The sequence below is a fragment of the Lepidochelys olivacea genome (assembly GCF_965140295.1).
Source record: "Lepidochelys olivacea isolate rLepOli2 genome assembly, chromosome: 9".
Lineage (NCBI taxonomy): Eukaryota > Metazoa > Chordata > Testudines > Cheloniidae > Lepidochelys > Lepidochelys olivacea.
Window position 1 is genome coordinate 61293604 of NC_140419.1, and position 67249 is coordinate 61360852.

At 51.2% G+C, this 67249-nt stretch overlaps 1 protein-coding gene across 1 annotated transcript; it reads left to right on the top strand.

Moving 5' to 3' along the window:
• The first annotated feature begins 22000 nt into the window (after positions 1-22000).
• XPNPEP2 (X-prolyl aminopeptidase 2) lies at positions 22001-59916 on the top strand. The gene is made up of 21 exons (XM_084639644.1): positions 22001-22252; positions 32260-32333; positions 32872-32982; positions 38810-38873; positions 40049-40153; positions 40603-40689; positions 40931-41077; positions 41532-41633; positions 42363-42444; positions 43049-43244; positions 44136-44225; positions 44356-44465; positions 45290-45367; positions 45872-45943; positions 46218-46278; positions 46809-46878; positions 50320-50424; positions 51011-51070; positions 51441-51517; positions 59354-59452; positions 59530-59916. Exons 1-21 carry the CDS (start codon positions 22204-22206, stop codon positions 59728-59730), a joined length of 2040 nt encoding a protein of 679 aa, XP_084495770.1. The 5' UTR covers positions 22001-22203; the 3' UTR covers positions 59731-59916.
• The last annotated feature ends 7333 nt before the right edge of the window (positions 59917-67249 follow it).

A 67249-nucleotide genomic window follows, 5' to 3' on the forward strand; every position in this document is an offset into this window, starting at 1 on the left:
ATGGGCGCTGCACGTGGCACTGCACAGAGCCAGCCCAGTGTGCGTAGAGCCTGCATTGCAGACGTTTGCTCTGGGCTAAGCCTGACCTGGCTCCAAGCGCACCCAACCTGAGAGGGTCGAGTCGCTTTCCAAACCGTCCAGCCCCTTTCCCTGACTTGAGTCAGCCCAGCTGCCACCTCTTGCTCAGGGGGTCAGTGTGGCGCTGGCTAAGTGCCCCACCCTCCCAGACGCTGCCCCTGCCGCTCTGTGGGGGGAGAGGCGCTGCCAAGCCTCGTCACCCCCGCTCTGCAGCGCACGGTGCAGCGGCCGGCAGAGTGGGGGGTGCAGCCGCCAGCGTGTCCCCCCTCCCCCCCGGGGCAGGAGGAGGAGAGCCGGCCTGGCCCTGAGAGGGCCTGCACCTGACCCAGACCCTGAGGGCACCGTGCTACTCCACCTGTGAGGGTGGTGCCCCTGGAGCACCACCTAGTGGTATGAAGGAGGTAACACAGGAGGAGGTTAACTGAAGCAGAATGATACGTGAGGCCCCGTGCCGCCGGGGGAAGGCTGAACTTCAGGCCTCAGAGGGTGAAGGACTTGCCCCAGCCCAGGGGAAAGGGCTCAGAGGGACTAGCGCCTGCAGGCTGCTAACCATGCCTGCTCCGTGCCTATGGGCACAGCCACATTTGAGCTGGGAGGTGTGATTCCCAGCTCACGCAGACATACCTGTGCTAGCCAGGAGAACACGGGTCGTGGCTCGGGTTAGCCACCCAAGTATGTATCCAGAGGGGCCAGGCAGGTCTGTATGGCTAGTCCGAGCCGCCGCCCGGCTACCCTCTTATTTTTAGCACACAAGCCCAAATGTTCCAGTGGAGAATAGTCCCAGTTCTCCTGACTTCCAGTCAGGGACTCTCCCAGTCATTGTGCTGCCTCTCCAGCCTCGTCTGCATGCAAACTCCTCACCGGCCTGACTTGCTGCTACTGCGCAGGCTCCGCACACTGGCTCCCTGCAGAACTCACTTGGGTCTCTGGCTGCTCTGCAGATCAGGCCACATGATCACAAGGATCCCTTGTGGCCTGGACCTCTCTGAATCTGCAGATCAGTTTGAAGCTTCATTGATACCCTAGTTTTGGAGGGTTCTTGCAACCCGCCCCGCCTCTGTGCAGAAGACTTCCTGGTGCACCAGCCAGACACCAGAGCTTGGCCTGGTCAGTGCCAGCATCTTTGTGTTGCCTTCTTCAACGCTGCTCCTTTCAGCTGGCCCCATGTCACCTTGTGAGCCCCGCTGCCCATCCGCCATTGCCCCTTGGTCCAGCTGTCCCTTCTGCCCTCATCACCCCTCAACCTGGCTGCCCTCCCATTCCTCCTTCAGCCCGGATGCCTCTTCTCCCCCCTTCACCCCTCAGCCGAGCTGCCCCTTCTCCCCAAATTCACCCCTCAGTCCAGCTGCCCCTCCCCTATCACCCCCCTGACTGGCTGCACCTTCTCCCCTCATCATCCTTGAGCCTGGCTGCCCTGTTAGCAGCACTGCATGGTTCAGCAGCCACGCTGCACACCCATTCTGCACTGACCCCACCCTGCATTAGTGCTCTCTGCACGTTGGTGTACACAAGAGGAAGTGGGCACAAGCGGCTGGCAGGTCCCATGAGGCGGGTGCCAGGGCAGTGTGCACTCTGCAGGGGATGCAGTGTAAAGTGCCATGTTTTTTTCTCTAGCCCCCCCCCCCCCCCCGGGTTTGGGACGGGACTTGCATGCTTTTCAGCCAGGCTGCAGCTATACTGAGCTTTTCCTGAATATCTGCGTCACTAGACCCTGGTACCCTGAGGTTGGCTAGCATGAACATCACGTGGTGCTACATGGAAGGGGTAGGCTGTTTGTTCTGGCCAACAATTATTCCCCAGGACACCGTAGGTGCTGGGTTTGCTTCACAGGTGAAATGACAGCAGAGCTGAGAGAGAGGCTAACATGGGAACTGCGCTGCACTGGCTCAGACGAACACGCCTGGCCTCAGGAACTGCGTTTTTATCCTCCCCTACATTGGCTCTTTAATCTGAGCTGTGCAGGCTGCAGGCACCTGTGTTTACAGGGAATGATTTGCTGCCAAGCCAGACCTTTCTAATCTGAATACCGAGTGCCAACCGGGGCAGCTCCGTGCCGGAACTGAGATGAGCCAACAGCACCGCCCCCCCACCAACCCCCCAGAGTGCCTTTTGAGCTCCTGCCCATGGACTGGTGAACTGCATGTGCTGGAAAGTGCCTAGGCAGCTCTCTCTCCTGCTGCCTATGGGGGCTGTCTACGGCTTACGGCGGGCACAGAGAGCCTGTCTTGGCGATTCCCCAACACGTGCTCATCAACTCACACTCCAGGAGCAGCCCAGCACTCTGCGCACCCCTCACCCTCGGGCTCTGCACTGACTCCCCATGGAGAACAGCATTCTGGTCAGGGGTGGCCTTACACGTTAATCCCCTTCAGGAGACTGCCCCTGCACTGCATGCTGGTACCTGGGATTCCAGCTCTCCCCCACTGCCCTACACCATCCATCCTTTGGCTCTCAGCATGACCTCCTCTAACAGCCATGCTTCTACGGGACCATCAAATTGTGCAGTTGACAGAACTTCCCCACGCCTGGGCCTGTGCTCTGGGACTCACCCCCACAGGAGAGAAGAGACCACAGGCCTCACAGTGCTCCACCGCACTCTGCTCTCCCACACGGGCCTGCCCTAGGTTAGAAAAGTGGCACCCGTATAACTAAACTAAATTTAAACCAATCCAGTTTAAACTGGTGCAAGCCTGTCATGTAGAAGCACTTACACTTGTCTCACCCTCATTTCAACTGGTTTAGCTAGTTCAATGATTTGTCAACAGCTAAATCAATTTAACTGCAGCTTAAACCAGTTTAAGGGCGTCTCCACTAAGGATTTGCACTGGTTTAAACTAGATTGATTTTAAATTTACACCATGCCTCTACAATAGGGGTTTGTACTGGTGCAGCTACATCCATACAAAAATCCCTGCAGCAGACAAGACCTGAGAGCAGAATGTAGTCCGTCCGTCTTCCTGCTGAAGGCAATTCTGAGATACACATAGCACCTAGGGAAGGAGTGGGGTGGGACAGGGCGTAGGAGTCTAAATGCAAAAGGTTTTATGTGACTAGAGAAGATTGTGGATGCTGTTTTTCAGAGGCAGCTGTAGTCCCAGGGACACATGAGTGCTCTACCGGAGTCTGCAATGTGTCATGACACAAGTGTGTTAGAGACAATCTGCACTTGGTTTTTTTGCCTTTTAGAGCATGTCTACACTGGAGCTGCAGGTGTAATTTCCAGCTGTTGGTTCAGCATCACATCTAAAATGGCTGTCCCCCTGCTTACCTCCTCCACTCTCTGAAACACAAAGTTGTGCCCAGTACATTCCAAGAATTTACTGGAAATTTTGTGTGTTGCCGTATTACTTTTCCCATAGACATCTGAGTAGTGAAAGCCCCCCATTACAACCAGGTCTTGTGGTTTGGATATTTCTGTGATTTGTGCTTGTAATGCCTCATCCCTCTCACCTTCCTGATTTGGTCTATAGCAGACCCCTACCATGACGGCATCCCTATTTTCCGCCCTTTTATCTTTACCCAAAGGCTTTCAATTCATAGGTGCCAACTCCATGGGTGCCCTGCCGACCGGCTATTTGGCAGCAGGCGGGAGGCACTTGGGGGAGGAGGTGGAGCAGGGGTGGGAAGAGGCGGAATGAGGGTGGAGCCTTTGGGGGTGGGGCAGAGTGGGGGCAAGGCCTCAGGGCGGAGCAGGCGTGGAGAAGAAAGTCAGCGCCTGTGTTTCAACTCGTCTGCCTCGTAACTCCGTCTCGACCTGAGAACAGTTATATATTCCTGACGTATAATGTAACACTGCCTATCTTTTTTCCCTGCCTGTCCTTCCTGAACATGCTATACCCTTCGTCCACAACATTCCAGTCACGAGACATCCCACCAAGCCTCTATGGCACAAACTGTTTGTCATAATTTATGCTTATGTTCTTGCATTTATGTACAATCATCTAAGACGTTGAACAGATTCCCCACCGATTTCCTTCTTGTTGCTCTATGACCCTATTGTAATTTTCCCTGTCCCCCGTAACATCTATCCCTCTGGTAAGGTTGCCTTTTTTTATGCTTACCTATGGGCTTTTGTCACATGTGAACCTAGGTTGGCCGGTCAGTGCACGGAGATGCTCTTCCCTATCTCGTCCCACCAGACCTTCCTGGAACAGCATCCCCTGAGTGAGGAAGCTGAAGCCCTTCCATCTAAATCATCTGTGCAGCCATGCATGCACCTCCTGGATGTGCGTGTCCCTGCCTAGGCCCTTACCTCAACTGGGAGGATGGATAAAAACACAAATTGTGCCCCTGGGTCCTTCACCCTTGTTCCCAGAGCCCTGGGCAGTATCATTAGTGCTCAGATGGGTGAGCAGCATGGGGTAGTGATCAGAGGGACAGATGAGCCTCAGCAACCTTTCCATAATGTCTCAGCCGTGGGCTCCAGGCAGGCAGTACGCCTCCCAGGGCATCAGGTCAAGCTGGCAGATGGATGCCTCCATCTCCCTCAGAAGGTAGTTCCTGACACCCTTATACCTCCTCCTCTTGGGTGCTGTGGCCATGAGCCTCTCAGCCTTGGGACAGGTGGCGTCTCCTCCTCAGTCACGGGAGTCTGCTCCTCACCTCCTGTTGCAAGTCCAGCATAGCAATTCTTCAGCTCGATGGACAGAGGACCAGGACCTGGGTGGTGGGGGATGGAGCCCTGTCTACTGTTCAAGGTACCCAGCAACCAGTCTCCTCCCCACAGAGCAACCAGTGGTGCCACTGTAGTCATCTAGTATCCTCCATCCCAGATGTTTCCACATGCATAATATCGATGAAGTCCTAGTGCTCCCAGATGCTTCACAGATGAGCCACCTCCTCCTGCAGCTCTCTTACTGGCTACCTTGGTCTTGTGCTATTTTACATTTTTATCAATGACCTGGAAAAAAGCATAAAATCATCACGGATAAAATTTGAAGATGGCACAAAAATTGGGGGAGTGGTAAATAATGAAAAGAAAAAGTTCATTGATTCAGAGCGATCTGGATCACTTGGTAACCAGGGAACAGTGTTTTAATACAGCTAAATGTAAATGCATACATCTAGGAACAAGGAATGTCGGCCATACTTACAGGATGAGGGACTCTGTCCTGGAAGCAGCGACTCTGAAAAAGATTTGGGGGTCATGGTGCATAATCACCAGAACATGAGCTCCCAGTGCAATGCTGTGGCCAAAAGGGTTAATGCGATCCTGAGATGCATAAACAGAGGACTCTCAAGTAGGCGCAGAGAAGTTATTTTATCTGTGTATTTGACACTGGTGCAACTGCTGCTGAAATACTGTGACCAGTTCTGGTGCCCACAATTCAAGAAGGACGTTGATAAATTGGAGAGGGGTCAGAGAAAAGTCATAAGAATGAATAAAGGATTTGAAAACCTGCCTTATAGTGATAGACACAAGGAGCCCAATCTATTTAGCTTAACAAAAAGAAGGTTAAGGGGTTATGTGATCACAGTCTATAAGTATCTACAGGGGGAACACGTATTTAATAATTGGCTCTTCAGTTAGCAGATCTAACATGATCCAATGGCTGGAAACTGAAACTGGACAAATTCAGGCTGGAAATAAAATGTAAAGTTTTAACATTAGAGTAATTAACCATTGGAACAATTTATCAAGCGTTGTGGTGAATTTCCATCAATGACCTCTGCTCTAGGGATTATTTTGGGGCAGTTCTCTGACCTGTGCTGGACAAGGAGGTCAAAGTAGATTATCACAATGGTCCCTGCTGGCTTTATAATCTACTGATCCATTTCCAGGTCTAACATCCCTGGAAGACATCCCAGTCTTTCAGAAACATCTTGGTAATCGTTTAGCAGCTTTGCTTTGCTGCATGGATGCCACCTCACATTGTCTGCTCTGGGTGTGGTTTTTGTTTTGCCTGTGTGTCTGTTGTATGAATTGTTTGTCCCAAGTCTAATGTTCCTAGGTTCATGAATTGACTTATTTTAACTGAAAGCAGTGCCGTCTGTGCTGTCTGTATTACTTGAGATTTCAGCCTCTGTACTTTTCCTTGGTATTCCGCTTGTAATTTACATTGTCCTAGTGGTTATTATGCTCATGCCATTACATAATTTTAATTACCTTTGCTTGGCTGCAATTTTGCTTTCTTCTCTTGCATATTGCTAAGAAAGCCTTTGAGCACAGCACATTCACTGATGCCTCTCTGTCTTTCATTTGTGTGCTGCTCCCTTGTGTTTGCAACTGCTGCCAGTCTGAGCTTTACAAACCATTTATATTGCTGTTTTACATTGCACTAATATCAGATACATGCAAAATCTCATGCTCTGAGTCACTGCTTGCTTCCTTGATATGGTGTATATTTTTCTTTGCTTTTCTTGTTTGCAAACTTTGAGATAATGATTTTTTTGGCCACAATTTTTGCATATAACCTCACAGGGGCGTGCGCAAGGGGGGTGGGGCAAGCAGAAACACAGGGCCTCCCAAGCATTGGAGACACAGAACTCCTCCAGGGTGGGGAGAGCCAGCTCCTCCAGCCATGGGGGGCACAGAGAGTGCTCCTGCAAAAGCAGGAACATTTTTAATCCTGTGCACGCCCCTGTGACCTCACATGTAGAGCATTTTGCATTATCATGTTTTTCTCCATCGTAACCACAGGTTTTCTGTTGCAATTCACTTCTCTTCTCTGCTTTGTAGTTGTGCATTTACTTTTGCACAATTTTGGATGTATTTTTCTATGAATTTTCATATTTCCCTTATGCTATTGGTGAATTATCTCAGTGTTAGTGCCACACGTGAGCTTGTTCACCAGCTTTGTTTGTGTCTGTAGCTGTTGGTAGAGCGGTGGGGGCTCTCTGAACATTCTTATTTGAGCTCCTGTGTCTTTTGTCCCTATTACTAATCTGTCATGAATTAATTCAGCTCTTAAATTTTGACAATTGCATGAGTTTGCCCTTTTGCGCAGTTTGGCAATAGGCTGACCTATTGTCTCCCCAGGTTCTGGATTACACTGGTTGAAAAGATCCCTTTCATATCGGATACATTTTGTAGGTTAAAATGCTTTTGAAGCACTTATAGGATTTTACATGGGTCCCCCCAGTGTGCTACTGGTGTACCCAGATGCTGCAGCAGCAGCTGGCAGGCTTCACCCATTACAACTAGTAGGTGGCGGCTCTTATTTTGTTTTCCTTTCTATCCAGCCCTGTTTCAATGTTATAGTTTTCCCATTGCTAAACACATCCCCTTTCCTGTCCATCTGTTCAGGGACAGGAACCTGGTATGTATGATTAGTAGTTGCTCTTTGTTTTTGTTTGGTTTTTCTCTTTTCCCCCTCAGTATTTCCAACATGAAGTTTCTGGTTTTATGTAACTTCTAACACCACATTCTGTGAGAGAGCATAAAAAGAGAGCACCCGCACAGTGCAACCTTCAGTCTCTGTCTTCCTCCACATGTACTGTCTTCTCTCAAGCCCTTCCCCGAAAGCAGGGTTCTCTAAGGAGTTGTCCACACAGCAGCAGCAGGTAGGGTACATGTAATGAAAAGCAGGTGGCATCCACCCTGTAGAGTGTAGCTACACACGGTAGTGAAAGGCTCTATCAGGGGGAGGCAGTGGGGAAAGACTCTGACAGCAAGGAGCTGCCAGAGCCTTTCCCAGCTGCTCCCGCCCAGTCAAACCCTTTAGCTACTGCCTGACCCTTTCGCTGCTGCTCCTCTATAAAAATAGCAGTGTAGATGGAGGAGGCACTGCTTGGGTGTGTAGAGAGCCATGTAGGGTACATCCCCCCCAGATTCTGGTGTGTCTTTATCATAGGCGTAGTTTGACTTCTATATTTGGGCAGAGGGCAGCTCCAGTCAGGCCAATGGGGCCACATGTTTGGGGGGAAAATTCTGTGCCTGCCCAAGGCTTGCAGTTTGGCGGGGCAATGCCCCTCATGCTCCTCCTCCTACCCCGAACTTTGCCCATGGTCTTTACTCGTCTAAGCTGTGCCTCACTGTCTACACTGGTATTCATACCACGCTGGGGGCAGGGAGGGTGCAGTTTGTGTACCCCACATGCCACCAAAAGTGCAAACACAGCCTAAGCGCCTAGACCTAATCATACTACAGCACATCCTATGGGGAAGCTATTTATTGTAACACCGTGAAGTTGTGGGGCAGGCTCTGCCCTGCAGATAGTTCTTTAATGCTTGGAGAACATTTAGGAAGGAAAGCAAGGCGAGTATTAAAGAACTTGCAGAGTTGCTGAGAATTGTGAGCTTGTACTTTTGGCCACTGTTTCCCCTCCTGTCACTGATCTGAACATCAAACTACCAGCAAAAGGCCAATTTCTGCTGCTCATTTCTGATGTGATGAAAAATATTTGAAGGCAAACTCTGGTACAACAGCACTTAATGGCGATGGCCATTGCTCTGAGAGGATGTCATGCTGTGCTGGCTGCAGCTGGAATCAGCTATCAGCAGCAGCCAAGCACAGCGTTGGAAGGCTTGATTTCAGAGCACAGACAGCAGGAGGAATGGTGTTTTATCCAGACTCTTCGGAGCTGCTTTTCCTACCTAGCAGCACATTCAATAGTGTTCTTCACTGGGACTGTTTGCCCTTTTAGCAGCCTGCCTGACAGTAATTTTCCACTCCTGAGGTAGCCGGGTGTCCACAGAACATTGCTTCCTTTGGCAGCGCCTACCTCTGGGAGCAGACGTCCCCCGATCTATGGCAAGGAAGCACTTGGTTCCCAAAGCACATTTCAGCATCAGCGGTAGGTGCTAAACCGGGCATTGCAACTGGACAAATGGACCTCACTGAACAGGCAAAGGAATCAGAAGTTTATACTAGAAGATGTGATTCTGGAAAGAGGATGAACATATCCTGACTACCCCATCCACCAATGAACATAGAGTGGCTCCCTAGGCAACATCGAGCCATAGGGGATGTCTACACTGCAATTAAACACCCATGCTGGCCTGTGACAGCTGACTCATGCTTGTGGGGCTCAGGCTACAGGGGCTGTAAAATTGCTGTGTTAGACGTTGCGACTTGGCCTGGAGCCCAGGCTGTGGGACCCAGTGCAGAGGTGTGATGGGGGTCTGGGCAGGACATGAGGCAGCATGACATGAAGTCTCTGCCCTCTGGTTACTCTGGTCCAGCAGAGCAGCCCATGGGTGCCGTTCAAAGTTGTTATAACTTAGAGCAGCCCTTGGAACTGTTCTAGCTTACACACAAGGTGCAAAGCTGACTTAAAGACATTCCGTCCTCACCCTGTTGCCACCACCACCACAGAAGCACAACTCAGAATCAGGGCCTCTGTAACACAAGCCCATGCTCAGACTAGCCCTGAGCAGGATCCCTCTGCTCCAGTATCCTCTCTCCAGCAGCAACCAATAGTTGATGCTGCAGAAGAAGTCAACCCATAACTGAATAACCAACCCATAGCTTCCCCCACCCGCTGGTCTCAGGCAGAGGCTGGGAGGCGCACTGGGGCAGGAGCATTTCTAGTACCTGCACATTTTTCTCCCCACAATGTGGCTGTGGACGTGGACGTGGCTGGAGCTGCGTTTGCATTCTCCGTGGACAGCTCCACCCTTTCCCTGGCTCTTGTGTAAGCCGCTGGTTTACAGTGTTGTGGTAATGTTTACCTGCTGGGTCTCTGCTCTCGTGGTTTGGCCAGGTTGGACATACACATGGGGAGAGCGAGTCCTGCAAATAAATGAGTGCTGTGTTTGGAGACTCAGGAGCCCTGACATGCAGTGCCAGCAGCATCACCGTGTAGCAGGCTTCTCACATAACAGAGGATGGCAGAATCTCATAGAAAGGACCAGTGCTGCAGTATAGCCCTACACTATACAGGTCACATCCCAGCAGGGACATGCAGTGTTTGTTAGTACCATGACATGGGTGGTCATGCCTAGTGGTTAGAGCAGGAGTCAGAAGTCACAATTGGAGCTGAGGTGAGGACGGGGTTACCTGGTATGAGGCAAGACAGGGGTAAGGCTGAGGCAGGAGCAGGGCTGGAACAAGGCAGGAGTAAGGCCTATCAAAGCCATGGGCAAATGCTTTGAGCAGCTGCTGAACTGCTGCTGCTACTGGGCTGAAGAGCCGGTCTGCCGACTCCTCCAGCAATCAGGCAGCCTACTACAGGCTGGCTGCGTTCGTTAGCTTGCCTAGTGACTAGCTCTGCTACAGACCTGATTCCCGAGGGCACTCCCCCCAGGGGCACCTCAGGGCCTGATTTCTCAAGGCACTTCAAATGGAAATCTCACAGTACGCCTGGGGCATGGATGTTCTCTACCGGTTCCTAAGATTGCTCATCCGGATTGTTGTCTTCCAAGTCCACCAGGTACTGGAGCCTGCCCTGACTCGCTGAGAGGCAAGGATTTGGTGGGCAAAGTGCTCCTCCTGTCTGCGGACTATTATGGGTGTCAGTGGTAGGTTGGAGCGGTTTGGGAACAGGGTCTCAATGTAGGGCTTTAAGAATGTGATGTGAAATGAGATGTGAAATTTGGGGTTGATCTTCAAGGATTCAGGCAGCAGTAAACACGGGGTTTACCCGTTCTGTAATCCACGTATTGGTCATCTAGTTTAGTGGATGAGCCGCTCAATTTAAGGCTCTGGGCAGAGAGCTGCACCTTGTCCCTATGGCCAGACTGGGAGCAGCCTGATGGTCTTGGTCTGCATGGTGTTTATAGGCATCTTTTGCAGACTGCAGGTGTTTCTTGAGCTCTTAGTGCACCCAAAGCAGGTGGGAGACTAAATCTGCAGTGGCTGGTACTGGGGATCCTACAGGCAAGTCTGGGAGGAAGTGGCTGTGAAAGCCATAATTTGTAAAGAACGGGCTGTGCGGGATCGAGGCATGGATTTCATTGTTACATGCAAACTCATGAGAACATAAGAATTGATAAACGGCCATGCTGGGTCAGACCAATGGTCCATCTAGCCCAGTGTCCTGTCTTCCAACTGTGGCTGGTGCCAGGTGCTTCAGAGGGAATGGACAGAACAGGCATCGTTTAGTGATCCATCCCTTGCTGTCTAGTCCCAGCTTCTAGCAGTCAGAGATTTATGGGCACCCAGATCACAGGGATGCGTCCCAGGCAATAGCTATTGATGGACTTATCCTCCAGGAACTTATCTAATTCTCTTTTGAACACAGTTATACTTTTGGCCTTCACAATATCCCCTGGCAATGAGTTCCGCAGGGTGACTGTACATTGTGTGAAGGAATACTTCCTTTTGTTTGTTTTAAACCTCTGCCTGTTAATCTCACTGGATGATCCCTGGGTTCTTGTGTTATGGGAAGGGGTAAATAACACTTCCTTATTCATTTTCTCCACTCCGGTCATGATTTTATAGACCTCGGTCATATTTCCCCCTTACTCATCTCTTTTCTTAGATGAAGAGTCCCAGTCTTTTTAATTGCTTCTCCTCTGACAGTCGTTCCAGACCCCTCATCATTTTTGTTGCTCTTCTCTGTACTTTTTCCAATTCTAACATATCTTTTCAGAGATTGGGCAACCAGAACTGCATGCCGTATTCAAGGTGTGGCTGTAACATGGATTTATACAATGGCATTGATATTTTCTGTCTTATAATCTATCCCTTTCCTCATGGTTCCTAGCATTCTATTAGCTTTTTTGACTGCTGCTGCACATTGAGCGGATATTTTCAGAGAACGACCCACAATGACTCCGAGATCTCTTTCCTGAGTGGTAACAGCTAACTTAGACCCCAACATTTTATATGTATACTCGGGATTATGTTTTCCAATGTGCATTACTTTTCATTTATCAACATTGAATTTCATCTATCATTTTGTTGCCTTGTCACCCAGTTTTGTGAGATCCCTTTGTAACTCTTCACAGTCTGCTTTGGACTTAACTATCTTGAGTAATTTTTAGGGCTGTTGATAAATCGCAGTTAACTCATGTGATTAACTCGGAAAAATTAATCACGATTAATTGCACTGTTAAACAATAGAATACCATTGTATTTATTAAATATTTTGGATGTTTTTCTACATTTTCAGATATATCTATTTCAATTACAACACAGAATACAAAGTGTACAGTGCTTACTTTATATTATTTTTCATTACAAATATTTGCACTGTAAAAATGATAAAAGAAATAGTATTTTTCAGTTCACCTCATACAAGTAATGTAGTGCAATCTCTTTATCATGAAAGTACAACTTACAAATGTAGGGTTTTTTGTTATATAACTGCACTCAAAAACAAAACAATGTAAAACTTCAGAGCCTACAAGTCCACTCAGTCCTACTTCTTGTTCAGCCAATCACTAAAAGAAATAAGTTTGTTTACATTTACGGGAGATAATGTTGCCAACTTCTTATTTACAGCATCACCTGAAAGTGAGAACAGGCATTCACCTGGCACTGTTGTAGCTGGCGTCGCAAGATATTTATGTGCCAGATGTGCTAAAGATTCATATGCCTGTAACCCTTCTCCATCAGAGTTGGCAACAACAAGGGCCGGGTTCAGTATCTAGGGGTTCAATTCCAATAACACAATGCAAAACCGGCTCGAGCCCCCACCCAGTGACCTGGGACAAATATATACCACTCCCGCTGGGCACCTCCAAGAGACAACACTTCCCCTCTCGCAAGCACAGAGTCTGAGTGTAGCAAAAGCCTTTTAATAACAGAGAGAAACAAGGTGGCATTATGTTGGGGAAACACCACCAACAGGATTCATAACACAACCCATGAGCAAAAACCCACCCCAAGCAAATTGGGGGGTGTCCTTTCCCTTTGGTTTTTGAGTCCAGCAACCCAAAGTCATCCAAAGTCCCAAAAGTCCAACAACCCAAAAGTCTCTGTCCCTGGTCAATGCAGCACCAGAGTTGGAAAGTTTATCTGCAGCATTTTACCTCCCAACCTGGGTGGAGATGGGGGGGGGGGGGTTTAAGGGGCAACTTACATGGTCCAAAGCCGAGTAGCCCATCTCTCCATGGGGCTCTGCTCCACTCCACCAGTTGTCCTACAATCGCTCCACTCTGCCAGCTGCCCCCATGAGCTGCTCCAGCTGTCCCACAAACTGCTCCACAATATATCTTCAGGCTCCCCCACTACATAACACAACACTCAGTGATTTCAGCTCTAAGTAAGTTTAGCTCTTTTATGATTTCAGCTTCTAGTAGTGGAGCCTCAGTGCTGGTGCACCATTAGCCCAAAGTGAATTCAGCTCAGCAGTCTGTAACTAGATTCCTAAAGGAATCAAAACTAGCTCTGATACTCCACACAGGGGAGAGAAGGAAGTACAATTAACATGTAATGCCCTCACCAGGTAGCCCCTACCACCAGGTATTAATACCTATTTCCCACCTCTCTCAATTCAGTGAGTTTTGGAACCCATGTCCCTTGCCTAGCAAGTGCTCCTTAGTTGATGGCGAGTCCCTCCATCGTAACAAAAGGCCAAGTACAGTTCCACTGTCCTTGATTCACATAATCAGGATAATAACAATTTATTCTTCCTGCCCCAATAACAGAGAAACTGGGGATCCCACAGCAGCCAAAGTGACCATTCGGGCAGCTATTGGCTCATGCTAGGCAGGGTGGGTGTGCCTATGCAAATGAGATCAGCCCCTGAAGTTCTTTTCCACAACTTGCCACAACTCACCACCAGATGTCAGGGTGGAGCTCATCCTGACTCTGCTTACATGCCTCTCTTCATGCTTCGGCCATCTTTCCAGAGGACATGCATCCATGTTGATGATGCTTGTTCAAAAAATAATACATTAATTAAATTTGTGACTGAACTCCTTGTGGGAGAATTGTATGTCTCCTGCTCTGTTTCACCTGCATTCTGCCATATATTTCATGTTATAGCAGTCTCAAATGATCACCCAGCACTTGTTGTTTGTTTTAAGAAAACTTTCACTGCAAATTTGACGAAATGCAAAGAAGACACCAATGTAAAATTTCTAAAGATAGTTCCAGTACTCAGCCCAAGATTTAAGAATCTGAAGTGCCGTCCAAAATCTGAGAGGGATAAGGTGTGGAGCATGCTTTCAGAAGTCTTAAAAGAGCAACACTCTATTGTGGAAACTACCAAAAAAGAAAATAAACCACCAAAAAGGAAAATCAACCTTCTGCTAGTGGCATCTGACTCATGATGATGAAAATGAACATGCAACGGTCTACACTGATTTGGATGGTTATCAAGCAGAACCCATCATCAGCATGGACGCATGTTCCCTGGAATGGTGGCTGAAGCATGAAGGGACATATGAATCTTTAGTGCATCTGGCATGTAAATATCTTGTGACACTAGCTACAATGGTGCCATGCAAACACCTGTTCTCACTTTCAGGTGACATTGTAAACAAGAAGCAGGCAGCAAATGTAAACAAACTTGTTTGTCTGAGCGATTGGCTGAACAAGTAGGACTGATTGGACTTGTAGCTCTAAAGTTTTACATTGTTTTATTTTTGAATGTTGTGGTTTTTTGTACATAATTCTACATTTGTAAGTTAAACTTTCATGACAAAGAGATTGCATTACAGCACTTGTATTAGATTAATTGAAAAATACTATTTATTTTGTTTTTTACAGTGCAAATATTTGTAATCAAAAATAAAGTGAGCACTGTACACTTTGTATTCTGTGTTGTAATTGAAATCAATATATTTGAAAATGTAGAAAACGTCCAAAAATATTTAAATAAATGGTATTCTATTACTGTTTAACAGCGCAATTAATCGTGATTAATTTTTTTAATCGCTTGACAGCCCTAGTAATTTTGTATCACATGCAAACTTTGCCATTTTATTGTTTACCCCTTTTTCCAGATTGTTTATGAATGAATATGTTGAACAGCCCAGGTCCCAGTACAGATCCTTGGGGAACATCACTATTTACCTCTCTCTATTCTGAAAACTGACCATTTATTCCTACCTTTTGTTTCTTACCTTTTAGCCAGTTACTGATCCATGAGAGGACCTTCCCTCTTGTCTCATGACAGCTTACTTTGCTTTTAAACCTTTGGTGAGGGTCTTTGTCAAAGGCTTTCTAAAAGTCCAAGTACACTATAGCCACTGGATCCCCCTTGTCCACATATTTATTGACACCCTCAAAGAATTTGAATAGATTGCTGAGGCATGATTTCCCTTTACAAAAGTCATGTAGACTCTTCCCCAACATATGTTAAAATGTGTGTCTGATAATTCTGTTCTTTATTACAGTTACAACCAATTTGCCTGGTACTGAAGTTAGGCTTACTGGCCTGTAAAATTGCCAGGATATCTCTGGAGTCTTTTTTTAAAAATTTGGCAGTACTTTAGCTATCTTCCAGTCGTCTGGTACAGAGGCTGAGCAAGTGATAGGTTACATGCCACAGTTACTAGTTCTGCAGTTCATATTTGAGTTCCTTCAACTCTTGGGTGAGTATTGGTCCAGGTGACATATTACTGCTTAACTTATCAATTTGTTCCCAAATCTCCTCTATTGAAAGCTGTCAGTGGCCAGGAAGTGGGTGGTCGTGCTTCGTGGCTCGAGCAGAAGATGGGCCCAGCAGTTAGAGCAGAAGTTTGTAGCCAGGAGTCAGAGCTGAGAGTCAGCGCCAGAGGAGTCAGAGCTGAGGGTCAAGACTGGGTTACCTGGAGTGAGCTCAGGCGGGGTCAAGGCAGGAGCAGAGTGGGAACATGGAACAGGAGCTATGGCAGCCGTGGGTGAATGCTTTGAGCGGCCACTGAACTGCTACTGTTGCTGGGCTTAAGAGCTGGTCTGCTGACTGCTCCAGCCAGGCTGGCGACGTAGCCAATCAGGCAGCCTGCTGCTCGGGTTGCAAACTTTCTACTTGCACAAAACCAAACACCTTTGCCCCACCCCTTCTCCGAGACCCCACCCCCTGCTCACTCCATCCCCCCTCCCTCTGTTGCTTGCTCTCCCCACCCTCACTCATTCACTCATTTTCACCAGGCTGGCTCAGGGGGTTTGGGTGTGGGAGGGGGTGAGGGCTCTGGGGTGGGTCCAGAAATGAGGAGTTCAGGGTGCAGGAGGGGCTCTGGGCTGGGGCAGGGCGTTGGGGTGTGGGAGGAGGTCCGGGCTTTGGGCTGGGAGTGCGGGTTCCAGGGTGGGGCCAGAAATGAGGAGTTCTGGGTGTGGGAGGGGACTCCGGGTATGGTTGTGGGGTGTGAGGGTTCCGACTCAGGGTGCAGGCTCTGGGGTGGGGTTGGGGATGAAGCGTTTGGGGTGCAGGAGGATGCTCCTGGCTGGAACGGAGGGGTTAGGAAGGCAGGAGGGTGATTAGGGCTGGGGCAGGGTGCAGGGGCATGGGGGGGATGAGGGTTCTGGCTGGGGGTGCAGGCTCTGGGGTGGGGCTGGGGATTAGCGGTTTGGGGTACAGGAGGGTGCTCCAGGCTTGGGACTGAGGGGTTTGGAGGGCGGGAGTGGGATCAGGGCTGGGCAGGGTGTTGGGGTGCAGGGGTAGGGTGAAGGCTCTTGCTGGGAGTGTGAGCTCTGGGGTGGGGCTGGGGATGAGGGGTTTGGTGTGCAGGAGGGTGCCCCAGGCTGGGATTGAGGAGTTCAGAGGGTGGGAGGGGGATCAGGGCTGGGGCAGGGGGTTGGAGCGCGGGAGGGGGTTCAGGCTACAGGTGGCTATCCCCTCCGGCTCCTACGCGGTGGCGCAGCCCTGCACATCTCCCATTGGCTGTGGTTCCTGGCCAATGGGAGCTGCACAGCGGTGTTTGGGACAGGGGCAGCGTGCGGAGCCCCCTGGCTTCCCCTAGGCATAGGAGCCGGAGGGGGGACATGCTGCTGCTTCCGGAGCCATGCAGAGCCACGGCAGGCAGGGAGACTGCCTTAGCCCTGCTGCGCCGCCTACCGGACTTTTAATGGCCCGGTCAGCACTGCCACCAGGGTCCTTTTCAACTGGGTGTTCTGGTTGAAAACCGGACATCTGGCCACCCTGCCTACTGCATGCCAGCTGCGTTCGTTAGGTGGCCTGGAGACTGGCTCTGCTGAAGGCCCTGCTTCCTGACAATAACTGAGCTTTCACAGCAGGAATTATTTATAAGGGGAGAGGGTCTGTATCCTTGCATGTATCTGTGTGTGTGTGTAGCTCTGTCTATGTGAATGTACACGCAGGTGTGTGTGCATGCTGTGTGTGTGCAGTTTTGGGGGGCGGTACACCAGTTTGTGTGTGTGTGTGTGTGCGTGTGCATAAGCACTTGGGTGTGAGTGTTCAAGTTTGTGTGTATGCTGAGTGTGTTTCTATGTGCACAGCTGTATGTGTCTCCTGGTAACAAAATCTGAGCCAGAGGGTGCTAACTGCCATTGAGCATGGATTTCCCATGGGGAAGGGCCAAAACGGCGTACGGCTTGCATGTATTCAGTGAGGTGTGGAGGCTCTCATTGCTGTGGGGGGAAGTGGGTTCGACTGACCAAGCTGTGACCCTGTTAGCGGTGCGCTCTGGGCATGTGCCGTTGATCTCTCACCAAGCTTCTCAAGTGTGCATCCCAGACAAGGTAGGCCCGGTGCAGCTGCGTAGCGAGGGCAGTAAGCACCGGGCTTCTGCAGAATTGGTGAGGTGCCCGGGGTGAGGGCAGGCTGCTGGCCACTGCCAGGGCTCTGGTCAGTCACCCATGGCCCGGGAATGGAAGGGAGACAAGAGGATGGGGTCAGCCAGTGTGCTCAGGGCTTCAGCACACACAAGGATGTACCCATGCACTGAGCTGCATAAGGAGAGACTGATTTCAGTGGACGCGGGTACACCACTGTCATGCCCTAGAGGCTCTTCAGTGGTTCAGTGGACCCCTCCCGGCTGGGCTCAGGGTCACTCGGTGACTGGTTCTAGAGCTTGTTCCAGGCTAACTGGCCAGCACACATGTGGCTTCCCGAAGTGGGGCTGGAGCATGACAGGAGCATCCCTGGCTGTGCTGGCAGCTCATTTGCTGGCTTGCTGGTTGCCACAGGAGGCAGGGCTGTGCCAGCAGGACCGGCTCCAGCACGAAGGCACTGTGGTCACCTCCTGGATACTGAGGTTGGCAACATGCAGGGTTTCCAGGAGGTGAAGAGGTGAGGGGGGCACAGCGTACTCCAGGGCACCCGCAGTGCCTCGCCGTGGCTCCCTGGGCTAACAAGAGCATAGACCCCAGCTGGCAGAGATGGGTGCCATGCCAACAACCCCTCAGCAGCGGCAGGATGGGCTGAGACGCCCGCTGGAGCTCAGTGGAAAGATGGCTGTGTGCGTATGTGACACCCACCCTCCTGGCCTTACACCAGCGACTGAACCGCAAACCTTTGGAGCTCACAGCATGAGTCTCACAGCTTTGAGCTGCAGAGCCAGGTTGGGAAGCAGGGGCTGGAACAGACACAGGAACAGAGGGGCCCGGTAACGCCCCCTGACCAGCAGGCTAGCCTCCCGCAACTCCCCAGAATTCCTGTGTGCTGGCTTTGCAGGACCTTTCTGCTGCACCCCGGCCTGTCCCCAGGCATGATCCCCTCAGGGCACGACTGCGGCTGGGAGAAGGGAGCTGATACGGTTCGCAGTGCCCCTGCTCTACAAGGGGAGAGTGGGAGCAGCTGACTCTTCCCTCTGTCCTGGAGCTGGCTCGCTACACAAACTGCTCCAATGCCATTTTATGAGCCACTATTACGTTTCCGTAACTGCCGGGGGCCCTCGGCGCGCTCTGGGGTGGGGCTGCACGGCTCTGTGTGCCACGTGCCCCAGTGTTGCTCTTCACAGGCAGCTGGCTGGTGGCTGGCTAGGGGAGGAAACTGGGCATGTTTCCCGGGAACTTTGGTTCTGTGCTGGGCTCATGCGATGAGACTCAGGCTCTGGGGCCTGCCATAGACCAGGGCCGGGAGAGGGGAACATGCTGGGTGAGGACTAGGAGGGCAGTGCTCTGGCAGCAGGGGGAAGGGCGGGGAGGACTGTCAGGAGGCGTGTGAGATGTTCCAGCTGCTGGAAGCTGATGGCCTGTGGCTATGTTGTACTTAAAGTACTGCACAGGATCTGTTCAGGGGGAATAAGGCAAAACGCCACATTTATTGGTAATACATATATCAGTCAACACTGTATCATTTGCATATGATATATATTACACCCATGCACTCTCTCTCTCACACACACAAGCGCACTCCATCTTGTTGTTGTTGCCAACTAGTTGTTCCCCTTAACTTCACTGGCCAGGTGAGTTAGATCGGGGACGGGTGGAGCCGGGCTTCCGCCAATCCGGATTGATGCTCTGATGTTAACAAGACGAGACCCGGGGTCCTCTGCAAGCCACCTCACTTTTATAGCAGCTTCCCTCTCATGCAAATCTATACCAGATTCAAAATCTGTGTCTGTGTCGGTTGGTCTGTATCCCGTGGTCCTTTGTGCTGCTTCCCTCTGGGTGGTGTCCAAATGCTGCAAAGAGGGTGTTCCCAAAAGAAGGTGTTTGCTTCTAATCCCCAAGGCCGTCAATATGTCTGCTGTTCTGTAGTGAGTCCATTTGACAAGTTTTATTGTTCTTGGGTCTGGCTTCCATCCCCTCTCCAACTGTCGCAGCTGTCTGGAGGTGCTTGCCTTCCACACCTTACTCATTCACACCTCATTCATTCAACAGGGCAATTGATTACAAAGTGTGTGTGTGGGGGAGGGGGGCGGGGGGAAGATCTAATTCTATTCCTAGAAAAAAGACATTTTTCTTCTACCTTAATTATACTATTTTAGGGGCTATAACATTATATCAAGGTTCAATACAAAGTTTCTATATAAGGATCTGATACAAAGTGTATGAAAATAGATGTTATATGTGGATAGGCTTAATACAAGGTTATATGAAGAGACATAATACATAGCCATATTAAAGTTATGTGAAGATGCTTAATGCAGAGATTTATCTACAGCTGTGCCCAGCTGTGTCTTTGCCGGGCCCTCCACCATCGACTTGCTGAGCATGGCTGGCTGTCCCTGCCCACTGAGTGCTCTCTTTGCTCCATGCATTCTCTGTGCCTCCCCTGCCACTCTCCTGCTGCAATGTCTCCTCTTCCAGCTGCCCCGCTGCCTCTCCCTCCCCTTCCCTCCCCTGCCCCAGGGGAGCTGGAGCTCTGCCTCTCTCCTTCCCAGTGCAGCTGGAGGAAGGCCTGAGCTTGGCGGTTGCTTTTCTTCCTCCTGGGCAGTGCAGGAGGGGAGCCCAGAGGAGTGAATGACGGGGCGTGGCTTACAGTTCATGTCTGTCCTCAGCGGTTCTGACAGCTGTGTTAATGCCAGCCACCGTAAGCCCTGACTAATGGGCTGGCAGGAAGGTGGCAAAGAGCTTGATAAGAAACTAGATTCAGCAGATCCATGCTTGTCCGTGTTAGGCTGTTGCATCACACCCTGATTCTTTATCAGGCTCATGGTCAGACGGATTAAAAACCCCAGCGCCAACATCTAACGTGCTCCTCGAGTCAGGCACCGCAGGTGGCGTTGTGCTCCAGGAAGTTGTGCCAGAAGAGAGACAGCGACAGGACTGGCAATCAGTCTCACCCATGCAGGTCAGGCAGAAGGATAAATTCCACTCAGCAAGTGGCTGATAACCTGCCCCGGTCACAGCTACACCCTCTGCACCAAGGTCATCACCAGCCCTGAGAGTCGACCCTATGGGTGGCCCTCACACGATATCTGAGTAAAGCCAGCGAGGACTCTGGCGTGCTGGGGTGTTATAGGTGGGGGGTGGGGGGGAGGGGTAGCTCAGTGGTTTGAGCATTGGCTTGCTAAACCCAGGGTTGTGAGTTCAATCCTTGAGGGGGCCATTTAGGGATCTGGGGAAAAAATTGGGGATTAGTCCTGCTTTGAGCAGGGGGTTGGACTAGATGACCTCCTGAGGACCCTTCCAACCCTGATATTCTATGAGTCTATGACTGTGCTCCTGCACCAGGAGCAGCAAACGCAGGTGCTCGGAGACAGCTCCACTCCTGCAGCCCACCCAGCTCCTGCAGCAGGAACTGTTCGGAGAACAAGAAGTGGCCATGTAATCCGGGAGCCAGGGGGGCTTGGATCTGGTCACTCCTCCCTCTGAGGATGTCCCCCAGCCCTAGCTGTGCATGTTAATGACTGGCTACAATACTGAGTGTGGGTCAGGCTCATAGTGTGTTTAACTTGCAGTTGTCAAAAAGTACCAAAATCGGAGGGAAAATGTAAGAGCAGGCACTGGGGTGAGTGGGGCCCAAGCCCTGCCCTCCTCTGCCCCAACCAGGCCAGGAGACTGGGGAAAGGAAAGGAAAGTCCATCTGTCTCCTGCACTTCTGTTCTGGCAGGCCCCCACCTGAGCCCCACAGCCTCCCTCTGGCCTGGACTAAAGTCAGCCGCAAAGGAAAAGAATTGGCTCTGTGCCCTTGTGTGTGGCTTTATGATGCAGAAAGAGGGCCTGCGAAGGGGTTTGTTTGTCTGCTGCTTGTTCTTTAAGGTATACATTTGGGTCTTATCTCCCTTGTTTCTTTCTTCTAAAAGGCTCTGTGGCCAGCTGGGGAACTTGCAGGATGATGATCTCCCAAGGAGCTGCAAGCTGAGCACTTGAGAGGGGAGGGGATTTCACTCAGGTTGTTTAAAGCCCTTAAATTTTGCCTGGCTTCGTAAACCTGGTGACCTTAAACATCTGAATGTGAACGATTGTGCCCCACTCCTGCCAGCTGAGAGCAGAGGATGCCCCTATGCCAGATCTTTGGGTCTGTGAGACTTCCAGGGAGACCCTGTATCCCTGACCTTTCTAGCATAAACACCCGGCTAGACAAATCTCCTTTCAGGCCCTCAGAAGAGCCGGCAGGAGCAAAGCAAGGCACATGCCCCTATGCTGCTTCTTTTCCAGTCCTTTTCAAGCCCCACCCTTACCCAGAAGTGTGCCAGGGGAGCAGGCCTAGGCTGGATTCTCTGATATTGTCTGTCACTGCTGCTGACTTTGGGTGGATCTTTGGACTTTGGGACCCTGTCCCTTGCTGTATTATCTGTTTGCTTTTATCTGGTTGAAAGAATCTGAACTGGAGGACAGAGGAAGTGAAAGGAATCTGAAAGCTAGCTCTCTGCCTGTTGCTGACTAAGGACCTGCTGTCTCGTGGGCACAGCTGTAACACTTCCAGGACAGGAGGACTGGGACTGGGAGTCAGACAAAGACTCAGACCTCAGCTCTTTGATCCCACCTGGAAGAAGAAGGCTCCGGACTGCCAAGGAAACATGCCCTCTTCTCACTGGACCACATGGGCCTGGATACTTCTCCTTCCTGGTATGTTGGTGAGAGTCTTCATTCAGATGGCACCAGCATGGAGAGCTAGGCTGAGCCTGGGACAAACCGTTGTTCTCACTGAGCCTGCCTATCTATCTAATCTATCTATCTATCTATCTAATCTCCCCTCACCCCCTCGAATGTCTAGCCCATGCCTTTCCTTTCGCTGCCATGGGCCGGGACCCATGTGCCTGACTTGGTATTGAGATCTGAGTTGGAAGTTTAGGGTTAAATAAAGACAAGTCTCTTTGCTCGGCATCCCAGAGAAAACAAGTGAGGTTTTCTTCTTAGAAAGGACAATAGTACTGCTGCTCCTTGCCCCTGTCCCCCAGACCTGAAGCAGAGTTCTCCAGCTCCTTCTGGCCCTGGGGGCTTGTCCCTCCTGTGGGCACTGATCTGTGGCCCCTGCATGACAGACTGACTAAAGGACAAACTGTGGGAATATGCAATGGACTTTCCAACCCCAAAGTATTGGTCAGTGCAGCCTGGACTCATGCAGGGAAGATCAGTGGCCCAGCTGGGCACCTCCACAAGCAGATGGCAAGTGATCTGGGATGTGCTCCGGTGGCCTGCTGTGACTGACATTATGAGAGCAAGAAAGATTAAAATCCCAGCAAACTAAGATCAGAGTGATTCGAGTTCTGTAAGCAGAGACTCAGTCGATAACTCAGCCAAGAGAGCATCTTGGCATGTGGAATTGGCAGGGTCCGATCCTGTGCTGGGCTGAGTGGCCTCTGTCAGGACCAGCCCCTGAGTAAGCAGCAGAGTGTAGGGAACGGCAGCCCCAGGAGTCATCCATGTATCTGAGCACGAATCTGCAGAATACAGCTGTTGGTCATGTGCATGGGGCATTCTAGCTTTGTGTGAAGATCTTGGCGAATGGCTAAGCCTGACTCCATTTCAGATCACCTTGGAGTATCACTACAAGGTGGTTTGCCCTCTTTTTCTGTGGATTTGCATGCTTTGATATGTTTGCCTCGCTGTAAAGTTACCTTGGCTCTGAATAGCCTGGCTGCTTACCGGTTGGTTTTTGATAACCACCCCATTCTTGTGAGGATTTGTACCCTAATTTGACCAATCTGTGGGCACGCTCTGAACCTTAACCTCATACTAATAATGTTTTTGTCCAGTAATTTCCTTTGTTTTTTAATGGCTCAAGCATCCACCAGAAGGGAGCCCTGTTCCAGCAGTCTCTAGGGGGACCATGGTACAGGGGGTGCAACGCTCCAGGCAGGGCATGCTGGTCAGCAAGTCCCCACTAATCGCAGTCCCTGCCCATCCTCTCATGATGCTGCAGATCTACCTAGCTCATAGGCTCATTGATTCCAAAGCCAGAAGGGTCCATTGTGATCATCTAGTCCAGGGTGGGCAAACTTTTTGCCCCGAGGGCCACATCTTGGTATGGAACTTGTATGGCAGGCCATGAATGCTCACAAAATTGGGGGTTGGGTGTGGGAGGGGTTGAGGGCTCTGGATGGGGGTGCTGGCCAATGGGAGCTGCAGGGGTGGCGTGGGGAGCCCTCTGGCTGCCCCTCCGCGTAGGAGCTGGAGAGGGGACATGCTGCTGCTTCCGGGAGCTGCATGGAGCCACAGCACACATGGAGAGGGGCAAGCCCCCGACCCCGCTCCTCATCTGAAGTGCCAGAGCAGGGCAAGCCCCGGACCACCCTCCCCGGCAGGAGCTCAAGGGCCAGATTAAAATGTCTGAAGAGCCAGATGCGGCCCCTGGGCTGTACTTTGCCCACCTCTGATCTAGCCTGCCCCCGCCCCCTGCCCCTGTATAACAGAGGCCAGAGAACTGCCCCCAAATAATTCTCAGAGTGGATCTTTTAGAAACATATCCAATCTTGATTTAAAAATTGTCAGTGATGGAGAATCCACTACAACCCTTGGTAAATTGTTCCAGTGGTTAATTACTCTCACAGATAAAAATGTATGCCTTATTTCCCATCTGAATTTGTGTAGTTTCAACTTCCAGCCACTGGATCGTGGTATAACTTTCTCCGCTAGATTGATTTCTTCCCCATGGAGGTACTTATATACTGGGATCAAGTTACCTCTTAACCTTCGCTTTGTTAAGCTAAATAGATTAAGCCCCTTCACTGTAAGGCAGGTTTTCTAATCCTTTAATTGTTCTTGTGGCTCTTGGCTGACCCCTCTCCAGTTTATCAACATCATTCTTGAGTTGTGGACACCAGAATTGGACATAGGATTCCAGCAGTAGTCGCACCAGTGCCCAGCACAGAGGTAAAATAACTTCTCTGCTCCGACTCGAGATTCCCTGTTGTCACGGAGTCCCCCGCCGATGCTCTGGAACTGCTCCCTATGAAGCCAGTCAGGACTCTGGGGAAGTCTCCTTTCTGTGAGCAGACTGTCTGCAGGACCCACAGCTCACACAGCTTCCACCTTCCTGGGTCTGACCTCGGAGCATTCAGCATCCTCTCTGCCACTCCATGTGCTTCCACAGCGAGTCCGCCCAGGTGGGGTCCTGGGGAAGCCAGAGGGCCCTGCACCCCAACTCCGCAGTCAGACGTGACTTTCAGCCAGCCAGTAAAACAGAGGTTTATTAGATGACAGGAACATGGTCTAATACAGAGCTTGTAGGTGCAGAGAACAGGACCCCTCAGCTGAGTCCATTTTGGGGGGCAGTGAGCCAGACAACCATGTCTGCACTTCACTCCTAGTCCCCAGCCAGCCCCAAACTGCCTCCCCCTGCAGCCCCTCCTCCTCTGGGCTTTGTCCCTTTCCAGGCCAGAATGTCACCTGATTCCTTTATTCTCCAACCCTTTAGCTCTCACCTTGCAGCGGGGAAGGGCCCAGGCCATCAGTTGCCAGGAAACAGGGTGTTGGCCATTCTCTGTGTCCAGACCCCTGCACATACCTGCCCTCTAGGGCTCTGCAACGATCATACACCCTTATCCCACCCCCTAGATACTTAAGAACTGCATAGGGGAAACTGAGGCACCCCCACACTATTCAGAGGAAACATTAAGAACAGTCCCACTTCGTCACACCTGTTTATGCATTTCAAGAATGCATTCGCTTTTTTGGTCACTGTGTAGCACTGGGAGCTCATGTTCAACTGATTATCCACCCCCTGAAATCTTTTTCACGGTCACTGCTTCCCAGGATAGAGTCCCCCATCCTGTACATGTGGTCTGCATTCTTTGGACACATTTATGTTTAGCCATAGTAAATAGTACACAGCAACTGCCTGGCCTCCTCTCTATCCCCCACCCTCCAGATAGACAGCGGGTGCCCGGCCTCCTCTCTGTTCCCCACCTCCCCGAGACACAGCGAGTGCCCAGCATCCTCTCTGCTCCCCCTCCCCGAAACACAGCAAATGCTGGGCTCCTCTCTGCTCCCCCCTTCCCCAATACACACCGAGTGCCCAGCCTCCTCTCTGACCTCCTCTCTGCTCCCGCCCCCAAATACACAGCGAGTGCCCGGCTTCCTCTCTGCTTCCTCCTCCCCTGATACAAGGGGAGAGCCTGTCTTTTCCGGGAAAAGAGATGAAGTTGGCTGAGGTGGGCATGAGCTGCTGTAAAAGGTGATTTTAGACAGAAAAGCCCTTGTTTGACAGTGTCACGGTAGTAAAACTGTCATGCCAGGTGCTGGGAATTCAGCTGGAGCTGAGAGAGGTGGTGATGTCAGCTAGGTTCCTCCCTCTGGCTCGATCTGGTCAGGACATCTCTCAGGAGCAGGATGACGAAAGCCCAGGGTCCCAGGAAATGGGGGCGGGGGTGGTACCTATGATGGTGAAGCTTACTTCAGTAGCCTCCATCTTTTCTTCCTCTTCTGTCTGTTCGTTCTGTCTTTCCCCCCAAAACGCTCTTTCTTTAAGGATCCACACAGGGAAGGGTGGGTGGAATGGTTCAGCCCCTCCCAATTAGGCCTAATATCCAACATCCCAATTTTGGCTCCACATCATCATCTGTTTTTACTTAGCATCATTTCAGCAGTCCTTGGATGACATCAATGTGGCCTGTTTGGTTCCGACTAGCCCAGTGTCTCTGCGGTTCTCTTGCACCTGTTCATAACATTCTTCGTTGAAACTAATTTGACCTAGTTTCCATGATAAATTCCTAAGCAGGGAAAAGTTACAGCCCAAGTGTCACAACCATCCACTCTGCTCCCCCAGTACATGGAGCATGACCTGACTCCACTCTGTTCCCCTTCCCATCTACACCACCCACAAGCTCTCCAGATTTCTGCACCTTGCTCTGACTCCTCCGGTTCTGGTCTCCCGTGCAGGCACCTCTCTTGGGGCTGAAGTGCTTGTGGTTCCTTTGGATTCAGGAAAATGTATTTATTGGAAACCTCGAATGTGTCCAGAATCCCTGTTTGCAATCAATCTCCTTCTCATGGCTGCAAACACCTTCATGCTCTCTGGCTGATTCCAGGAACTCTCTCTCGCAATCCTGGCACTCTCCTGCTCGTGTTTAGAGGGTGAGACACTGCACGGTTTCTATTTGATGTGCAGTTTTGTGTTGTTGAAGCCGAGTCTTGCTCTCTAGGGATCAAATCTATGTGTTCCAGAAATGCTGGGAAATCCATACAGCTCACAGAGCTCACGCCTCATAATTGCCAGCTGGACAATGACATGGAAACACAACACAGCTGGGGAGAAGTGCTCCTTGGAAGAGCATCTTCAAGCTATTCCTTGAGATCCCCAGCAGGGGGAGTGGAAGGATCCCCCGTGTGGGGGACATCTCCAATCCCCCAGCCCCCAAAACCAGTATCATTACCTAAACCTTGGCCCTTCTGTATCCCATGAGATACACTTCTCTCTGCCCCATCTTCCTGCCTGTGGACAGGTGCTGTCCCAGGGCGCTCCTCAGCCCCTGCAGGCTCCCTGTCTTACTTTACATCTCAGTTCCAAGACTAATCCCTTAAACCCAGAATCTGTAAGAACACTATTCCCCTTTCTTAGGGTGTGTCTACACTATCCACATTGCAGCGTGGCCACAGCACGGCCGCGCGGTGACGTGGGCAGTGTAGACACGCTTTACCGGTGGGGGAGAGGGATTAAAAAAGCCACCCCGAACGAGTGGTGGTAGCTTTATTGGTGGGAACATGGCCATAAAGCACTGCCTGTACTGGCACTTTTCGTTTGTCGCTCAGGGGGTTGTTTTTTCACACCCCTGAACAACAGAAATTTTAGTTCTGAAAGTGGCAGCGTAGACACAGCCTTAGACTCGTAGGTTCCAAGGCCAGAAGGGACCAGTGTGACCTAGTCTGATCTCCTGAATCGTATAGGCCAGAGACCTGGCCCACAATAATCCCTAGGGCAGAGCTTTTAGAAACACAGGTTGCAGAGCAGCAGCCGTGTTAGTCTGTATCCGCAAAAAGAACAGGAGGACTTGTGGCACCTTAGAGACTGTCATAACTATAAAGGGAAGGGTAACCACCTTTCTGTATACAGTGCTATAAAATCCCTCCTAGCCAGAGGCAACTTCCTGTTACCTGTAAAGGGTTAAGACGCTCAGCTAACCTGGCTGGCACCTGACCCAAAGGATCAATAAGGGAACAAGATACTTTCAAATCTGGGGGGGGAGGCTTTTGTTTGTGGTCTTTGTTTACATGTTTGTTCTCTCTTGGGGCTGAGAGGGGCCAGACAGAAATCCATCTTCTCCAACCCATACTAATCCAAGTCTCCAATATTGCAACCAGTATAGGTAAGCCAGGCAAGGCAGATAAGTTTATCTTTCATTTTATGTGAATTTTCCCTGTGTTAAGAGGGAGGTTTATTCCTGTTTTCTGTAACTTTAAGGTTTTGCCCAGAGGGGGATCCTCTGCATTTTGAATCTGAATACCCTGTAAAGTATTTTCCCTCCTGATTTTACAGAGGTGATTCTTTTACCTTTTTTTCCATTAAAATTCTTCTTTTAAGAACCTGATTGATTTTTCATTGTTCTTAAGATCCAAGGGTTTGGATCTGTGTTCACCTGTACAAATTGGTGAGGATTCTTATCAAGCCTTCCCCAGGAAAGGGGGTGTAGGGTTTGGGGGGATATTTTGCGGGAAGACGCCTCCAAGTGGGCTCTTTCCCTGTTCTTTGTTTAAAACGCTTGGTGGCGGCAGCATACGGTTCAAGGACAAGGCAAAGTTTGTACCTTGAGGAAGTTTTTAACCTAAGCTGGTAAAAATAAGCTTAGGGGGTCCTTCATGCACGTCCCCACATCTGTACCCTAGAGTTCAGAGTGGGGAAGGATTTTCTTTTTTGGTGGTTCGGGTTATTGATGACATCTTCATCATCTGGACCCATGGAAAAGAAGCCCTTGAGGAATTCCACCATGATTTCAACAATTTCCATCCTACCATCAACCTCAGCCTGGTCCAGTCCACACAAGAGATCCACTTCCTGGACACTACAGTGCTAATAAACGATGGTCTCATAAACACCACCCTATACCGGAAACCTACAGACCGCTATTCCTACCTACATGCCTCCAGCTTTCACCCAGACCACACCACATGATCCATTGTCTACAGCCAAGCTCTACGATATAACCGCATTTGCTCCAACCCCTCAGACAGAGGCAAACACCTACAAGATCTCTATCAAGCATTCTTACAACTACAATACCCACCTGCGGAAGTGAAGAAACACATTGATAGAGCCAGAAGAGTTCCCAGAAGTCACCTACTACAGGACAGGCCTAACAAAGAAAATAACAGAACGCCACTAGCCGTCACCTTCAGCCCCCAACTAAAACCCCTCCAACACATTAGTAAGGATCTACAACCTATCCTGAAGGATGACCCAACACTCTCACAAATCTTGGGAGACAGGCCAGTCCTTGCCTACAGACAGCCCCCCAACCTGAAGCAAATACTCACCAGCAACCACATACCACACAACAGAACCACTAACCCAGGAACCTATCCTTGCAACAAAGCCCGTTCCCAACTGTGCCCACATATCTATTCAGGGGACACCATCACAGGGCCTAATAACATCAGCCACACTATCAGAGGCTCGTTCACCTGCACATCTACCAATGTGATATATGCCATCATGTGCCAGCAATGCCCCTCTGCCATGTACATTGGTTAAACTGGACAGTCTCTATGTAAAAGAATAAATGGACACAAATCAGATGTCAAGAATTATAACATTCATAAACCAGTCGGAGAACATTTCAATCTCTCTGGTCACGCAATTACGGACATGAAAGTTGCGATATTACAACAAAAAAGCTTCAAATCCACACTCCAGCGAGAGACTGTTGAATTGGAATTCATTTGCAAATTGGATACAATTAACTTAGGCTTGAATAGAGACTGGGAGTGGCTAAGTCATTATGCAAGGTAACCTATTACCCCTTGTTTTTTCCTACTCCCCCCCCTCCTCAGACGTTCTTGTTAAACCCTGGATTTGTGCTGGAAATGGCCCAACTTGATTATCATACACATTGTAAGGAGAGTGATCACTTTAGATAAGCTATTACCAGCAGGAGAGTGAGGTGGGGGGAGGTATTTTTTCATGCTTTGTGTGTATAAAAAGATCTTCTACACTTTCCACAGTATGCATCGGATGAAGTGAGCTGTAGCTCACGAAAGCTTATGCTCAAATAAATTGGTTAGTCTCTAAGGTGCCACAAGTACTCCTTTTCTTTTTTCGGGTTCTGTAGTTTCTGCATCAGAGTGTTGCTCTTTTAAGACTTCTGAAACCATGTTACACACCCTGTCCTGATCAGATTTTGGAAGGCACTTCAGATTCTTAAATCTTGGGTCGGGTGCTATAGCTATCTTTAGAAATCTCACATTGGTACCTTCTTTGCATTTTGTGAAATCTGCAGTGAAAGTGTTCTTAAAACAAACAGCATGTGCTGGGCCATCATCAGTGTTCCCTCTAATTTTTCACTGCAGATTTCACAAAATGCAAAGAAGGTACCAATGTGAGATTTCTAAAGATAGCTATAGCACCCGACTCAAGATTTAAGAATCTGCATTGCCTTCCAAAATCTGATCAGGACAGGGTGTGTAACATGCTTTCAGAAGTCTTAAAAGAGCAACACTCTGATGCAGAAACTACAGAACCCGAACCACCAAAAAAGAAAATCAACCTTCTGACTCAGATAATGAAACATGCATCAATCTGCATTGCTTTGGATCATTATCAAGCAGAACCCGTCATCAGCATGGACGTATGTCCCTGGGAATGGTGGTTGAAGCGTGAAGGGACATATGAATCTTTAGCGCAACTGGCACATAAATACCTTGCGATGCCGGCTGCAACAGTGTCATGAGAACGCCTGTTCACACTTTCAGGTGACATTGTAAACAAGAAGCAGGCAGCATTATTGCCTGCAAATGTAAACAAACTTGTAGACAAACTTGTTTGTCTGAGCGATTGACTGAACAAGAAGTAGGACTGAGTGGACTTGTAGGCTCTAAAGTTTTACATTGTTTTTGAATGCGGGTGATTTTTTTACATAATTCTACATTTGTAAGTTGCACTTTCATGACAAAGAGATTGCACTACTGCACTTGTTTGAGGTGAATTGAAAAATACTATTTCTTTTGTTTATTATTTTTAGAGTGCAAAAATTTGTAATAAAAAATAAATATAAAGTGAGCACTGTACACTTTGTATTCTGTGTTGTACTTGAAATCAATATATTTGAAAATGTAGAAAACATCCACAAATATTTAAATAAATGGTATTCTATTATTTTTTTTAATCGTGCGATTAATCGTGATTAATGTTTTTAATCTCTTGACAGCCCTAGTATACACACATGCATCACACAGACACCCCCCCACACACACACACACTGTGTGAACCTACCCCACGTACCTAGTTCACTTACAGTCAGCAACGTCTGAACATTTCACCCTGATGCTAAAATATTTAAGCAACTTGGAGTTGGAGTCTAACTTGGTCACGTCCAACAGAAAGCAATCTGCTGCCGAGGTGAGTCTGGGTGCCACACTGACACCGAAGCCGGGCCCAAGGAGGTGCTCTGTCCCAGGTACTGCCCCCTGCTCAGGCCACAGCTCTGTTCCGCTTGGGCTGAGCAAATCATTGATTTGGGGGTTTTGTGGTTGAACAGGAAAAAAAACCTTGGGTCAGTGAGAACTGGTTTCTTGACTATATGAAAAACAGGTTGAACAAAGCATTTCAAATGTCGCTTTGAATGGATATTGTTAAAACAGACTGAGTCAGCATTTCCAAAATGTTTCTTTTTGGGGCTGAAACGACTGGCTGAATTCAATGCAAATTCTTGAACAGGTTCAGGACCCTGAAACATGCATTTTTCAGTGAATTTGCTATTTGCTGAATGCTGGGCACCAGGCTTGCGTTCTGCTTTAGGGCAGGGGAGCGAACAAAGCCTCTGCTTCTGCTCTTCTGCAGGGGGCAGTGGTAGAGACTGATCAGATGCCAGGCCAATCCTGGGTTTGAGTGTCACCAACCCAAGCACTCAAAAACTTGGAGTCAGGAAATCATGAGATTGGCTGAAAAGTCATGAGATTTAAAACAATAATAAATGTAAACCTCCTGGTTTCTGAGTCCTCCAGCTGCACTCGGCCAATGATGTCTGGCTTCTCTCCACAACCACATGGGCTGGGAACATACTATATCTTACAAAGCACAAGCTAAGATTCTCCAAACTCATAGGACTCCAGGAGGTGGAGCTTTAGGAAAAGCATCAAGTATCACCAGCGTTTGCAGCACAGGCTTTGTACTGTCTCTAGGCTGGGGGAAGTCTTCCTCACAACCAGGCTCTTTGTCGCGTACTAGTGTGACATGGAGATAGGCCCTGCTTCTTGGCTCTGGGCCCCATAAGCCCACTGCTAGAGCACTGGCATCTTCCTTGTCTCTGCATGGCCTTCTGAGCAGCCGTGCTTTGCAGAGGAAGAGAGGTCTGGCCTCACAGCGCTGGGGCTTACGGGGCACCAGGAACACATGGCAGGGAACGAGGAGGAGGGATTTCAGTGGTTCAGGGAGAGGGGCACATCCTAGCAGCTGCTGACGTGGTTCTCTCCCTTGCTCCTAGGCTGTGCCATGGGATGGCCGAAGCAAAGCAGCTCTGCTCGGAGTGACATCAGAGACTGCACTACATCCCCTCCGGTGAGATCCTCCCCGGCCTGACTGTACCCCCCACTAGCCAGATTCTCTCGGGCCCAGACCTTCTCCCTCCTCTCTGCCCTTCTCTGCCTCCAGCCTTCTCCCTGCTTCTCAGTGCAAAGCAAGGGATCCACATGTCCTGGCAGGGTAGCCAAAGGGCAGCCAGCCAGCGGCTGAACAGAAAGCCGAGCCCCCTACAACACAGGGGCACCTCCCTGCCTTTCTGAAGACTGTCTCTGTCCTGTCTGTGCTCAGCTCTGAGCCCCGTTGCCCCGAGTGCAGGCAATACACGTCAGAGGGTCCACGTGCTGCCAGGGCCATCTGTTATGGGCCCCAGGGAGCAGCCAGCCAGCCCTTGGGTGGTTTCAATGACATGCTGCCCCGCCTGGCAGCACACAGGAGTAGAGTGGTCAGCACAGCTGCACGTCCTCACTACTCCTGCTCTCCATGCCAGCAGTGCAGGGCCCCCACGGAAGGCCAGGAGGGCGGAGGGCTGCTCCGGGGATCGGCCCCTCATTAGTGTGTTTCTCTGTGACCTCAGTTCCTGCCCCCCATGGTGACGGACACGAGCGCACAGCTAAATGCCCTACGCCAACGCATGCAGTTCTACAACATCAGTGCCTACATCATCCCAGCCACCGATGCACACATGGTAAGGCTCAGGCTGCCAGCCTCCAGGTCTCTGTCCTGCCCTAGGGTCTCCCCCACCCTCCATTCCCCGGGGCAGGGGCCCCAGCATTTGCTGCACCCTGATCAGGAATAGGCACCCTTTGCACAGTGCCTGCCTGTGGTTCAGGCCCTCGCTGCCTGTCCCTGGGAGCACAGCTGTTTGGCCCAGCGCTTCTGGCCCAAACACCTGCCCCTTTCCCCTGCCTGGATCATGTTCCCCTTGGTGCACAGCCCCTGCCCCCCAGGCACCATGAGCCTTGCTAGTGGGAGGGACTGTAGGGCAGAGTCCCACTGGGCAGCTGCTGTCTGCCAGTGTCCAGACTGTTCAGCGCACTCATCCCTGGGCAGCAGCGCTGTGCTGGGGTGTCGGGGGGGTGGGGGGGTGCTATGATAGTGTGTCTCTGTGGGGGCGAGGCATGTGCTATGCTGGGGTGTCTTGGGGGGCAAGTGTACGCTGTGATGGCATGTCTCTGCTTGGGGGGAGGCAGACATACGCTGTGATGGCGTGTCTCTGTGGGGGGGGCAGGCGTGTGCTGGGATGGCGTGTCTCTGCGTGGGGGGGGTCGGCGTGTGCTGGGATGGCGTGTCTCTGTGGGGGGGGGCCGGCGTGTGCTGGGATGGCGTGTCTCTGCATGGGGGGGGCAGGCATGTGCTGGGATGGTGTGTCTCTGTGTGGGGGGGGCCGGCGTGTGCTGGGATGGTGTGTCTCTGCGTAGGGGGCAGGAGTGCGCTGGGATGGCGTGTCTCTGTGTGGGGGGCAGGCATACGCTGGGATGGCGTGTCTCTGTGTGGGGGGGGCGGCGTGTGCTGGGATGGCGTGTCTCTGCGTAGGGGGCAGGAGTGCGCTGGGTTGGCGTGTCTCTGTGTGGGGGGCAGGCATACGCTGGGATGGCGTGTCTCTGCGTGGGGGGGGCCGGCGTGTGCTGGGATGGCGTGTCTCTGTGGGGGGGGGCCGGCGTGTGCTGGGATGGCGTGTCTCTACGTAGGGGGCAGGAGTGCGCTGGGATGGCGTGTCTCTGTGTGGGGGGCAGGCATACGCTGGGATGGCGTGTCTCTGCGTGGGGGGGGCAGGCGTGTGCTGGGATGGCATGTCTCTGCGTGGGGGGGGCAGGCGTGTGCTGGGATGGCGTGTCTCTGCGTGGAGGGTGCAGGCATGCGCTGGGATGGCGTGTCTCTGCGTGGGGGGGCAGGAGTGCGCTGGGATGGCATGTCTCTGCGTGGGGGGTGGGGACAGGTGTGCACTGGATGGCATGTCTCTGCGTGGGGGGTGAGGGCAGGCATGCACTGGGATGGCATGTCTCTGCGTGGGGTGGCTGGCATGCGCTGTTCTGGGGTGTCTGTGGGGGCACGCAAGCGCTGTGATGGCGTATCTCTGCGGGGGCAGGCAAGTGCTTTGCTGGGGTGTCTCTGCATGGGGGTGTCATGGAGTCACCAGGGAGATGCTCTGAAACTACTCCATATGAAACAAGCCAATACTCTGGGGGAGCCTTCTTGTCTCCAGAGCAAGAAGCTTACACAGCTTCGACCTTCCTGGGTCTGACCTTGGAGCGTTTAGCATCCCCTTCCAACTGTGCGCTTCCCGCAGCGAGTTTGCCTGGGCGAGGCTCCTGGGGAAGCCAGAGGGCCCTGCCCCGCAACTCCACAGTCAGACGTGACTCTCAGCCAGCCAGTAAAACAGAAGATTTATCAGTTGATAGGAATACAGCGTGGAACAGTGTTTTCCCCAGGAATTTAAATTAGGGGAGGTTGTTCGAATTTACGGGGGTGGTGGGTCAGGGCCGATGAGGGGTGAGACCCTGAGGGTGAAGGTGAGCTGTATGGCACCATAGTAAAAACTGAAAAATGTTTCATGACCATTTTATTAGATTTAACTTATATTTTAAAATCATCACACAATTTAAAGTTGGCTACTCAAGCCTTCTATGAAGCACTACGTCTACATCCTTCTTTGTTTCTTGTTATAATTTCGCACAACTCTGTTAATGAACTTCTTGAATGCAATGCGTTCATCTTTGGTGTCTTCTTGTTTGTCCGGTACTTCCATTCCTTCAGTTGATATGCTCATTAGTTCATTCACATGATCAGGCAGAAGGCAACTTCTTTCAAAACACAAAATTCTATTCAATGATGAAAATTCAATATTGAATATATATTGAATCCTTAAGTGAAGAGGACAAGAAGTGTTTGTTAAGACAACTGAAAAAGTACACAGACTAGATTCTTAAAAATCTACAACAGCGACTTCTAGATTCTACTCAACCTCTATGTAGCTTTTACAGATCTCAGTCCTATAAAACACCGACAGTTGAGTGGAGTGAGGCAGTACTAGCAATGGGGCTGCCATGTGCTCAGGACAGAATAGAGAATTTGAACACAGAGTGGAATATCATATGACGAATGAAGATTTGACTTCAACTTCTTTTTTATCATCACTAGTGGCTTGACCCAATCTTTGTGCTATGTTTCCTGGGATGAAGGAAGTAGGAATTCATCTCTTGTTACTCCCAGTCACAACAGTACAGTTGAGCGTTCTTTTTCATCATTTCATCATGTTTCATCATTCATCATACCTTCATTACTCAACTTCTGGACTGAAGTCTTTGCTTCTTCCAGTACTTTTTCAATGGATAGCTCTCTGATTGATCCAAATGTAGCTTCTATTGCTGGACAAAGATCTGCTACTGTTGTAGCAGATGCCTGGATGGCATTGTTTAATGACCCAAGTAGTTTGAACAGTAGACTTACAAGAGAGAGAACAGCAATAGTCTTCTCTGAACGTAGTAGCAAAAGTAATCCACCAGCCTCACTATTTAGATCCATCCCATCTTGGTAGATACTTTCCAAGGCCAGTAATAATGGCTGGAGTAATTTTAAGACAACAGCCAAGAGACAGGGAAAGGATTTTCCCAGGTTGGACTAATCTGAATTTCAGTCCCAGTGTATCTTCTATATCTTCTGTATTTTCCAAGATATTCAGTCTTTTTGGACTCTTGCTGAAAAAAGAATCTAATGAAGACATTAAATCTGTAGCTTTTTAAATGTCTTTTGAAGAGTCTGCAGCTCGTACTAGTGCTAGTTGGAGTAGATGGCCTCTGTAGTTTGCATAGGAGAGATTTGGGTTACACTTTTCTCTGAGCAAAGCTTATACTTCACCATGTCTTCTAGAGAAGTTTGCAGGTCCATCAAATGCACAAGCAGCCATCTGTTTGGGGTCCAAGTGACAAGCATTTAACTCTTCTAAGATGTAGGTTGTCACAGATGCAGGCAATGTGTCTTCTATAACTTGAACATCTAGAAATACATCTACTGGCCTACCACGGACATCAAGATAACATACACAATGACTTAATACTTGATGCCCATTTGCATTTGTGCATTCATCAGCCATGTATGTGAATTTTTTGAATGTGGTGAGAGAGTTCTACACTTTTTCAACTGTTGAGTCTTTCACTGTTGCACCACGTGCTTCTAGCCAGTCAGTTGAGTTTCTTGCAGAAAGACAGTGAGCATTTGCTGGCCTTGTTTAGGACCAGTGTTCAACTTCAGGATGAACAAGTGACAATGCACTTAACATTGGCCTCCAGTTTGTAGTGTGTGGTATCTCTTGCTTAAATAGAAAGTATGATGCCACAGCCATGTTTGTTCGCATGAACTGTGTTGTGTCTCCAGTATTCTTAACAGCCTCATTAACACTCACCAGTGTTGTCCTTGGTCAGTGGAGACTCAGAGTTCAGAGGTGCTTTCACATGAGTTCACCTCCGAGGTTGGGGGCAAGAAGGCACCTTGCTCATTCCTCCAGCTGCTCACTGTTCGCTCTGGCCACTGTTGTTTGTTGTGCCACTGTGCACTCCATCGATCTGTTACCAATGGCCCTGAGCTGTCACCTTCTGCTGCCACCTGCCACTGTGACCTCTGAGAGTTGGTCTCTTGAGTTCCACCCAGCTCTCAGTGATTTCATCTGAGCTCTCAGTGGGGAACCTCGCTGCTAGTGCAGACTGGGCCGTCTCTTCCACAGAAACCCTGTCCCACAGCAGGTCTAAGCACTTAGACCTGATTATCAGTGATTTCAGCTGTAGTGGTCACTTAAAACAAGACTCTCTATGGAGCCTAATCAGCTCTGTCTTTAAACAGTGGAGAGGGGCAGGTCAAATAGTACTTGTGACTCAGGCAGACCATCAAGCCAAACACCTGTCCCCACCCTCTCTCTTGATGCCCTCAATCAGCACAGGCTAAGTACAGTTCTACTGCCCTTTGCTCAGACAATAAGAACAACAACATTTCATTACCCCCTGCATTCAAGTGATTTGTAACCCAACCCCAGCCAAAATCTATCGCTTGGGCAACACAGCTCTGTTTGCTGGATACCTAGGTAGATTAGGTGTGAATGCAAATACAATCTGGTCCTGAAGCCTTTCCCCCCAGCCCCCAGCTCATCACTACCTGTCAGGGAGAACTCATTTAGACTTTGCTTACAAATCATAATTTGAAATTATTAGGTTGGCCAACATCACTGTTGAATGCACTGGCATTGTCATAAAAAACAACAGCTGTACAAGGAAGCTAGTCTATGTTCATACTTTTCAAATGTATTATACTTTTGCAGATACACGTATGTTATCATACATTTTATATCAGCGGTTCTCAAACTTGTGTACTGGTGACCCCTTTCGCATAGCAAACCTCTGAGTGCGACCCCCCCTTATAAATTAAAAACACATTTTTATATATTTAACACCATTATAAATGCTGGAGGCAAAGCGGGGTTTGGGGTGGAGGCTGACAGCTCACGACCCCCTGAGGGGTCCCGACCCCCAGTTTGAGAACCCCCGCTTTTTATATGCTTTTAAAGTATGTACAATATTAATGTTTCAATTTCAATTCAAATTTCCAAACAATCACTACATTGGCAACACTGCATGTAACTAGTTCACAAAACTGGGGAGGGGGGGTGTTGGGGAATTCTGGGGGGGTGTAGGGAAATCCCTGGCATAGAACAGAATTTGTTAGCACAGAAATCAGTGACTTTCAGCCAAGTCCATCTTGGGGGGAGGGGAGCCTAGAGTCAGGGCTCTGGCCCTCCGCTTGTACCCCAAGACAGCCAACTCGCTTCCAACTTGCCTGGCCCCTGCCCTGCCCGTTGCTCCTCCTCTGGCCTTTGTCTCGCTTCCCGGGCCAAGAGTCACCTGGTTGCATCCCCGCCCCCGGGGTCTCAGGTTATGAAGGGGAGGCCATAGCATCCATGTAGGCAGCTGAGCAGCCCCCGCAAAAGTCACACACCCTTATTCCCACCACCTAGACATTGGTGCAATACACAGGAAAACTGAGGCACACACAGCATTCATGCAAAACAGTAAGACTCACATAGGCTCACATACAACATTAACAAGGGAAAATCCCCACTGCATCACAGGGGGGCAGGTGTGCACTGGCATGGTGTGTCTCTGCATGAGGGGTGTAGGTGTATGCTATGATGGCATGTCTCTGCGTAGAGGTGGGGTCAGGCATGCGCTTTGATGGCGTGTCTCTGCATGGGGGGAAAGGCGTGCATTGTGATGCATGTCTCTGAGTGGTGTGGCAGGCGAGCACTGTGGTGGCGTGTCTTTGTGTGGGGGGGTAGGCATGCGTGGTGATGGCGTGTCTGTGGGGGGGTAGGTGTGCGCTATGATGGTGTGTCTCTGCGTGGGGGGGTAGGCATGCACTGTGATGGTGTGTCTCTGCATGAGGGAAGTAGGTATGCACTGTGATGGCGTCTCTCTGCGTGTGGCAGGGGGCAGGCATGCACTGTCATGCCGTGTCTCTCTGTGTCCCAGAGTGAGTACATTGCTGAGCGGGATGCACGGCTGGCGTGGATTAGTGGCTTCACGGGATCTGCAGGTGAGTGCATCCCCACGGCCTGTCTGCATTCCCGTTCACCTTCCCTTCCCCCACTCGTGGATCCCCCACCCCACAGGCCTCTCTAGCCAGGCTGCACCCTCATTATGCCCCTGGTGGGCCCATCCCCTCCCAGCACCCCCTCCGAACAAGGTGCCTCTCCCTGTGTGCTCTCTCCCTGATCCTCAGGGGGGTCATTCCCACGCCCCGGACACAAAATAACCAGGCCCCAAGCTCTCCAGCTGACTGCGTCCCAGCCAGGGTAGGTGGGGTGAGTGAGACTTAGCTCTGGACAGACCTTCGCCCTCCGTAGCACACAAACCCTGGATCAGCCAGCCCTTGCGCTCCTTGTTAGCCAGAGAGGGGCTCCGAGCTGCCGAGGGGAAGCCAGCCCATGCACTGCTGAGGCTATGGGGGCCTCCTGGAACCAGCTGGCTGGGTCTGGCTGGGCCATGTCTGGAGGAGGAAGGGGGCTGAGGATGGGCACTGATGGGCAGCAGGCAGAGCCATGGGAACAGGCTTTCCTGCCAGACTCACTGCATTGAGGTTATAGCATCCCTCACTGCAAAGGTGGGCATGTGCTGGTGCAGGGCAAGGAGCCCTGGGGACCGGTGAGCACATCACGGACACCAAGTACTTCCCATGTCCCTGTTACCCTGGAGGCAGGTGGGAGTCCCAACAAGGAGAAGCCCACGCAGTGGGAGGGGGTAGGTGACCCTTTGAGGTCCCTGCCATCCCTTAGGGGCTATGGCATATGGCACCATCCTGCTGCCCACTGCCATCACCGCAGAGGCAGGCTGGGAAGGTGGGTCATTTGTTCTGTGCGAAGCCGCAGAACAGGCCAGCATGCAATGCCACGCAAGCCCCTCCCTGCATTAGCAAAAGAGCAAGTGATGCACTAGCCTCCGGGGCTAACGGGTCCCTGCCTGAGTCGCCCACCCCAGCAACTGTCCTGACAAGAGCCCCTCTGGGAGGGGAGGGGCAGTGAGATGTGCCTGCCAGCGGCACCAATTCACAGACTCCTTGGGAGCAAATTCCGTTCCCCACCCCCACAACAGGGCCCCCTCTGGGTCCTCCCTCAACCCCCTTGGAAGGGGCATTCCATCCCCACAGCACCCCCAACTGGCACCACTAGTGTCTGGAACCGGGTTAATGAGCCTTCTCCTCCCCTGTCTCAGGGACTGGGGTGGTGACAACGAAGAAGGCGGTTCTGTGGACAGACAGTCGGTACTGGACCCAGGCTGAGCGCCAGATGGACTGCAACTGGGAGCTGCAGAAGACAAGTCAGTAGCCACAATGGGCAGGGAGATTGTGCCAAGCCCGACCTCTGCTGCCCACTCCAGTCCCAGAGCCGCCCTCAGTCTCAGGGCCTCAGTGGCCTTTCTGTGCCCAGAAGCTGCCATGAGTGCCCAGTGCTGGGGAGTCCCAGGACCATGAGCCCAGCCTCTCACTGTGGAGCCCTGGTCTCCAGAGCTGCGGGCAAACCCGGCCTGGCACACAACAGCCCCTGGTACCGTGAGGCTGCCAGTCTAGCAGTGACTCAGAGCCCTGGGCTCCTGGCAGAACCAGCTTGGCAGCCCATCAGCTATGGACACTCAGAGCTGTGAGCCTTTCTCCAGGCATGGCACACACAAGTCACCTGAGCTCTCCGTGCCGGGCCCTGCTCCCCCTTCCCAGCCTGCCCGTCCCCCGCCAGAACCCGCGTGCCACTGTGCTATGCCCTGTCTTGCAGTCTGGACTGATACCATCGGCGAGTGGCTGCTCCAAGAGATTCCCGCTGGCGAGAACATTGGACTGGATCCCTTCCTCTTCTCCATCGGTATCACCCCTGCTCCCTGTGTCTCCTACCTGCCCCGAGGAGCCAAGCCTCCATCCCCCCATTCCACTCCACAGTACCTGCCCTCTAAGGCCTAGGACATGGGGTGGGGGGCTTAACACTGCAGCCCAGCTCCTATTGCCCTGGCTCTCCCCCCTGAAACCTTGGCCGGAGCAGTGCCTGTGGAGGGCGCAGAAGACTGACCATACCTTTGAGCCTAACTGACAGCTGCATCCCTTCTCAGATCTCTGGAACAGTTATGCCCGCGTTCTGCAGGGTTCCAGGAGGACCCTGGTTCCCATCGAGGACAACCTTGTGGACCTGGTTTGGGGCACGCAGCGGCCTCCTTTGCCCACCAGCAAGATCTACCTCCTGCCAGAGACCTTCACGGGTAGGTACTTGCTCCCTGCGGGTAGGTGTGGCGTGTGAGCCCATTCCCTGGCGCCCCCTGCTGGTGACACTGGAGAGCAACCACCTGCATGCCACTGGGCATGCTGGGATGTCGGCGGCGTGTACCTGTTCGTGCTGATGGAAGGCAAATGTCTAAGTGCCACGCACACAGCTGGCCCCAGGGAGGTGCCTGTGCTCCCCGGAGCTCTCCAGATGTTTTGGGCTCCCCTGGTGGAGTCTGGCTGGGCTGGGTCAGGCTGGGAGGTCCTTGGATTGCTCGCCGAGGGCACAGCATTTCTGGGAGGCTGCAGAGAGAGTCCTGGCCAGCCCTGAGCCCTCTGCCAGGGCAGGCTTTGGAGGAACGAATGGTCTCCAGCTGGGCAGGGATGAGCCAGGGGCTCGCATGGGGCCCTGCGTGTACCTGACTCTCATGCCCAACCCCCCCGTCCTTTCAGGCAGCACCTGGCAGGAGAAAGTGTCCGGGATCCGGAGGCAAATGGAGCAGCATTACAGGAGCCCCACGGCAGTGCTGCTGTCGGCTCTGGAGGAGACAGCCTGTGAGCGCTGTGGCCCAGGACCATCCTGCCACTGCACCCTCCCTACCATGGCCTCAGCCCACACCCCTGGCTTCTCGCCGGCAGCCCTGGTGTCCAAGGCCCCCAGCACCGCCCCCCCCCAGTGCCCTCAGACCCTCCCAGCCCCCCAACGGCCAATCCTGTGCCCTCAGTGCCCCTCAGACCCTCCCAGCCCCCCAACAGCTCCCCAGTGCCCTCAGCACCCCTCAGACTCTCCCAGCACCTGAACAGCCCCCAGTGCCCTCAACACCTCTCAGACCCTCCCAGCCCCCCGACAAACCCCCCAGTGTCCTCAGCACCCCTCAGACCCTCCCAGCACCTGAACGGACGCCCCCAGTGCCCTTAGCACCACTCAGACCCTCCCAGCCCCCCAACAAACCCCCCAGTGTCCTCAGCACCACTCAGACCCTCCCAGCATACCAACAGCTGCCCTCAGTGCCCTTAGCACCACTCAGAGCAGCTTCCCTGCTGGGCATCCCACACCAAGCTGAGACTGCCTGCCCGGCCTGGCTGTTCACTGTTACGGGGTGAGATCAGGGCCCCTTGTGCTGGGCACTGTTCACCCATCCCAACAGATGGCACCACTCTAGTGTCACTTCGTGCCCATACCCTCTGCCAGCACTGCCCCAGGAACCCAGCGGGGAGCAACACTAGGGCAGGGCAGGCAACCTGGTGCGCAAGGGAGGGTCTGTAACACCTTTGTTCCTACAGGGCTCTTCAACCTCCGAGGAGATGACATCTCGTACAACCCTGTCTTCTACTCCTACGCACTGCTGACCACATCAGACATCAGGTACAGAGCAGCTCCCCATCCCAGCACTTCCCCTGGGGCCCGGGCTTGCTCCCTGAGCCCCTCTGAGCCTCAGCACATCCCCTGCGGACTGGCCCTCGGCTTCCCCATCCCTTCTGAGCCCCAACATGTCCTCTAGGTACCTGTCTAGCTCCCCCAGCCCCTCTGAGATCAAGAGTGTCCCCCAGGGATCAGACTGGCTCACCCAACTCCTCTGAGCCCCAGCACTTCCCCCAGGGACTGTACCAGCTGCCCCATCCCCTCTGAGCCCATGAATCCTCCAAGGACTGGCCCCACATCCCCAATCCCTCTGGGTACCAGATCGGCTCCTCACCCCCTTTGAGCCCAAGCATATCTCCTGGGCACCAGCTCCCCCACATCCTCTGAGCCCCCTCATGTCCCCCAAGAACTGGCTCCCCACTTCCTTTGAGCCCCAGTGCATCTTCTGGGGACTGGGCCGGCTCCCCAATCCCCTTTGGGCTCTCTTCCCAGCGTTCAGGCTCCAGCCCCACTCCCTCCCCAGCCCTGATCTAGGGTGCTGGGCCTGCTGCTGCTGGACAGTGGTGGAGGCCACAGCTGAGCCCAGCCCGGTGCTCCTTCCCCCCAGTCTGTTTGTGGACAGCAGCCGCCTGAGCACGGAGGCGCTGCAGTCCCTGAGAGCACAGTGCCCGGGGCCCCTGTGCGTGCAGGTGGAGGAGTATGACCAGGTGCGAGCCAGGGTGCAGGCCTATGCCCAGGGAGACGTCCGGGTCTGGATTGGGACGGAATACACTACCTATGGGCTCTACGGAGTGATCCCCCAGGTAAGCGCCGGCCCCAGTCCTCCCAGTGCCAAGGGGATATGCCTTTGCCACCTCCTCTCTTCTGCATCTGCAGGACAGGCTGAGCCAGCCCCGGGCTGGAAGTGGCTTTGGCTAATCTGCCTGTGTGAGGGGCATCAGGGGTATCATTACCCATGTAAGGAGCTGGCATGCAAGAAGGGGACAGCAGTGATGTGCCTGCGTGTGCAAAGCTCGGGGGGGGGGTGGAAGAGGCCCAGCATGTGCAAGAGAAGGGGGGTTAGGCCCCGGGTATGTGAGGGAAGGGGGGGTGAGAGGCCCCATGAGTGTGAGGGGAGGGAGTGAGAGGCCCAGTGTGTGTGAAGGGAAGGGGGTTGAGAGGCCCTGGATGTGTGAGGGGAGGTGGTTGAGAGGCCCCGGACATGTGACGGGAGGGGGCTGAGTGGTCCTGTCTGTGCAAGAGGAAGGGGGCTGAGAGGCCCTGGGTGCATGAGGGGAGGGGATTGAGAGGCCCTGGGTATGTAAGGGGAGGGGGGGTGAGAGGCTCTAGGTGTGAGGGGAGGGGGTTGAGAGACCCTGGGTGTGCAAGGGAAGGGGGTGAGAGGCCCCATGTGTGCAAGGGAAGGGGGGTTGAGAGGCCCCAGGTGTGCGAGAGGAGGGGTTGAGAGGTCCTGGGTGTGTGACTCACCACCCACGCCCCCCACCTCCTCCCCCAGAAACCAGCCAGTTCTTCTGCCAGGTGGTAAGTGCAGGGCCTGGAGCCGCCACTGGCCCCAGCTGGGCTGCTGTGTGCCAGCAGCTCAGGGGAATAACCGTCCCCCTGCTCCCAGCACGCACAGGGCACTCAGGGGCAGCCACGCTTGCCAGCCACGCTCCTCTGGCTGGCTGACACCTGGCCCATCCTGCCCATTGCAGGACAAGCTTGTGGAAAGCAGCTACTCCCCCGTGATGATGACCAAGGCAGTGAAGAACGCCAAGGAGCAGGCGCTGCTGAGAGTGGCCCACGTAAGTGCTGGCAGGAGCTGGCTCTCCCTCTGCAGAGGGGCTGGCCCGGAAGTGGGGACTGGCTGACATGGGGAAGGGCCTGGTGCTTCTCTCACCTGGGAGAGTCAGGCTCCTGGTGGGTTGCCCCCAGGTGCGGGATGCCGTGGCCGTGATCCAATACCTGCTCTGGCTGGAGAAGAACGTTCCCAAGGGGTCAGTGGATGAATTCTCCGGCGCTCGCTATGTGGACAAGCTACGAAGGTCAGTACGAGCATGACCCTTGCCTGGGCTCCAGCCTGGCAATTCCCACTCCCGCCCCATGGGACATTGACTGAGCCACAGGCCTTGTGGGAGATGGGCCCATGGGGCAGGATCTGGCTCTGGGGCCCATGCTCCCCACGAGCCCTTAGTGACCAGAGAGGGAGTCGCTCTGTGTTGTTGACCCCGACGGTGAGCAGGGCATGGCCACGGCCACACAGGGATGCCTGCAGACCCCTGTGCCCTGCTAGGCAGCGCCGCATGGAGAGCGGGCAGGGCAAGCATTAGGGTGCCCATGGCCAGCATTCCACTGGCCGGGTTTATATAGATCAGCAGCACCCCCTAGTGGTGAGGCGATGTTGAAGTCTGATGGTGTCCTAGAGCCGAGCACTGGAAGAAAGAGGCTGATCACCCTTCCATTCCCTGGCAGCTACACACCGCCTGAGGGGAGAGCAGGCTCCAGGGAGCTGTGTGGGGGGGAGATGGTCAGGGTGAGCCCCAGCCTGCTGTGTCCTCCCTTCCCCAGACCACCCCCCAGACTGGGAACGAAGAGGAAGAAGCAATGCATGGCTCGGCAGGGAGGGGGATGGAGGGGAGGGGGGAGACCAGAGAACCAATTGCCAGGGTCCAGCTAGATTATCCTTCCTCACACTCCATCTGCACCCTCTCCAGGGCTTGCTCTGACCTCTCCTGAGTCTGTAGGGCGCAACCATGTCCCCTGCCCTCCCAGTCCCTGGAGGCAGCCACACTGCCCCCTCCTCACCCCCAGGGGCCTGGCTGCACAGTCTCATCCCTCCCCCATTCCCGGGCTCCTTTCTCCTTTCCAGAGAGAAGGAGCACTGCAGGGGCACCAGCTTTGAGACCATCTCTGCCAGCGGGCTCAACGCAGCACTCGCCCACTACAGGTACCAGCGGAGCAGCCTCTCCAGGGACGGGATCAGTGCCGCTGGGACAGGCCCTGGCGCCCTCCACAACCGAGGCCTCCCCCACACTCAATGCCCACGGGACCAGGAATCTTTCAGCCAGCAGGGCAGGAGACAGAACTGCCCCAGGAGCTGGGCCCAGGTAGTGGGGGCTTCCTGCCCTAGAGAGGGGAGCCAGCTGCAGCCCTCTCAGAGCTGAATGCCATGCTCCTCTCAGCTCCCCACTGCACACATGGCACGTGGGGGGCCCTGCTGCTGCACGGTGGGGTGCTCCAATGCTGTGGTGAGGAGGGGGGGCATTCTTGGGGGAGGGGACCTGCAGAGCTTTCCCATTTCTATCTGTTGCTCCAGGCCCTCGGACTGGCCCGCCGTAGCATGTGAGCACATATGTGAGTGTACGCAAGCATGTACATGAGGGGGCTGTCGGGGTGTCCACTGGGGTTGTTAGCGGAATCTCTTGGTTACTGTGGGGTTTTTCCCTTTCAGTCCATCCAACATCAGCAGCCGAAAGTTGTCTGTGGATGAAATGTACCTGTCGGACTCCGGAGGGCAATATCTGTGCGTATGGCCTGGCCTCATGTTCATGCTGCCCCAGCTCTGTCCCCACAAGAACAGCACTAACCATGTCCAGAAAGAGGCAAACCATGGTGGTTGCACTGAGATGCCTTCCCCCAGGGTGTACCCAGCCCAGTGCCCCTCCAGTCCCACAGCGGGCAGGAGGACAGACAGGAGCTGCTCTGTCCGGCTCCGTGCTCTGCAGGCGGGGAGTCCCAGGCTCACAAAGTCATGGCCCGGCTCCTGGGGATGCTGCTGACTTTTCTTTCTGCTGCAGGGATGGAACCACGGATATAACCCGGACTGTCCACTGGGGAGAGCCCACCCCTTTCCAGAAGGTACTGAGCATGCCCCTATGTGGACCCCTTGCCCTTGGCCTGTGGCTGGGTCCCAGGCACCATCTGCCACAGTCCTGGACTGATGTGCACCTCTTGTGGGGGGGATGGCAAGGGCTCCCCACTCCCTGCCTGTGTCAGTAATAAGGGCCCTCTCCTCTTTCCATCCCTTGGCTCCCAGACACCAGCCCCTGGAGGGCCCAGAGGCAGCAGGACAGGACAGCACCCTGTTCAAATCCACAGCCAGCTTGAGTTTCACAGCCGCGGTAACACCACACCTTGAGACTTGAGACTTCATGGCGCCAGCTGGGACACGCCCACCTTCCCCTGCTACAGAAACACAGGCGCCACCACCTAGCTAGAGGAGAGTCTCCATTAGCTGCTAGCAGCCATAGGGCCCGCAGCGGAGCAATTCTGATGCCGTGCAGAAGAGGGGTTGTGAGTCTGCATGGACACCCTGCCCCCTTGCGTTGCCATCACTGCAGCCATGACAAGTGCTGCAGGTGGCCCCTGACTTGTTCTGTCCTATGCAGGAAGCATATACACGAGTGCTGATGGGAAACATCGACCTGGCCAGGCTCGTCTTCCCCTCCGAAACGTCAGGTAGGTGCCAAGCTGGGGACAGCCCTGCCCTGGGATCACTGGCTGCGCCCCATGCTGAGAACAAGGCCGGGGAGAACCTGAGAGTCAGTGCTCTGGGGCATAGTTGGCTTTTCAGATGGATCAACCCACCCAAGAGCCCTGGCATCTCAGTGGTGCTTGATCCAGGTGTTTTCTGTTGATGAGGGTTCCCTGGGGTTTTTGGTCTGTTACCCATGTAAATTAATCCAGTCCACAGAGATCTGAGAAAGTTCTCACATGCCCATGTTCTTGCCAGGCCCTCCTTTTCAATCTGTGCCTGCCATTTTTCTGCTTCTGTAAGTGTGAGAGAGCAAAATGCAACTGGCTTCCACTCAGAGCCACGTTGTGGCAATAGTACCCCACCTAGGCTGTAGCTTGTTTGCCTCCGCACTGAGCATTGTGAGCACATCATAGTACGTGAGAACTGGAGCTGTTGAGATCATTTCTTTTACCTTTTTAAAGGCAATTTCTTGGTTTGGCTCCCACAGCCAAGATGTGTTGGACTTTAACAGTTCGGTTGGAGGTTTTGTCTCTGCAGAAGGGTCTTGTAGGTATTGACCAGGGCAATGTACCATCCTCAGTACTCATCTCAGTTCTGGTACATTTGTTGGTGCGTTCTATTCTCCAGTTGGTTCTACTTTCTCAGGGCTAGGACTGATTCCATCTTTGTTTATTGTCTGTCCCAAAATCTTGATTTAGGGTAGGTGAAAATGCACTTTTCCTTGTTTAGCTTCAGTCCAGAGTGACTGATTAGGCTGAGACCTTGGTTGCGGGATTTGTTGTGTTCTCCTATCAAAGACCCATAATGACATCCATGAAACCTACAGCTCCATTTGTGTTTGTTAGCAGTTCTGCCATCTTTCTTTGGAAACTTTCAGGTGCATTGGGAATCCCACAAGGTAACATTCAAAAGCAAAGTCCCCCAAAGGGTGTGATCAGTGAAGTCAGTTTAGCACTGTCTTTGGCTAAAGGAACTGGCCAGAATCTGCTCGAGGCATTCAGCTTGGAGAATACTGTACCTCCTTTCACTTTGAGGGGGAAGTTACCCAGTGCTGGAAGTTGGGTTACAGACGTCCGGGTTTCCCTGGACACAGCCTCTTTTTTGATTCTCCTTTCTCTTCTGGGGGGGCGGGGGGTTTTAAAAATAACAGGCAATGTCCAGGGGTTTTGCAGAGCAAACAAGCAGCAGCTCAGAAAGAGCCTCGATTGGTCCGCTTTCCGATTGGTCCCACCTCTGCATCTGCAGCTGATTGGTCCATTCCCCTGCAAGCCACAGCTGCTGGATCCTGCCCACGCAGGCGGTGTCCTAGCCCTGGGGAGGGGGTCCTGCAGGGAGGCGCTGATTGACGTTTGTTGCTGCATCCTGGGCTTGTGCCAGCTGCCCTGCCACCGTGACAGGGAGTGACACTGCCCCTCACTTCCAGTGAGTACCCCCGCTGCAGGTACCCCCTTCAGCACCCCCAACTGTACCCCATCTCCAGCTCCCCCTTCCCCTCCAACACCTCCCCTCTGGCAGTGTCCTCTTTTTGGGAACCTGAAATATGGCAACCCTAGTTGGGAGGATATATGTTTCTCTTACAACTGCTTCACTGAGTCTCTTAAGATCCACAACGATTTTTTTTTTTTTTAATTTTTCTTTGGACCACTGGAGCACACCATGCTGTTGTTTCAGAGATTTTCTGGTTTATGCCAATCTACACTATTCTCTTTAACTCAGTTTCCACTCTATGAAGTAACGGGAAGGGAATCCTGTGATCTGTACGTACACTGTATGGTTCAGCATAGTCTCTTAAGGTTATTTGTACTGGATCCCCTTTCAGAAGTCCAATATCACCAAATAGTCCATCGAGTTCTTTCACCTTCCTCACTAGGCCCATCCTGGCAGCCATGCTGCGGCTGAGAAGGCTGCTGGTCTGTGGTCCTTTCTTCACATGTGCACTCTGAATACAAAGCTTTTGTCTTTGTAAGTTGTTTCAGTGGGGGACTGGCCCATGCAGTTCTGAATCCCTCTAGGGCTAGACAGATTTTTGTAAGTCCCTTCTGAGATGACTGACTTCAGTTCCTGAGTCAGTTTTAAAATCAATAGTCTTGCTATGAATATTCAATTTCACTGCTTTGGTGCTGTCCATATCTTGTACCTGTATTGAATCTTTTGCCTCTGGCTGGACATGCATCATCTCTTGGGATAGGACTTTTTCCACACCTAATGCATGCAGGCTGGAATTTATCCCTCTGGAGTTCTCTCTTCTTGCCTCAGGGGCTTTATGATAATGGCTTTTAGTGCTCTCAGGTGTCTGTTTACAGTGTCTAAGCTAGTTTCAGGTTTCTGAAGATGCTCCAGCCTTTTGTTCTGCTGTTTGACTAGTTCAGAATACTTTACAAAAAGAAAAGGAGGACTTGTGGCACCTTAGAGACTAACCAGTTTATTTGAGCATCCGATGAAGTGAGCTGTAGCTCACGAAAGCTCATGCTCAAATAAATTGGTTAGTCTCTAAGGTGCCACAAGTCCTCCTTTTCTTTTTGCGAATACAGACTAACACGGCTGTTACTCTGAAACCTGTCAGAATACTTTGTTATCCGTAGCTACAGCTAGTCGTCTTCAGTTGTAGCTGCTGTGAAAGATTTTTATATGTTACCCCCATAATCAACTTGTCTCTGATATTTTCATGTTTTGCAGTTCCAAAATCACAGTTTTCAGCCTATGCATTCAAAGCTCTTATAAAACATCCACCATTTCCCCCAGTCCTTGAATTCTCTGGTGAAAATGTGGTTTTTCATGAGCCACATTTCTCTGAGGCATAAAGTATGCATCAAATATAGCCAGAGCCCTTTCCTTGTCATCTTTGTGACTGGCTTCAGTAAAGTCAAAGGATTTAAAGATATGCTCTGCCTGTTTCCCCACAGCGTAAATTAAAGTTTAATAATAAATAAATGTGTAGCAATTGGAAATCTTCCAAAATACTGCTTCCAGTCTGTCCCTTTGTCAAAGCTGAAGTTCTCGGGGGCATTGAAGTGTGGCATGTTGATGAGATCCTGCAACCTTTCTTCCTTTTCCCCTTCTGTTTGCAACCTTTGCTGCTTTGTTCCTTCTGTTTGTTCTCCTCTGGCATTAGTTTACTTCTGACACTATGTCATGTACTTCCTGTACATAGCAGCAGGGCTGCTTCTAGCAGGTCAGGCTTCTGTACCAGTTATTGACTGACCACAGAAATTCCTTCCCAGACAGAGACACAGCAGACCTGGTCACTGTAAGATCCTTTAATGCTCTGCCAGGTATGGCTAAGGTTAGCTTAAACAAGGTAGTACACACACACCGACACCCAGTGGGTGAACAGTATAATACAGTTTAGCATTCTGCAGGCAGGCGCACTGGGGATGGGCATGGCTTCTCCTCTGAGGACTTCTTGGCTTTTTGTGTTTCAGGGAGAGTGGTTGAGGCCTTCGCACGCCGAGCCTTGTGGGAGGTTGGACTCAACTACGGCCATGGGACTGGCCATGGCATCGGCAATTTTCTGTCTGTCCATGAGTGTAGGTGCTCTGCTGGTTGCCTGTCCCCAAGGGAAACACCACAAGGGCCTGTGCCCCTTGGCTCTCACCCCCACCCCTGGGAGTTTGGACTGGACAGGCACAGGGGAGCTGCGCCAACCGCTCTGCCTCACCCTTTCTCCCTGCTCCCATTGCTAGGCCAGTGTCTGTGATACAGGTGCCCTTTGCCCACCAAGAATTCTCAATCCCCTGCTGGCAACTGGATGCCCCACACCCTCCCAGTGACTTCGTCATGACCCCAGGGAGCACAGCACCTCTCATCACAGGGCCTGAAGGATACCAATGGCTGGGCAGTGTGGCAGCTCAGCCTGCTGGATGCCTGGCTGGCTCAAGAGGCCCAGCAGAGGGAATCGTCTGGGGGTGCCAGGGGGTGAAGGGTTGCTAAGCAGGCTGGGCTCTGGGTAGATTCATGATAAGCAGAGGTCCCCAGGCCCTATGCATGTGGAAGGTGCAGCCTGCTCTCCACTAGACCCTGCTTATGGAGGAGGGAGAGGATGTCTCCAGTCTCAGGGCTCATCCTGCTCCAGCATCCAGAAGGAGAAATAAACTTGGCATCTTCTCCCGGCAGGGCCAGTGGGATTCCAGTCCAACAACGTGCCCTTGGTCAAAGGGATGTTCACGTCCATAGGTACGCATGTCCCTCACAACCCCTGTACCGGGCACTTCCAGTACCCCTGTGCCCCGAGACGTGGGCTCTTGTGCCTTCTACTCTCAGGCAGCATTGCCCTTCATGAAATCCCCCAGACCCCATGCCTCCATGACATGACATGCATCCAGGACCCCATGGCAGTCCTAGGCACTTGCCAGGGCTAGGGGGTGGGGGGTAGTGCTGTGGGACAGGGCCCTGGTGTCTAGCTTGTGGCCTGGAGGTATTTGGGGAAGTGGGAATCATGCAGCTGGAGCTCTGTGATCCCAGGGGTGTGAGAGAGACCCCAGTTACAGTGTGACAGGGTTGTCAGGGCTCTGGATTCACTGACCTCCCTGTGTCTGCTCCCCAGAGCCCGGTTATTACCAGGAGGGTGAGTTTGGAATCCGCATTGAAGACGTGGCACTGGTGGTGGAAGCTCAGACCAAGGTGATTAATCTTCCTCACCCCTGATGGGACAGGCCTTGCTGACGCATCACTGGTCGGCAGCCACCTTCCCTTCCCCTCCTTCCCCGCACTTTCTCCCTCAATTCTAGAGGGCTGGGCCAGACTTGGAGCCCAGGTGAGGGTAAAGGGATTTGAGGACTTAGCCAAGTGACAGCTCATAAGAACATAAGAAAGGCCATACTGGGTCAGACCAAAGGTCCATCCAGCCCGGTATCCTGTCTACCAACAGTGGCTAATGCCAGGTGCCCCAGAGGGAGTGAACCTAACAGGTAATGATCTAGTGATGTCTCTCCTGCCATCCATCTCCACCCTCTGACAAACAGAGGCTAGGGACACCGTTCCTTACCCATCCTGGCTAATAGCCGTTCATGGATTTAACCTCCATGAATTTATCCAGTTCTCTTTTAAACCCTGTTATAGTCCTAGCCTTCACAACCTCCTCAGGGAAGGAGTTCCACAGGTTGACTGTGCGCTGAGTGAAGAAGAACTTCCTTTTATTTGTTTTAAACTTGCTACCCATTAATTTCATTTGGTGGCCCCTAGTTCTTATATTATGGAAACAAGTAAATAACTTTTCCTTATTCACTTTCTCTACACCACTCATGATTTTCAAAAACAGAAAAGGAGTACTTGTGGCACCTTAGAGACTAACCAATTTATTTGAGCATAAGCTTTCATGAGCTACAGCTCAGCTCACGAACACTTATGCTCAAATAAATTGGTTAGTCTCTAAGATGCCACAAGTACTCCTTTTCTTTTTGCGAATACAGACTAACACGGCTGCTACTCTGAAACTCATGATTTTATATTCCTCTGTCATATCCCCCCTTAGTCTCCTCTTTTCCAAGCTGAAAAGTCCTAGCCTCTTTAATCTCTCCTCATATGGGACCAGTTCCAAACCCCTAATCATTTTAGTTGCTCTTTTCTGAACCTTTTCTAATGCCAGTATGTCTTTTTTGAGATGAGGGGACCACATCTGTACTCAGTATTCAAGATGTAGGCGTACCATGGATTTACATAAGGGCAATAAGATATTCTCCGTCTTATTCTCTATCCCTTTTTTAATGATTCCTAACATCCTATTTGCTTTTTTGACTGTCTGCCGCTGCACACTGCGTGGATGTCTTCAGAGAACTATCCACGATGACTCCAAGATCTTTCTCCTGATTAGTTGTAGCTAAATTAGCCCCCATCATATTGTTTATATAGTTGGGGTTATTTTTTCCAATGTGCATTACTTTACATTTATCCACATTAAATTTCATTTGCCATTTTGTTGCCCAATCACTTAGTTTTGTGAGATCTTTTTGAAGTGCTTCACAGTCTGCTTTGGCCTTAACTATCTTGAGCAGTTTAGTATCATCTGCAAACTTTGCCACCTCACTGTTTACCCCTTTCTCCAGATCATTTATGAATAGGTTGAATAGGATTGGTCATAGGACTGGCCCTTGGGGAACACCACTAATTACCCCTCTCCATTCTGAAAATTTACCGTTTATTCCTACACTTTGTTCCCTGTCTTTCAACCAGTTCTCCATCCATGAAAGGATCTTCCCTCTTATCCCATGACAACTTAATTTACGTAAGAGCCTTTGGTGAGGGACCTTGTCAAAGGCTTTCTGGAAATCTAAGTACACTATTTCCACTGGATCCCCCTTGTCCACATGTTTGTTGACCCCTCAGAGAACTCTAATAAATTAGTAAGACATGATCTCTCTTTACAGAAACCATGTTGACTTTTGTGCAACAATTTATGTTCTTCAATATGTCTGACAATTTTATTCTTTACTACTGTTTCAACTAATTTGCCCGGTACTGACGTTAGACTTACTGGTGTAATTGCCAGGATCACCTCTAGAGCCCTTTTTAAATATTGGCGTTACATTAACTATCTTCCAGTCATTGGGTACAGTAGCTGATTTAAAAGACAGGTTACAAACCATAGTTAATAGTTCTGCAATTTCACATTTGAGTTCTTTCAGGACTCTTGGGTAAATGCCATCTGGTCCCGGTGACTTGTTACTGTTAAGTTTCTCAATTAATTCCAAAACCTCCTCTAGTGTCATTTCAATCTGTGACAATTCCTCAGATTTGTCCCCTACAAAAGACAGCTGAGGTTTGAGAATCTCCCTAACATCCTCAGCTGTGAAGACTGAAGCAAAGAATTAATTTAGTTTCTCCATGACTTTATCGTCTTTAAGTGCTCCTATCTCGATCATCCAGAGGCCTCACTGGTTGTTTAGCAGGCTTCCTGCTTCTGATGTACTTAAAGAACATTTTGTTATTACCTTTTGAGGTTTTGGCTAGCTGTTCTTCAAACTCCTTTTTGGCTTTTCTTATTACATTTTTACATTTAATTTGGCAGTGTTTATGCTCCTTTCTATTTACCTCAGTAGGATTTGACTTCCACTTTTTAAAAGATGCCTTTTTATCTCTCACTGCTTCTTTTACATGGTTGTTAAGCCACGGTGGCTCTTTTTTACTTCTTTTACTGTGTTTTTTAATTTGGGGTATACATTTAAGTTGAGCCTTTATTATGGTGTCTTTGAAAAGTGTCCATGCAGCTTGCAGGGATTTCACTCTAGTCACTGCAAAAAGAACAGGAGGACTTGTGGCACCTTAGAGACTAACACATTTATTTTAGTCTCTAAGGTGCCACAAGTCCTCCTGTTCTTTTTGCAGATACAGACTAACACGGAGGCTACTCTGAAACTCTAGTCACTGTCCCTTTTAATTTCTGTTTAACTAACCTCCTCAGTTTTGCATAGTTCCCCTTTCTGAAATTAAATGCCACAGTGTTGGGCTGTTGAGGTGTTCTTCCCACCACAGGAATGTTAAATGTTATTATATTATGGTCACGGTTTCCAAGTGGTCCTGTTATAGTTACCTCTTGGACCAGATCCTGCTCTCCACTCAGGACTAGATCGAGAGTTGCCTCTCCCCTTGTGGGTTCCTGTACCAGCTGCTCCAAGAAGCAGTCATTTAAAGTATCGAGACATTTTGTCTCTGCATTTTGTTCTGAGGTGACATGTACCCAGTCAATATGGGGATAATTGAAACCCCCCACTATGACTGAGTTTTTTTATTTTTCACTAGGAGGGTGGTGAAACACTGGAATGCGTTACCTAGGGAGGTGGTGGAATCTCCTTCCTTAGAGGTTTTTAAGGTCAGGCTTGACAAAGCCCTGGCTGGGATGATTTAACTGGGAATTGGTCCTGCTTTGAGCAGGGGGTTGGACTAGATGACCTCCTGGGGTCCCTTCCAACCCTGATATTCTATGATTCTATTTTGATAGCTTCTCTAATCTCCCTTAGCATTTCATCGTCACTATCACTGGCCTGGTCAGGTGGTCGATCACAGATCCCTACTGTTATATTCTTATTAGAGCATGGAATTACTATCCATAGAGATTCTATGGAAGATGTGGATTCATTTAAGATTTTTATTTCATTTGATTCTACATTTTCTTTCACATATAGTGCCATTCTCTCCCCCCCACCCCACATGACCTGTTCCGTCCTTCCGATATATTTTGTACCGTAGAATGATTGTGTCCCATTGATTGTCCTCACTTCACGAGGTTTCTGTGATGCCTATTATATCAATATCCTCCTTTAACAGGAGGCACTCTAGTACACCCATCTTATTATTTAGACTTCTAGCATTTGTGTACAAGCACTTGAAAAACTTGTCACTGTTTATTTGTCTGCCCTTTTCTGATGTGTCAGATTCTTTATGTGAATGTTTCTTGTCTGATCTGGCCCATACTTTGTGCTCTTTCATCCTCTCCTCCTGACTAAACCCTAGAGAATCTCTATCAATAGACTCTCCTCTAAGAGAAGTCTCTGTCTGATCCACGTGTGCCTCTGCAGCAATCGGCTTTCCCCCATCTCTTTGTTTAAAAACTGCTCTGCAACCTTTTTAATGTGAAGTGCCAGCAGTCTGGATCCACTTTGGTTTAGGTGGAGCCCATCCTTCCTGTATAGGTTCCCCCTATCCCCAAAGATTCCCCAGTTCCTAAAAAATCTAAACCCCTCCTCTCTACACCATCGTCTCATCCACGCATTGAGACTCTGAAGCTCTGCCTGCCTACCTGGCCCTGCGCGTGGAACTGGAACCATTTCTGAGAACGCCACCACAGAGGTCCTGGATTTCAGTCTCTTTCCTAGCAGCCTAAATTTGGCCTCCAGGACGTCTCTCCTACTCTTCCCTACGTCATTGGTACCTACATGTATCACGACCACCGGCTTCTCCCCAGCACTACATGTAAGTCTACCTTCGCACCAGGCAGGCAAGTCACCATACGGTTCTCCCGGTCATCACAAACCAGCTATCTAGGTTTCTAATGATCGAATCTCCCATTACTAACACCTGCCTTTTCCTAATGACTGGAGTTCCCTCCCCCGGTGAGGTAACCTCAGTGCGAGAGGATACCCCAACTTCATCTGGAAGGAGGGTCCCAACTATGGAAAGGTTTCCCTCTCTTCCTGTTGACTGCTCTCCTTCTCTGGGCCTTTCATCCTCCTTAATAGCTGTCTGACCAGAGGTGGGACAAATCTGCAGTGTCCCGGAAAGCCTCATCAACATACCTCTCTGCCTCCCTTAGCTCCTCCATTTCCGCCACCCTGGCCTCCGAAGCCCGTACGCGGTCTCTGAGGGCCAGGAGCTCCTTGCACCGAATGCACACATATGCCACCCGCCCACAGGGCAGGTAATCATACATGCTACACTGAGTGCAATAAACAGGATAGCCCCCACTCTGCTGCTGGGCTTCTGCCTGCATTTTCTCCTACAGTTACCTAGGTTAATGATAGGGTTTTTGTTTAAATCAAGAAGTTTTGATTATAGTTTAGTATAAAGGTTTTAAAGAATGGCAAGTGTATCTTGCCCCCTTCCCACTCTCCTTCCAAAGTCCCTCTCCAAACTCCCTGTTAGCGGCTCCTGTTTGCAAAGCTCCCTGGTTGTTTGCTCACTGCTTTATGAGTTCCCTACCAGGTGCTTAGCAATGGCTCGGGGAAGGGTGTGTGAGGCCAGAGATGTCTAAGAGTTCTTCTCTAGGAATTATTCTGGGGTAGTTCTCTGGCCTGTGCTATACAGGGAGTCAGACTGGATGGTCACAATGGTCCCTTCTGGCCTTGGAGTCTATGAGACTCTGAACACACAGGAGATGGAGTGTGTACTTATTCATGTTCTTGGGCAGATCATCAAAGAGCTCAACTTGCTGGCTGCAGGATCAGCATGGCCTGGCTGTGCGTGCTGGGGTCTGGGTGGGGCAGAGGGACCCAGCTGCGCATGCCGGCGTCTGGGTGGGGGCAGCGGGGCCTGGCTGTGTGACCCGGGGTCTGTGTGGCAGGATGGGGCCCTGTAGCGTGTGTGCAAAATGACAGCCCTTGTGCCCCGCTGCACCCACCAGCCAGGGAGTGCTGGGGCACTAGGTAGGGCACCAGGAAGACCAGATAGGTGTCTAGCTGGATTTGGTCTCCTGGCATTTTAAAACCATGTGTTAAACCAATGCCACTGAGTCAGTGTGGGTCTTGTGAGCCCCAAAAGGTATCCACACATGAGACTTCAACAGAATCAGTGAACTCGGTGCCACTTTGCCAGCATCCCCGGGAGAGGCTGCAGCACGGACGTGGAGGGCGCAGTGAGGGCTGGGATTGAGCCGATCACAGCTCAGAGCACATTGTGTGCAGAGCAGGAGCCAAGAGTAGTAGCCCTCACCCTCAGTGGTGTTATGGAGGCTTGGCAGCCCCAGGTGTGAGAGCAGGACAGGCCACACTGGGCTGTAGGGAGTGTGGCAAATGGAAGCACGTTGGAAGGGAGAGGCGGTGAGCTGTGGCAGGGCAGGCACCTCTTGCTCAACGCAAACACACCTGTCTCAGCCGTCCAGCCACAGGAAGAGGAGAAACAGCCACGTAAGCTTGACCCAGACAGGCAGTGAGGTGTGGAAAAGCACGGGTGGGTCAGCTTGGGAGTGAGCAGAGAGGAAACACCAGGGAGCAAAGAGCAGAGCTGGAGAAAGGAACCTGGTGGGATCCCAAAAGGGAGCCACCATGTAGGTGGGACCGGGTCCGGAACCATGACAGAGATGCACTGCTAGGAAGGCAGTTCCTCAGCACAACTCACTGGGCTGGGCCATGGGGGCGAGGCACTGGAAGGAGCCAGAGCTAGGAAAGGAAGAGACCAGGGAGCTGAGCTGTTTCCAGGCCAGGTTGCAGCAGAGCCCAGACTGGGATCAGCGAAGGAGCCTGCAGTGGGAAAGGTGTGACGGCTCCTTTCACAAGAACACCCCGGGCCGGGAAGGAGAGCGAAGGGACCATAGCTCAGGCAAGGGCCAAAAGTCACGACTGACAAAATAGCCACAGCCCCCCAGAGCTGCTCCCAGCTGGCATTACACTGACTCACAGGCTGCGGAGAGGGAGCTGATGCCTAGCCCCGGTCACACAGCGCTGATAGCAGAGTCCAGCTGTACGATGGTTCTGTGGAGCTGTATGCAGGGGGACACTCCTGCTGGGTCAGATACTGGGGATGATGCATGGGCTGGAGAGAGCCCAGCAGGACTCATGAGTCCCAGGGAGTCTGCAGAACCAGCCACCTGAGAACCCCCCTTTTCCTTGTCCCCCGAGCCCATTTGCTCTGGAGTCCCTGAGCGCTGAGCAGCCCCAGGTCAGAGTTACTTGGAGCAGAGCTGCAGGGGCGGCTGTACACATGTGCTCCAGGGAGTCTGGCTGTCCATGAGCAGTCAGCAAGGCTTGGCTAGTTGGCCCCTCCCCTGAGGCCAGGCTGGAGGAGGGGAAGGAGCGGTTGCCCCTACTTTGTCTGCATGGAAGGGCTGTCCTGCTAGGTCCTGCATGCCATGCTTCCAGCCACTGAGCATCCCCAATAGGCACTGGCCTCTGCACTAAGCCATGCCCCATTCCTCCCAGTTGGGCTGGATGAGAGGGTGCGTGGTTACCAACAGTAGGGAGATGCTCTGTCTTCTTGTCATGGTTAGAGGGAAGGGAGGGAGGTTCACACTGGCTCAGATGTGGGAGAGGCCTGGGTGCTAATCGCGTGGGGAGAGGCTGTGACTCACCTAAATCAGAGCCTGTAACAGTGGCAGCTAAGAGACATGGCCAAGGTCACACAGGAAGTCTGTGGCAAAGCAGGGAATTGACCCCAGGTCTCCCATGTTGGCGAATGACAAACCCTTGGGCCAGCCTCCTTCTCCAGTGGCCAGAGGCAGCAAAGCTAGGTGCCCACCTGTGCCTCTAGCGCCTGAGCAACACCACAGGGCCCAGCAGCAGCCTCGCAAACCTCGGGTGAACTCTAGCCATGGGCGGGACAATGTGTCACCCAGGGAGCTGCTCCGGCCCAGCCCATTTGCAACGCAGCTGGCCCAGGGACTGGGGGTCTGCAGTGACCTTGTCCCGTCTGCGAAATGGGGAGATGCTTTGGTGGGGGGCGAGAGGAGGCTGCAGAGAGCGAAGGGCGGGCAACACCCAGGCAGACGGAGACCAGTCAGTGGAGGAGGCACTGGGATTTGAAACCCCCACGTGAGGGTTTTTAGCTTCGTGCACCTTTCCCTTGGCCACAGGGCACAAGGGAGTGGGGCCTGTCTCTCAAGCCAGGTCCTGACCACGTGGCACAGAGCTAGGCACTTCATGACACGCGGCAGAGAGTGAGGGGTGTGGTGGCAGATGAGTGAGGCTGTGGCACTGGGGCCATGACACGCTGTGAGGAGGAGGAGGTCAGGGCTCAGGAGGGCCGGCAGGGTGTAAACAGCAGCCTGGGAGGGGTGGTGGGCTCGGTCCCCTCACTCTCTCTCTCCTGCTGCAGCATGGGGCAGGGGAGAAGGCCTACCTGACCTTCGAGGTGGTGTCTCTGGTGCCCTATGACCGGAACCTCATCGACATCAGCTTCCTGTCTGAGCACCAGGTGAGTGGGGGCTCTCGGGGCAGGCTGGGGCTGCCCATCACGCCTACCGCTCATGGCCTTCTCCTGTCTGGTTGCAGATCCAGTATCTCAACACGTACTATGAGACCATCCGCCAGCGCGTGGGGCCAGAGCTGCAGAGACAGCAGCTGGAGGAGGAGTACGAGTGGCTGAGGAGGAACACACAGCCCTTCTCACGGGGCACGCTGGTGGCCGCCTCCCTGGGCACCCTGGCAATCACCTCTCTGGTGTCTGCGCTCCTGCCTGACAGACAGGCCTGAGGGATACTCCGCCCCCAACCACCCAGCCAAGTCTAACCAACCCCCCCCCGCTGTAAGCCAGTCTCCCAGCCCCTTTTCCAGGCAGTCTGTGGTTTGTTTGTTTTTCTCACCCTCAGCCTTGTTACCTCACTTCCTTTTTAGCTTATGATTAAAAACAAGTAACCTCCGGGCAGGGGGTTGAGAGCTTCCCTTTGTGCTGCTGCGCCCTCAGGGTGTGGGGCTTGGCTGTGGCATGCAGAAACGAGCAGGGTTGGTGTGCGTGTGTCAAGCCAGCGGTTGCATTAATGGGGCTGACGCATGCAGGGAGGGACGCTGGTGCGGGGGCTGAGCTGAGGTACCTGTGCAAGGCTTCTGCATGCAAGCGCTTGTGGCACTGGTGGGCGCGTGTATATGTGTAGTGCTGGTGTGTGCAGGGCGGGGGGGGAGCATGTGTGCAGGGCTGCTGCATGCACCTGGGCATCCATGTACAGGTCTGGGGCACAACAGCCTGCCAACGGGCAAGTGTCAGTGAAGCACTGAATTCTGTGGAGGGGGAGGCTGACGTGGCCAGCCCAGATGCATGTGGAACCTAGGCTGGCTGACGGGACAGATTCCAAATTCACCCTACATAGCAGCATTGTGTCATCACTTCCTGGGCCTGCCTTTAGTTTAGGGCCCACTTGTGTCCCCCCTGCTAGACTGCCAGCTCCACCCCAGTGTCCACCTTTCCAGGCAGGGCCTGCCCTCTCCAACCTCCCTGCTAATTTCCAAAGGCTCATCCCTTCCCTAGCCTCCTCCCATGCCTGCCACAGTTAGGGTAGCCCAGTCTCTGGTACAGGCCCAGATTTGAACCCAACAGGCGATGTAAAGACCTGGGGCCTGATTCTCCATCGCTCTGTCCCTGTATTTCAGACAGGGTGTTAGAGTAGCTTTAAGCCACCTTTGAACACCAGGGCCTCATACTCCATGGCCTCACATCTTGTGCACATTGGGCGTGCGTGCTCCCATCCTGACAATAGTGACTGACACCCACTTTGCACTAGTGCAAATGACCAGGGTAATGGAAAATCAGGTCCCATGTATTCTGGGGAAGTGCAGGGACTGCCTGGACCTGATGTAAATTAGAGCAGCCTCAGGGCTGCTCTCACACACAGCTCTCCCTGGTCATGCCCCGATCCACCCCCTGAAACAGGCCTGGGATCAGGGCAGCAGAGAGCCTGTAGACCAGTGCCATACCAGTGGTGATTCCCCAATGCATGGGGAATCCCAGAAGCCTCTTTCTGTTTCAATCCAGTTTAACGTCCCTTATACTGCCACAGTGGCAGGTGGGAGGGGTAGGGGGGCAGAGAGCCCCTGAAAACCAGGCCCCTGACATGGACTCTGGCTATAGCACTGTTGTTAGCATCCCAGGGATCCCAGCTCCCTGTAAATAATGCTGGGAGGCTAAAGACACGTGAGGAAGCAGGGAGACCCACCTGCCCCACAGCTGGCTGCCCTGACTGAATGGGCTGTCCTGCTTGGGTGGCCGTTTCCTTGACTCCCCACTAATTATTTCACACACACTAGGGATGGGCAGGAAGTGTTCATCAAAAGATGGAGCAATCCCCCCGTAGTCTTTTTTTAAAATCTCATGGTTGGGAGGGGCGGTAGTCTCATGATTTTTGATCTCTTGAGAGTGGCAAAGCTGATAGTCTGCAGTGGGAGGGGCAGGGGAGAGTATAGCACATGGGCGGGGGGAGCAGCATAGAGGGGGTGGGCTTGCGGATGCCAGCAGAGAGGGAGGGACAGCGGAGATGGGAAGAAGGGGGCTAATAGAGCAAGGAGGCAATTACCCACCTGCAGACGTTGGGCCAGTTTCTAAAGCCATCAGCTCTAAGCCGTCTTTGTGCCTCCCAGATGCCATGCTGCTCGAGAGGCTGGCGTGGCACCTGGCACAGGTCAAATCAGCCCCGGAGAAGCAGATGGCAGGGTCACGTGGATAGGACACTGGTCTGGGAGTCAGGAGATCTGGGTTTCTTCCTGGCTCTGCTGCTGAGGCTTGGGCAAGTCACTTCTCCTCCTTGGTTTCCCTTGCGGAACTTGCAATATAAAGAAACCTGAGGGCGCAGGGAGCAGTGTGAGAGAATGCAATGCAAACGCCCCTGAGCAAGGTCCCATGGCAAGGTGTGTTTTCCTGTATTTATCCATTCCTTCTCTTCTAGTTTCTTTACAGTCTACCTCATTGTTAACATACAATGCCACACCACCTTTACGGCTGTCTTTACCAAACAATACAATACAATCCCTTCTATACCTGTGCTCCAGTTATCACTACTAGTCCACCATGTTTCCATTATCCCTCTATATGACATACCAGGGCACAATCCAGGCTGGGGAGCGGCAGCTTTGTCCCCCCTGCCCTGCAACCTTGGGTGCCTTCCAATGCCTTGCTGAAGTAGCTCCCACTTGGACCACTCCAGCCAGCTACACTCTGGCTCTCACCAGCCTTGGTTACACCGCAGGGTGAGCCCTGCACACCCCCAGCCCTGCATCTCCCCCCAGAGATGTATGTCCTGTACTGCCCAGCCCTCAGCTGGACAGTGCAAAATATATTAAGTCCATTATTCCTTTAAAAGGAATAATATGCCATTTTATTATCTTAAATAGAGTTACCCAGACGCTTCAGCTTGAGCACCTTGGATTAGATAAAGCAATAAAAACAGGTTTATGAACTACAAAGAGAGATTTTGAGTGAGTACAAGCAATGAGGCATAAAAGTCAGAAATGTTTACAAGAAAAATAAAGATAAATTGCTTAAACTAAACTATATTAAAGTCAAGAAAAATTTCTCACCACGTGCTTCCAGCACGATTACTGACCAAACTCTTCAGGTCAGGACCCCATCCCCACCAACAGCTGTTTTCCTAGGTGTGATGCCAGAGAGACAGGGACACACAGAGGGGCAGGGGGGTTGCCTTGGGCTGTTTGCCCCTTCTTTTTATAGTTTCAGTCTCCCCTCTTGAAAACCGTTTCCAGCTGGGCACTAGGAGACAAAGTCTGCGTGGAAGGATGTTCTCTGCTGTTTCTTCTTCACCTGTTTGATCTGCCTTTGTTTTCCCTTCCTGCTTGCTGACTCTGTTTACTGCTTACACGCAAATTAAGGCAAACACACTCCTTGGTTCAAAACAAACAGACCTCTTTTGCTTGGGCAAGATTGTGCGGTTTGGAACATAGATTCATAGATATTAAGGTCAGAAGGGACAATTATGATAATCTACATGTGTTAACACCATACAGGGGAATCTTATAACTTTACATACAGTGTTGCCACGCACTTTATCAGAATAATACTGACCAGCAAATTATGAGTTTTCAAATGATCCCTTACAAGGCATACCTTGTACAAAGATTGCAACAGTGCATAGGGTGTGAATACAGGAGTGTATTCTGTCACACTAGAATATCTAGTTTCACTGCAATGTGATGTGGCCATAAAAAAGGCTAATGCAACCCTAGGATGCCTCAGTCGAGGTATGTCCAGTAGAGACAGGGAAGTGTTAGTACCATTATACAAGGCACTGGTGAGACCTCATCTGGAATAGTGTGTGCAGTGCTGACCTCGTGTTGAAGAGAGATGAATTCAAACTGGAACAAGTGCAGAGAAGGGCTATTAGGATGATCCAAGGAATGAAAAACCTACCTTATGAGAGGAGACTCAAAGAGCTTGGCTTGTTTAGCCTTACAAAATGGCATGATTATCCCTCTGATGTATTTATAGAGAACAAACACTAGAGAGGGAGAAGAGGTATTTAAGTTAAGAACCAATGCTGGATATAAACTGGCCATCAACAAGTTTAGGCTTGAAATTAGAGGAAAGTTTCTAACTTTCAGAGGAGTGAAGTTCTGCGACAGCCTCCCAAGGGGAATAGTAGGGGCATAGGCACCAACTCCGTGGGTGCTCTGGGGCTGGAGCACTCAGAAAAAAATAGTGGGTGCTCAGCACCCAACAGCAGCCAACCACCGATCAGCTGTTCAGCGGACTCCATCAGCTCCCCCCTTTCTCACCCCCAGCGCCTCTGTGACCGGGGTCCCAGTGGGGGCCAGCTGTGGTCACTCAAATAGGGTGAATTGCAAAGAATGGGACAGACAATCCCCGTAAAGCTGGTGGATATTCCAATACTCAGATTTACCAAGCCAGCGTAAAACAGCTTCTTTATTACCTTACTGGTTACTCAGAAACCCAAGCAACATAGTTCCCTTAAAGTGATCCAGCCTCAGGCCTCCATCCAGGTACCCACGTCAAATACGATGAAAATTTCTGTAAACCTTATTTCATCATATAAAAGAAAAGGTTCTACCAATCCCAAAGGATCGAACATATTACCTCCCAGGTTGTCAAGCTTCCTTCCCCACTCTGAAATCGAGGGTACAGATGTGGGAACCTGCATGAAAGACCCCCTAAGTTTATTCTTACCAGCGTAGGTTAAAAACTTCCCCAAGGTACAAACTTTGCCTTGTTCTTGAACCCTATGCTGCCACCACCAAGCATTTTAAACAAAGAACAGGGAAAGAGACCACTTGGAGACGTCTTTCCTCAAAATATCCCCCCAAGCCCTACACACCCTTTCACGGGGAAGGCTTGATAATAATCCTCACCAGTTGGTATAGGTGAACACAGACCCAAACCCTTGGATCTTAAGAACAATGAAAAATCAATCAGGTTCTTAAAAGAAAAATTTTAATTAAAGAAAAGGTAAAAGAATCACCTCTGTAAAATCAGGATGGTAAATACCTTACAGGGTAATCAGATTCAAAACATATAGAGAATTCCTCTAGGCAAAACCTTAAGTTACAAAAAGACACAAAAACAGGAATATACATTCCCTCCAGCACAGCTTATTTTACCAGCCATTAAACAAAAGGAAATCTAACGCATTTTCTAGCTAGATTACTTACTAACTTAACAGGAGTTGGAAGGCTTGCATTTCTGATCTGTTCCTGGCAAAAGCATCACACAGACAGACAGAACCCTTTGTTTCCCCCTCTCCAGATTTGAAAGTATCTTGTCCCCTCATTGGTCATTTTGATCAGGTGCCAGCGAGGTCACCTTAGCTTCTTAACCCTTTACAGGTGAAAGAGTCTTGCCCCTGGCCAGGAGGGATTTAAAAGCACTGTATACAGAAAGGTGGTTACCCTTCCCTTTATATTTATGACACAGGTTCATGAATGTTTCAGATCTTACCCAAATACACGATACAGCCAATTCTTATTAACTAAACTAAAATTTATTAAAAAACAAGAGAGAGAGAGAGAGAGAGTATGTTTAAAATATCAATATACATACAAGCGGCAAAGAGTCCTGTGGCACCTTATAGACTAACAGACGTACTGGAGCATAAGCTTTCGTGGGTGAATACCCACTTCGTCGGATGCATGTAGTGGAAATTTCCAGAGGAAGGTGTAAATATGCAAGCAAGAATCAGGCTAGGGATAACGAGGTTAGTTCAGTCAGGGAGGAGGAGGCCTTCTTCTAGCAGTTGAGGTGTGAACACCAAGGGAGGAGAAACTGCTTTTGTAGCTGGCGAGCCATTCACAGTCTTTGTTTAATCCTGAGCTGATGGTGTCAAATTTTCAAATGAACTGAAGCTCAGCAGTTTCTCTTTGAAGTCTGGTCCTGAAGTTTTTTTTGCTGCAGGATGGCTACCTTTAAATCTGCTCTTGTGTGTCCAGGGAGGTTGAAGCATTCTCCTACAGGTTTTTGTATCTTGCCATTCCTAATATCTGATTTGTGTCCATTTATCCTTTTACGTAGGGACTGTCCAGTTTGGCTGATGTACATAGCAGAGGGGCATTGCTGGCACATGATGGCGTATATTACATTGGTGGACGTGGAGGTGAATGAACCGGTGATGGTGTGGCTGATCTGATTAGGTCCTGTGATGGTGTCGCTGGTGTAGCTATGTGGGCAGAGTTGGCATCGAGGTTTGTTGCATGGATTGGTTCCTGAGTTCGAGTTACTATGTTGTGGTGTGTAGTTGCTGGTGAGAATATGCTTCAGGTTGGCGGGTTGTCTGTGGGCAAGGACTGGCCTGCCTCCCAAGGCTTGTGAAAGTGAGGGGTCGTTGTCCAGGATGGGTTGTAGATCACTGATGATGCGTTGGAGAGGTTTTAGCTGAGGACTGTATGTGATGGCCAGTGGAGTTCTGTTGATTTCTTTCTTGGGCTTGTCTTGCAGCAGAAGGCTTCTGGGTACAGTCTGGCTCTGTTGATCTGTTTCCTTATTTCCTCGTGTGGGTATCGTAGGAGAACACTTCAACCTCCCTGGACACTTCAACCTCTCTGGACACACAAGAGCAGATTTAAAGGTAGCCATCCTGCAGCAAAAAAACTTCAGGATCAGACTTCAAAGAGAAACTGCTGAGCTTCAGTTCATTTGCAAATTTGACACCATCAGCTCAGGATTAAGCAAAGACTGTGAATGGCTCGCCAGCTACAAAAGCAGTTTCTCCTCTCTTGGTGTTCACACCTCAACTGCTAGAAGAGGGCCTCCTCCTCCCTGACTGAACTAACCTCGTTATCCCTAGCCTGATTCTTGCTTGCATATTTATACCTGCCTCTGGAAATTTCCACTACATGCATCCGACAAGGTGGGTATTCACCCACGAAAGCTTATGCTCCAGTACATTTGTTAGTCTATAAGGTGCCACAGGACTCTTTGCCGCTTTTAGAGATCCAGACTAACACTGCTACCCCTCTGATACAATATACATACAGACATGAGTTCAATTCATTGAGGTGCAGATTCATAATAGAGATGGTGAGCTTTGTAGTTGCAAAGAGTTCCTTTAGAATTCAGTTCATAGGTCATAGTCCAATGTCCAAATCTCATATTCAGGGCATACCAGCATAACTGGGACCTCAGTCTTGGGACTCAAATTTCCCCTGATGAAGGCTAAGCAGATCTGAGATGACAGAATCAGGACCCGGGATCTTTTATACAATTTCATGTCTTTTTGACAAGTTGGAATGCCTCAGGGAACAAAAGGTAGTTAGGATGACTTTGAAGGTGGTCCATCACCAGTACTTAGCTATATGAATTAACATAAGGCCACTTGCTTGTTTCTCCACCATTCACAGTAAATTTCAAAGAGAGATGAATACTGAGATATCCCATGTTTACAATTCATTTACATGATGATGTTCTTTTGACCTCTGAATTATCAGAATACAGGATAGACAGGGACTATTGATTACATTGTCCACCCTACTGATACAGATGTAAATACACAAAACCACAAACATTATCTCCCCACATGTCTTTTGAGGGTTATTTATTTTGCAGGATGTTTAACCCTTTCTAGCCACAAGTCACAGCTCCAACATGAGACTGGTGTGGAAGGGCGAAATTAGAGCTCCTGGATACATCTTAAGTACCTTCCAACATAGATATGAGCTGTGTTTATATTGAATTCTTTGTAAGGCCAAATCATTGATGCATGCTTTGGCCCCAGCCAAAAACTTAGCACATACTTTGTGAAACACTTCAATGATTCCAGGGTTT

What these genes read in the sequence shown, in the direction of transcription:
- XPNPEP2 (XM_084639644.1), top strand. Translation starts at nt 22,204, where the DNA reads ATGCCCTCTTCTCACTGGACCACATGGGCCTGGATACTTCTCCTTCCT. An exon ending in AGCCCACCCCTTTCCAGAAG is followed by an intron (nt 46,279 to 46,808) that starts GTACTGAGCATG and finishes TGTCCTATGCAG; the next exon opens with GAAGCATATACACGAGTGCT. An exon ending in TGGTGGAAGCTCAGACCAAG is followed by an intron (nt 51,518 to 59,353) that starts GTGATTAATCTT and finishes CTCCTGCTGCAG; the next exon opens with CATGGGGCAGGGGAGAAGGC.